A 72089-nucleotide genomic window follows, 5' to 3' on the forward strand; every position below is an offset into this window, starting at 1 on the left:
ATAGGGATGGCAGATTTATTTCAAGATTCTGGCAGACATTACAGCAAGCATTAGGAACTCGTCTAGACATGAGTACTGCCTATCATCCACAAACTGATGGGCAGAGCGAAAGGACGATACAAACGCTTGAAGACATGCTACAAGCATGTGTTATTGATTTCGGAAACAGTTGGGATCGACATCTACCGTTAGCAGAATTTTCCTACAACAACAGCTACCATTCAAGCATTGAGATGGCGCCGTTTGAAGCACTTTATGGTAGAAAGTGCAGGTCTCCGATTTGTTGGAGTGAAGTGGGGGATAGACAGATTACGGGTCCGGAGATTATACAAGAAACTACCGAGAAGATCATCCAAATTCAACAACGGTTGAAAACCGCCCAAAGTCGACAAAAGAGCTACGCTGACATTAAAAGAAAAGATATAGAATTTGAAATTGGAGAGATGGTCATGCTTAAAGTTGCACCTTGGAAAGGCGTTGTTCGATTTGGTAAACGAGGGAAATTAAATCCAAGGTATATTGGACCATTCAAGATTATTGATCGTGTCGGTCCAGTAGCTTACCGACTTGAGTTACCTCAACAACTCGCGGCTGTACATAACACTTTCCACGTCTCGAATTTGAAGAAATGTTTTGCTAAAGAAGATCTCACTATTCCGTTAGATGAAATCCAAATCAATGAAAAACTCCAATTCATCGAAGAACCCGTCGAAATAATGGATCGTGAGGTTAAAAGACTTAAGCAAAACAAGATACCAATTGTTAAGGTTCGATGGAATGCTCGTAGAGGACCCGAGTTCACCTGGGAGCATGAAGATCAGATGAAGAAGAAATACCCGCATCTATTTCCAGAAGATTCGTCAACACCTTCAACAGCTTAAAATTTCGGGACGAAATTTATTTAACGGGTAGGTACTGTAGTGACCCGAACTTTTCCACGTTTATATATATTAATTGAGATTGATATTTACATGATTAAATGTTTCCAACATGTTAAGCAATCAAACTTGTTAAGACTTGATTAATTAAAATATGTTTCATATAGACAATTGACCACCCAAGTTGACCGGTGATTCACGAACGTTAAAACTTGTAAAAACTATATGATGACATATATATGGATATATATATATAGTTAACATGATACTATGATAAATAAACATATCATTAAGTATATTAACAATGAACTACATATGTAAAAACAAGACTACTAACTTAATGATTTTTAAACGAGACATATATGTAACGATTATCGTTGTAAAGACATTTAATGTATATATATCATATTAAGAGATATTCATACATGATAATATAATAATTTAAAATCATATTTGGTATTATAAACATTGGGTTAACAACATTTAACAAGATCGTTAACCTAAAGGTTTCAAAACAACACTTACATGTAACGACTAACGATGACTTAACGACTCAGTTAAAATGTATATACATGTAGTGTTTTAATATGTATTTATACACTTTTGAAAGACTTCAATACACTTATCAAAATACTTCTACTTAACAAAAATGCTTACAATTACATCCTCGTTCAGTTTCATCAACAATTCTACTCGTATGCACCCGTATTCGTACTCGTACAATACACAGCTTTTAGATGTATGTACTATTGGTATATACACTCCAATTATCAGCTCTTAGCAGCCCATGTGAGTCACCTAACACATGTGGGAACCATCATTTGGCAACTAGCATGAAATATCTCATAAAATTACAAAAATATGAGTAATCATTCATGACTTATTTACATGAAAACAAAATTACATATCCTTTATATCTAATCCATACACCAACGACCAAAAACACCTACAAACACTTTCATTCTTCAATTTTCTTCATCTAATTGATCTCTCTCAAGTTCTATCTTCAAGTTCTAAGTGTTCTTCATATATTCTACAAGTTCTAGTTACATAAAATCAAGAATACTTTCAAGTTTGCTAGCTCACTTCCAATCTTGTAAGGTGATCATCCAACCTCAAGAAATCTTTGTTTCTTATAGTAGGTTATCATTCTAATACAAGGTAATAATCATATTCAAACTTTGGTTCAATTTCTATAACTATAACAATCTTATTTCAAGTGATGATCTTACTTGAACTTGTTTTCGTGTCATGATTCTGCTTCAAGAACTTCGAGCCATCCAAGGATCCGTTGAAGCTAGATCCATTTTTCTCTTTTCTAGTAGGTTTATCCAAGGAACTTAAGGTAGTAATGATGTTCATAACATCATTCAATTCATACATATAAAGCTATCTTATTCGAAGGTTTAAACTTGTAATCACTAGAACATAGTTTAGTTAATTCTAAACTTGTTCGCAAACAAAAGTTAATCCTTCTAACTTGACTTTTAAAATCAACTAAACACATGTTCTATATCTATATGATATGCTAACTTAATGATTTAAAACCTGGAGACACGAAAAACACCGTAAAACCGGATTTACGCCGTCGTAGTAACACCGCGGGCTGTTTTGGTTTAGTTAATTAAAAACTATGATAAACTTTGATTTAAAAGTTGTTATTCTTAGAAAATGATTTTTATTATGAACATGAAACTATATCCAAAAATTATGGTTAAACTCAAAGTGGAAGTATGTTTTCAAAAATGGTCATCTAGACGTCGTTCTTTCGACTGAAATGACTACCTTTACAAAAACGACTTGTAACTTATTTTTCCGGCTATAAACCTATACTTTTTCTGTTTAGATTCATAAAATAGAGTTCAATATGAAACCATAGCAATTTGATTCACTCAAAACGGATTTAAAATGAAGAAGTTATGGGTAAAACAAGATTGGATAATTTTTCTCATTTTAGCTACGTGAAAATTGGTAACTAATCTATTCCACCCATAACTTAATCAACTTGTATTGTATATTATGTAATCTTGAGATACCATAGACACGTATACAATGTTTCGACCTATCATGTCGACACATCTATATATATTTCGGAACAACCATAGACACTCTATATGTGAATGTTGGAGTTAGCTATACAGGGTTGAGGTTGATTCCAAAATATATATAGTTTGAGTTGTGATCAATACTGAGATACGTATACACTGGGTCGTGGATTGATTCAAGATAATATTTATCGATTTATTTTTGTACATCTAACTGTGGACAACTAGTTGTAGGTTACTAACGAGGACAGCTGACTTAATAAACTTAAAACATCAAAATATATTAAAAGTGTTGTAAATATATTTTGAACATACTTTGATATATATGTATATATTGTTATAGGTTCGTGAATCAACCAGTGGCCAAGTCTTACTTCCCGACGAAGTAAAAATCTGTGAAAGTGAGTTATAGTCCCACTTTTAAAATCTAATATTTTTGGGATGAGAATACATGCAGGTTTTATAAATGATTTACAAAATAGACACAAGTACGTGAAACTACATTCTATGGTTGAATTATCGAAATCGAATATGCCCCTTTTTATTAAGTCTGGTAATCTAAGAATTAGGGAACAGACACCCTAATTGACGCGAATCCTAAAGATAGATCTATTGGGCCTAACAAACCCCATCCAAAGTACCGGATGCTTTAGTACTTCGAAATTTATATCATATCCGAAGGGTGTCCCGGAATGATGGGGATATTCTTATATATATGCATCTTGTTAATGTCGGTTACCAGGTGTTCACCACATGAATGATTTTTATCTCTATGTATGGGATGTGTATTGAAATATGAAATCTTGTGGTCTATTGTTACGATTTGATATATATAGGTTAAACCTATAACTCACCAACATTTTTGTTGACGTTTAAAGCATGTTTATTCTCAGTTGAATACTAAGAGCTTCCGCTGTTGCATACTAAAATAAGGACAAGATTTGGAGTCCATGTTTGTATGATATTGTGTAAAAACTGCATTCAAGAAACTGATTTCGATGTAACATATTTGTATTGTAAACCATTATGTAATGGTCGTGTGTAAACAGGATATTTTAGATTATCATTATTTGATAATCTACGTAAAGCTTTTTAAACCTTTATTTATGAAATAAAGGTTATGGTTTGTTTTAAAAATGAATGCAGTCTTTGAAAAACGTCTCATATAGAGGTCAAAACCTCGCAACGAAATCAATTAATATGGAACGTTTTTAATCAATAAGAACGGGACATTTCATGTGAGGATGGGAATTTAACTACCTATTGATTTTGGAAATTTCGAACTGGTATAACTAATATCGAGGTAAGAAGGATGATGGTGTGATTACCATCGAATAAGAAATCTCTCGGAATAAGTTAGGATTTAGAATCGCGTAAGAATGAGTATCAAATAAGATTCCTGGCTAATCCTTAAGATAGAATTTGAATTGCCGAAGTGACGGAATACAATTTCCTTTATGTATCGTCGTGTAAGTTTGTCCATTGTATCGGTTTCTTTCATGGCTAAAAAGTGAGCAGATTTGGTGAGGCGATCAACGATAACCCAGATAGTGTCATAACTGCCTACTGTTTTTGGTAGTTTCGGGATGAAATCCATTGTCATCCCATCCCATTTCCATTGTGGGATCTCGGGTCGTTGAAGTAACCCAGATGGTTTTTGGCTCACCATTCTCGCGAGGTATACGAATAGTCTTCTCACTATAAATAACTTCTGCTTTCATCCTTGAAAGCCAGTTCGTTCCAACTATTTCATCAAAGCTTCCTAAATTGATGAGTATTAGGTTAATCCTAAAGTCCATTCCAACCATTACATCAAACTTCCTAACTTGATGGGTGTTAAGTTAATCTTAAGGTTTATTCCAACCAATTCTTATCGCACTACCGTGAAAAATTCTATCAATCCTCTCAAATAACATCTACTTGTGCATAGGTAACTAATCCTTTCCAACTACTACATTAAAACCTCCAAGTTTAGTTGACATGAGGTCATCTCTAAATGACTTTCCTGTTAATTTTAAGGTACTACCTTAAATTATTCCCCTATCTCTGTCAGCTTACCATTAGCTTGTCCTATAGAATACTTAACTCTCATGGTAGTTAATGGCTTATTTGTCATAACACTAAGGCTCTTAGATATAAGGTTTCTATCGCTCTAGTATTAAACAATTCCGAGACAATAAAACGTTGTGACGAAACGTACCCTAACTAAAATCAGGATCCATGCGAGTTTCCATAGATGAGATAATGATTGCTCTACCGCAAGTAAGTCCAAAGTTTTTCCTATTTGAGAACTCTTTCCTTAAGTATCCAGGGTGTCTATATCTATAACAAATTTTCGGGTTATCAATTCTGCAATAATGGCCCTCCTTGTACAGTATCTGGGCTAAGTGGTTATTCTTTCCCTTCCTCTAGCAGACCGTAATGCGTATACTCAAGTGGTTCCTACCAAAATTTTCTTTGAATCACTTCATATTCCTTATATAGTAGCATTGGGACTTCTGCATGATTTACTTCAATATAATCACGCTGGCCTGGCGTCATTATATTGTACTAAATCGTACATTCATTCCAGTATTACTCCATATGGTCAATGTAACGTGATCACTTCATGTTCTACTCAATTTCATCTAACGGTGCTTTATCTATGCTATCTCAAAACCAAATCTACATAATTAATCTCACGGTTTCTCGGTGTGGGTGCGTAGGTTCCACAGGTCATGCATCAATGCCTAAATGTCCCGAAATTTCTTCAAAATGTTCGGGTTCAGGTAACGTCGTTAGGTTCCTTTCTAGAAATTTAATTTGGGTCTCGCGTCGAGTTGTACATGTAGCAAGTAGTAATATGATATGTTTTGAGGCGACTCCTAAGTCTTTGGGTATGGCTGAGCATCAGTGGAAGATACTACGACCTTGTGAAAGGAGATGTCCTCCCGACTTCTCCAATCCCTAAGAGTGTTGGGGACCTAAGTCCAGAAGTGTCGTTAGATCGTCGAGTAGTGGGGAAGAATGAAAGAGATAAGTGACGGTCATGAAAGCGTACGGGATGCGGGTCAACTTGCGGAAACTGAACAACCTTCTAATGTTCATACATTTTATGTGGCTAATTAGAGTGAGCTCGGGGTATGGTTACTCCGACAAGTCCTCCAATATCTCCTCCTCTGAGGATCAACTCTAGTGGGCGTGTAATCCGAGGGGTACTCCTTCTAGATTGCGTGAAGTAATGTTTCGATCTCTGGAACGGTGGAACGGTAGTAACAGGTGGATTACAATACTAGTCCTCGGGGTTAGACGAGTGGGTAAAGTGTTCAGAAAAACATCTAAACTAGGAAAGATAAATTCTCTAAGTCGGTACAGCGAAAAGCAGACGGGTAGCAAGCACGTAATCAGGCATAACAACTACAACAGCCTAGATCATCTACAGCAGTACGTAGCATGGCAATAGTAACAGTATTAAGCAGCAGTAACATGCAATCAAAAGCAGACAGTAGCATGCAGTAGGGAGAATAAGCAATAGCATACAGCAAGTTCACATAGCAGTAAAAGTAAGCAATATCATGCAGTAGTAATAAGCAGTAGCATGCAGTAAGATCTAACAGTAGCATGCAACAGTCCGCAGAAACTAGTAAACGAGCAAGTTGTAGATTGGTCCTATTAGCGAATCCTACTCGACTCGGTCAAGACTCACTAATGCAACCTAATTCCCTACAACCAATGCTCTGATACCAAATGTGACGCCCCGTACAAAACCATCGTGTACGGATCATCAACAACAGGATCATTACAAGGTCAAACACTATATGCTGTTTGCAAACCAGTTTTGTATTCATGAAAAGATAGCGTTTTACAAAAGATAACGTGCTTCCTATGAATAGAAGCAATAACATAAGTATGTGACCCAAAGGTCGTTACAAAGCCATTGTTTGAAGATAACATAAATTATGAATGCAAAAGAAAAGTTTCATGATTGAGACATCTCTAAGTAATACAGCAGAAATCTAACACAGCAGGTCCGTAACAACAAGTCTATAACAGCAAGTTTATAACACCAAGGCAGCAAGTCTAATAGCGGAAGCAACAACGTCTAAGGACCTGAGAAATACATGTTTAAAAAGTCAACACGAATGTAGGTGAGCTATAGTTTGTTTGTAATCAGTAATGTAATGTAGGCCACGAGATTTCAGTGCTTCAAACCAGCGTTTCAAATCAGTATTTCAAATCAGTATGATAAAGTATATGCTTATCCGTGGGCACTTGGTAACTAACTTAACGTTTATAACCCCCTAAAAGTACACTTGGCGAGTGCGTAAGTTTACGAAGTATTAAACACCCGTTAAATGCTAGCGCGACTAGCCCGAGTGGGGATGTCAAACCCTATGGATCCATGTCTAAGATTCGCGTTCACCGGTTCAAAAACCAATGACTAAACGTTACCGAGCTAAGGGGAAATTTTATGCCGTTGTATAACACACATATATATAAAGTTTAAGTACTTGTGCCTAGTATGTAAAACGTAAAATGCGCATGTATTCTCAGTTCCTAAAATAGTTAAAGTAAAAAAGGGATGCTATAACTCACAGTGAAAAGTAGTAAAGTCGATACGCGGGTATAGTAAGCAAGTGGTTGGTCCGAAAGGTCCTCAACCTAAGTCAAAAGTTACTAAGTCAGTAAATCGTTCCCAAAGGTTTAAAAGTATGTAAATTAGGTCTTAAGTACCATCATCATTCATCATTAACAAAAAATGTAAAGTAAGTTTTAAGTCAAGACTAGGGTTTGAAACAAGGGATGATTCGTTCAGTCACCACGTCCTTTATACAAACTGAAATGAGGTGAGACTAGTGGCCATGGCTCCGTATATGAGTCCCCTAGAGTTTGACCAATTTCCAGAACCAAAATCATGTTCGTTTGACCGTGGTGACGGTTTAAGTGCGAGTAGGTCAGAATTTTTAGCACAATGTTAATAGGGTGTAGTGACTTTCGGGAGGCCATAGATCCTAAACCGTAATTCGGATTAAGATGAGGTCTAAATGGAAAATCATCTAGTCGAACCGAACTAGCTGGAAATCAAATTTTCCAGTAGCCCAGGTTACTGATAAGTTCCATAAACAGTAAGTAAAGGTGTTCTGGTGGGTTCTTGGTGCTTGATGCTCATCACGGTTCTCATCCTTGATGCGTATAGCTTCAAGTGTACAACTCGTTGGTGTGTTTGCATCATCTTACCCAAGTTTTGACCATCATAACACTAGTGCAAGTCTAAGATATGTAGCACAACTCAATTAAGGGTTGTAAGTAGTTTGATTAACCAAAGTTACATCAAGATATTAGATCCGACACATACATGAGTTATAAAAGTAATATTAAGCTATAAACTTGAAAGTAAACTAAATAATCAAGATCTTAAGTTGTAGAACTTAGTTCTTAGTTAGATCTTAAAGATACTAGACTAAAAAGTCTAGATCTAGTGTTCTTAAGTTAGATCCTAAGTTATAAGACTTGGATCTTTACTTTAATGAAACCATAAGTTATGAAACTTAGATTTTCAACTTGAAAAATGTATGTAAGCTTGTAAGCTCTTATTTACAACAAAATTAGAAGACCATAAGTTATATAAACTTAGATCCAACATAAGTATATGAAGTTATAACTAGAAAGTTATACTTCCATGTTCTTGAACTTATAAAGTTAACTTTTAGTTTCAAGAAATATGAGATCAAGATTAACTAGTAATACTTGACCAAATTAACAACATCACAACTTTAAAGTACTTACAAAAGAAAGAATTAAACTAAAGTACAAGTATTATGTTCATGTTTGTTTCATACTTAGGAAGATTCAAATCAAAGTTTGGATCTTAGGATTTAAGTCTACAAAACATGAACACAAGTATGATTATGAAACTTATGAACTTTAAATCTTGAAAACATTTAAATATAGAACCATAACTAGTAAGTTTAGATTCTTGTTCTTGGTTCTTCATCAAATAAAAGATGGAAGTAACCAAGATTACATGAAGATACAAGTTAGAAAACTTGATCTTTAACATAAACAAGAAACAGCAACAAGTAACAACAAACTACAACTAGTAATTGATGATGATGGATGGCAGTTTTGGAACAAGAAAAAGAAGAAGAAAAAGTTTTGTTACTTACAATATTTGAGAGAAAAAAATGAGAGAAAATGAAGTGGTGTTTGAAGTGTGTGTAAAGGTGAAAGAATGTAAGTGAATAAGTAACCAAAAATTGAAAGCAAAACTCCCTCCCACTCTATGTTGGCCGATGGTTTTATGGCCCAAAGAGGAAGGGTCAAATACTTGCTTTCAAACATGGGAGAATGGTGTGAGTTAGAAGAAGTAATAAAGTTAAATGGTGTGGAAAAGTGGTGTGAGTAAACTAGTAACAAGTCTTTTTAACTAAGCTAATTAATCAAGTTTTATCTTGATGTAATACTTGTATAATAATGGGCTAACTAGTCCATTAAGAGAGTAGGGTGGGCTTCCAAGTCCATGTACATTAATAAAGGCCCAAGTCCAAGTAAGTAACAAATTAAATAAATAAAGCCCAAGTAATTAACTAGTAACATTAGTTAATTAAAAATGATTAATAATAATTAATCATGAACGTAAATAATATTCGAAATATTATTCGTGAAATGTACACGTGTCACAAAGACAAGTCGGGCCATGAAAAGTTAAATACGGTAACAAGTAACACGTATTAGAACACGTTTATTAAAACAAAAGCATTAATAACAAATTATTAATAATTAAACGTTGGAAAATCCAGGGTCGTTACAGTGATCGAGTCTGAGACATGTATACAATAGGTCACGAATACGTATTAATTAATTTGAATATTATATATTAAACTATATATGAATTGTTGAACTACTAATTGTGGACTACCAACAGTGGACTAATAACATTGGACAATAAAAATAAATTAAAATATTGATTATAACATATGAAACTGAACATTTCTTCAAGTTTGCCACTTGATTTCATCTTAAACCTCATTTGTATCTTGACGATAACAATCTGCGTTTAAACCTTTCATGATTCTTGAAAACACCTCAATCGAGAGGATGAACCAACTGCACTTCATCTACGAAAGAAAAGATTGATGCATATAGTCATGCACCTGAAAACACTCGGAACCTGAGTAAATGTTTAACACGCATCTGTGCTAGCTCCTTTGGCATTGTTATTACAGAAAATAACATCACAAATCTTTTTCGTAATAGTCAGTTTTGTCACAGCTCCAGCGAGTCAACTTCGACTTCTCGTTCGAAACAACCTTATTATAACCTTGATATATATGCGTGCTCATTTGTTGTTACCAGAGAACCTTTTATATCCCACCATATTACAGCAGACGTAACAGCAACCTCGTTGCTCTTTGGCTTAAATTCCTCTGACAAATCACTATATTTATCTATTGAAACCCTATCATATAATCATCCACATCTTGTAACGAGATTTTCCCTATCAATTACTGGTAATCAGCAATCAGTATTTTGAATCTCGCAATGTTTTTACATCAACAGTTATATGAATATATATAACATTTATCTCTTAGAATTATGATCTTCCATTCTGAAATTCTGAAAAGCACTAAGTCTACGAATCAATACCCTAAATTTTGAGAAAGCTGAATGAAGCAGCAAAAACTATAAACGACCTTGATAGCTAAAAGTTTGATGATAAAGATTAGTGTGTTGGCAAATCTCAGAAAAGTTGGAACCGAAAAACGGATTGAGCAAACCATGAAGGAGACCAAGGACAAATACAAGGACCAAACCCTGTATTTAAAGAATCCTGATGATTCTGTTTCTGATGAAATCTTTAGCGAATACCTTACTCCTTAATCGCTCTAAATCATTGTGAATGAATTTCTTCATCACACTTTGAATCTAAAATTCTAAGATATTATCGTATCTTTTATTGTAAATATCCTCAATATTTCTGAAGATAATTTCATAAATATTCTCGTCCGAAATTATATACCTCTTCGTGCTGTCTGTAATACATTATATTAGAAATTTCTGTAAAATCTAAGTATAAACTATGAATGAATTCTGAAGTAGTGTTGGGAACTGAAGCATGAGTTAGTATAATATAATGACACTTGATCAACGTGATTATATTACAGTAAGTCATGCTGAGTTTCTAAATGGAACGTGATGATTCACAGATCATAACGTCATCATGTGCCATGTTACACGACTCTTGTATTCTACTTAACCTCTAAACATATCAAGAAAATATTTTTCTTGATGATTCGGCCTTTTCCAAGGTATTATGGTAATTTGACAAATTAAGATTTTGCCATTACAATTTTCTTCTTAGAACATCAACTATGTTCATTCCAAATTTCATATCTACAAATTCTGGACCATTATTCGCTTGACCTAAAGTCGGGAAGAGAAATAAAAGAATGAAACTCCGAAATATAAGGGAGAATATAAAGCCCGATAACAACACATAAATTACAAACCGTGTATATCAATGTTTATTGCAACATAAAGACACGGGAGGATTAAAAACATTATAACCCCAAAGGGCGAAGTAGAAGAAAATAGATTCCTCCGGTGGTAGTTGGAAAAGGAGAATGATTGTTACGATAGTAAGGATAAGGACAAGAATCAGAACTGGATTAAGCATTTTCACAATCTTTTGAATTTGGGAATTGAGTATAAGAGTGGTAAAAATAATGGAACGGGAGAAGTTAATTTATAGTGAAATAACCGATAAAGAAATCAAGGCAGATTTATGCATTTAATCAGAGAGATCCTAATTTCCATAAATCCCAAAGAATCAGATCTTATTTAGATTTCAAAGATTTTCTTTAAATCCCTTGAATTCCGGAATTCAACTGAGACAACGTCAAAAGTTAAGACGAATATTATTTTCTAAATTCAAAAGTGATTGCGTCAAAGGTTATGACGAATCTTTATTTCCTCATTCCAATCTTTTGTGATAGCTTCATTCGTACTCTTCAAATAAACAAATTTTATCATATTATTCACCGATGATAAAACTCAAACTTCTATCTCGTATGCGTCATAAAAACATACTTATTGTCAACCATGACGATCCTCACTCAAATTTCGGGACGAAATTTCTTTAACGGGTAGGTACTGTGACGACCCGGAAATTTTCGACCAAATTTAAACTTAATCTTTATATGGTTTCGACATGATAAGCAAAGTCTGTACAGTTGAGTCTCAAAATTTTTGGAACAGTTTACATGAATTCATTTGACTTTTGACTACTTTCGACGATTCACGAACTATTGTCTGTATATATATGAATATAAATATAAGAGTATATATAATACTTTGCATAAATAAAATACACTTTAATTAATTAGAATTAAAAATATAAAACAGAATAATTAAGTACAATTAAAATGAATAAATATAGACATGTACACGATATTATTATGAATCTATATGTATATATTTATATATATATATATATATATATATATATATATATATATATAAATATTTAATATCTAATAAATGTTTTTATAAGATATATAATATAAATACTAAATGTTACATAGATAATAAGATATAATTTCTACATATTAAATTTACATACAAGTTAAAATGTTATAGATATATTTGTAGTACTTATATTAAAATAAATGTTAATATCTAAAAATCAGCATTAATAATATTATTATATAAAAATGAAATTAGATATATAAATTATTATACTATTATCATTATTAATATTATATTCATTAGTAATATAAAGATTATTAAAACTAGTATTATTATTTGTATCATTAATAAGATTATTATAATTATTATTATTAATTAAATTTATTAAAACTAATATTATTGTTAGTATTAACATTATCAATTATCATTACTAAATTCTTTATCAAAAATTTTATTATTGTAATATTAATATATTTATACTTGTAATTAACAAAAATTTATAAATTATATACATATAATCAGATATGTAAATACAGATTTATGTAAATAGATATACATATGCGAAATATTGTTACATATATATATAAATACATATACAAGTATTCAGATATATAAAATACTAATATATAAATTTAAATACAGATATGATTATAGATATATATATATATATATATATATATATATATATATATATATATATATATATAAATATATAGACGCGTATGCATTTATCCATCAGCATCAGTTTATTTATTTTTATTAATTTTTTTTCTGTTTCTTTCCTCTTGCCTTCTGTTTGCTCGTGATTCATTGTCAACATCCCCACAACCATCATATGCAGACAATTGAAGAAAAGCCATTAAACTTTTACAAAATCCTTATCAATCATACACATCAATTAACAACTATAATTGGAGAAATTAAACAGAAAAGTTGGGAAACGAGTGTATTCCTCTGCTCACAACAAGCCTTAGTCAATAGCTCAATATCAAATCAATAATCAAAATCTGAAAATGCAGACGAGCTAGGAATTTCATGCTTAAACAACCTGCAAAATATCAACTTATAATTCCTCAATCAAATTATGAATTTCGAGGTCAAAGGTTAAAATTCAAAAGTCAACCGTATTGTTCTTCATCAAATTCATAATCAATATGTTATTTATGATACAATTGATGAGTGATGAGTGTTCTATGGGAGATTTTAAACACTTCTCATGAAGAAATCTATACCTGATACGCATTAAATTTTAGTTTCTAAATTTCATGTTCAACATCACTACCGCTATTGTTCTTCAATTTTCTTTGAATCTCGTGATGTTTTGGATCCAGATTCTTTCACAAAGTTGTAAATCGCTACATAAGGAATGTATTATGATTGATTTCAAAGGTTAATTCATTCAAATTTGATCAACTAGAAATTTTGTTAATACGAAAATGTAAATTAAGATAGGAGGATGAAGATGAGGAGCTGTTGATCAATCAGACTTCTGATGCTATATAAATTTTCGTTCTCTGTCGACTGAAGCTGCAAGACCCATTCGATTTCCTTTTTCTGGTTCAGATTCTTCTATTAGAAGTAGGGTTACGCACCTACTTTTGTTTCCTATTATGATCGAGTCCCAGAAACCATCGAACAAATACTGGTTACTAGCGGCCCAATTCAAGCTAGGCTGAACATTTTTTTTTCATTGGGCTTAACATTTCGGGCTTCATCTGGAATCTTAGTGAGCTTATATATATGTATATTATTATTAGTATTTATAATTTATATTTATATTATTATTATTATCTTATCATAATTATTATTATTATTATTATTATTATTATTATTATTATTATTATTATTATTATTATTATTATTATTATTATTGTTGTTATGTTATTGTTATTGTTATTGTTATTGTTGTTATTGTTATTATTATTATCAATATTATTGTTATTATTAAAGTTATAATTATTATTATTATTATCATAAGTATTATAATCATTATAAGTATTAATAATATGATTGTTAGTAGTAATCTTATCATTTTAGTATTATTATGATTGTTATCATTAGTATTATTAATAACATTATTAGTATCATTATTATTACAAAATATTATTATCATTTTTGTTATTAGTATTATCATAATTAATAAAGTTATTACTATTATTGTTAATAAATCATTATTATCAAAACTATCATTTTTTTAACAAATAGATATCTTGTACATATATTACATATACTAGAATTATATTAATTTTTCATACAATTATATAACAACAAATATTAACATTACTTATATAAATACTTACATATAACAAACTAATGATATTTTTTTTAAATATAATACTAATCATATATAAATATATATATATAGATATATTAACATACCTAAATGTATAGATATTAATTATTCTATATATATATATATATATATATATATATATATAATATATATAATCTAAGATATAATATAAACATACATTTTTAAATGGAAGTTATTATAAAATTCTATAAAACTAATAATATATAAATATTATATATTAATAAATGAAATTATGTGATTCTACGATTATATGTTTTAATATATATATATATGAATAATATAGGTTCGTGAATCCGAGGTCAACCCTACACTTGTTCAATGACGACATATGTATTTTTACTACGAAATACAGTATTGTGAGTTTCATTTGCTCCCTTTTTAAATGCTTTTGCAATATATTTTTGGGACTGAGAATACATGCGATGCTTTTATAAATGTTTTACGAAATAGACACAAGTAATCGAAACTACATTCTATGGATGGATTATTAAACTGAATATGCCCCTTTTTAGTCTGGTAATCTAAGTATTAGGGAACAGACACCCTAATTGACGCGAATCCTAAAGATAGATCTATTGGGCCTAACAAACCTCATCCGGGTTACGGATGCTTTAGTACTTCGATTTTATCATATCCGATGAGAGTCCCGGAATGATGGGGATATTCTAGACGCGTTTTGTTAATGTCGATTACCAGGTGTTCACCATATGAATGATTTTTATCTCTATGCAGTTTGTGCGAAATGCCTGATATGAGATGATGTTTATGAAAAATGAAAATAGAAATCTTGTGGTCTATTAAAATTATGGAAATGATTGATTATGATAAACTAATGAACTCACCAACCTTTTGGTTGACACTTTAAAGCATGTTTATTCTCAGGTATGAAAGAAATCTTTCACTATGCATTTGCTCATTTTAAAGATATTACTTGGAGTCATTCATGACATATTTCAAAAGACGTTGCACTCGAGTCGTTGAGTTCATCAAGATTGATAATAAGTCATTCATAGTTTGGATATATTATGAGATAGCATGCATGCCTGTCAACTTTCGTTGTAATGAAAGTTTGTCTTTTAAAAACGAATGCAATGTTTGTAAAATGTATCATATAGAGTTCAAGTACCTCGCGATGTAACCAAATGTAATGTATTCGTCCGGATGGATTAGGACGGGTCGTTAAATGTATCAGTAAAAAGCTCGATACCAATTACAGATAATTCAATTAGCTCTATAAACTTTATCCGTTTTTATTTAATTAAGGTTTAAATATTATAACACTTAGATCGTTGTAATCGAGGTTTGTCAATGTTATGTTATATACAATGAAATTATCATGGTAAACAAAGTTTGTAAATGTCATGTACAAAGAAAAAACAAATGTTACATAACTTTTAAGGGTGGTAGTTATCGAGGATCTTATAAAAGCACGATTAACACGATATAAATGATAGTAACTAAAGCAATACATAGTTATTAACGTACTCAACTAAATCTTGACGGTTGGTTAGACAAACCAATCATATGAAAAGATTATTAAATATCACATGTCATAAAATATTAAATGATTAAGAGGATAATTATAGTTATTAGCTAAAAGAAAAAATTGTCTAATTATTATACTTTATTCGCCCTGAAATAATTATCAAAATTAATTAATTTTATCTTTGGTTCATGTGGTGTAACCAAAATTATATTGGTAGATATTTTCTTTTTAAAATTATACTGATAGTCCATATGATTATTAAAATGCACATCGGTGATCTAAACCAAATGTCAGTTAATATGTTATATTAATTGATTAAATGACGTTAGGTTTAACAGCACCACCGTACATTTTAAAAACCACAGAGACTCTCGGTATACATCAAATTACATGACAAAACACACACACAAAACACTAAAGACAAGAACATCAAGTCAACAAGGCTTCAATCCTTCAACATTGTCTAACACAATGTGTCCATATAATCGAGCTATGGAACTAATTCCTCAAGTGGTGAAATCTAACTCTCATTTATTTGTTATCGTTAGAGCAGATATTCGATGACTCTTCTCTTTTTCCATCACCCTCTACCTATGGGAAATAGTATATGGTAAAAGTATTTGGCACAATGCAAAATACGTTTGTTGTTATTACTTATGGAAGGCTCGAAACGAAGCAATATTTAAAAAACATGTGTGCAATACGTCGACTATACTAACCAATATTCAAACGACAAGTTTTGGTTGGATCTCTAAACGTCTCAATAAATCATCGTTGGAGTAACACCAATGGTTAATAAACTCGGCTCTTGTTTATCATCGTCGAATAATAGATCAAGGATCGGCTGAGCATCGAGATATCAGGGATTAGTTAAGTATCTTGATTGTGTTGCGTTGGAAAGTTTAGTAATAATCTAGTAACCTGCACATATATTATCGTCTTTAGTTTTTTTGTATAGGTTGCGCGGATTGTTATCTTGTATTCGTTGTACCGAGTTTCGAGTTTTTCTTTAATAAACTGCATGATTTCAAAAAAAAAAAAAAAAAAAAAAAAAACAACCACTTTGTTCAAAATTCTATTGTCTTGATTTCAAAGGGTAAATCGGGGATTTGTCAAATTCAAAATCTTATAGGATTTGGTGTCAACGATTAACGAATCTTTTATTTTCAATTTCAAAGCCTTACAATTAAATCATTATATCAAATGTCAATATACAAATGTAAAACAATATAATAAAAGTAACTCAGAATATAAATCAAATAGGTCACCCAAATCCAAATCCTGACCCGACACTGATCGTGTAATCCATAGGAACGTTTTTAGATTTTTCGTTCTGGAACCCACCTATTAATGACCGCCGTTCGTCGAAGAACCTAGGTTTCATATCTGTAAAACTGTTTGTTCCATGGGAGCGTTTTTGAGTGTGAATTTGAAAGGAATTGATATTTCGATCCATCATATATGTAAAATCTTTTGTTCCATGCGAACTTATATGTAAAAGCGTCTGGATTTCTTATGAAGCGAGTTGCGATTATGATTGACGCTTCTGAATGAATAGTGGTTGCTGAATCATATATAATAATGTAAATTTTGAATATAACTATTGTTTAATTTGAATTAATCATTTCATGATTTTGAATTTAAGATATAATTTCAGTGTATGGATTTTTTTCTTTGTAAATAAGAGTCGAAGGAAGGTGATGAAAGAGAAAATAGAAGGAAGAAGTTAAAATGCACATGGATGGTCTTAAATCTAACGTTGGTTCATTGATTAACGAAACATATTAACCTACGTTAGGTTTAGGATCACCACTGTACATTTTAAAAGCCATAGGAATTACATGTGTAGTTTTTAAAACAAAAGGACTATGATATAATTTTAAGTAAATTACAAGAAGATATAATTAACTCTAATTTCAACTTTACTATTATAATTGTCCCAAAATAATTTTACATTTGTAAAAAAAAAAACTGTTATATATTATTAAGACCTTTAGTTTTACAAACTTTACTATTATTTTTTTAATGACCATTAGTTTCTCCACAATTAGTATATATACAAAACTTAAATTAGACAACACTAAATCAACGCAATATATATTTATAGGAAAAAAGAGGGTGCTAAACGTTCTTTGATTTTTATATTTATGTTTTATGAAAATTAACTTTTGTTTAAGTGTTATTCTTTTGTGTAACTATTAGCAACTTAATTATAATTATGTGAGTTTAATTTGTTAAATTACACAAGATTAAACTATGCAAATTAATTTTTTGTAATATTTACGTAGCGGAGTGCGCTAACCATTCTTCATGTTATCAAACATATATCAAAGGGAACTGATTATGCCACACTAATATTTAGTCCATTCACACCTTTTATTACAAATTGACAATTATGCCCTCCATATTAATTTACTTATATTACCCCCAAAGTATTTACCTTTAACACAATTTTACTTCTTGTAGTCTGACCGACCGAACCTTTTATACATTTTTTATTCTCTCTATATTGATTGATATTGAATATTGAATATTGATATTGATATTGATGTCCACCCAATCTTTGTTTCTCCTCTTGAATCACAAGATCACTTCCTTGATATTATAATCCGCCGGTCATTGCATATTAATTTCTACCACACCCATTACTTAAATCATCCCTAAAGTAATTTTGCCCATATCATAAGGTTTGAATCTTAATTTCAAGATTTCTTGAAAAAAATGTAATCTGCTGGTACCGAAGTTAGCGTTCAGTACACTCTATCGATAACGACTATGGAAATAGAAGTTGAAAATGGTTTTTAGGCAGGTCGACATTAATTCGGAGTGGAAATGAGATCCAAGCTGGGTTTGGTTGAGAAAATTAAAGACAGATTCCGATGATATGTCGATGAACAGCTTCCGATGTTAGGTAGGTCGACAGATTCGATGATTCCGATGATATATCGGTTACTCAAAGCGGATCATACCCGGTCTGATTCGGTCACACAAATATTCCGGTTGACCACACCTACTTCACCGCTGTTGATGTACATTCGACCGGAAATATCTATCCTTATCTAAGGGTACTAAAAACCGGTATGATGGCAAGCTGAGATTGTAAACCGGAAATTATGGTCACGGAGGGATAATGCGTGGTGGCCTGGTGGGTATAGTTTCGGAACCATCGGTAGTGGTAAATGCGATAATCATTAATCTAATGTAATATGTATTTCTAAGAGCATGAGGTGTGTAAGAGGTCACCTCGGCGTCGGTTTCGGAGACGGAGGTGACCGACGGTCGGCCGATACCCTTCCGCCGTCGGTTTACCGTTTTCAAGCCCAAAGTCGCGAGCAAGACGTCGAATGCGAAGGTATAAGTGGGTCCCAAATTCAAATTTATATCCGTTGCTTTTTTTTTTCTTCCTTTTCCTCCATTTCTTCCTTTTTCTCTTTTGGTTGATTTATTTTGTATGGAAAAAAGAAAGTCCAGTTCAATTTTAGTGAGGAAGGTTTTAAAAATGGTGATGGTGAGGGAGAGAGATAAGGAAGAAAGATAAGCCTCCTGTACTTTTATTTTCTTTTTCAGTAACAGTCCAAGAAGATAAGCCTCCTGTACTTTTATTTTCTTTTTCAGTAACAGTCCTTTAAGTTGTTTTAAAGTTTCACTTTTAACCTTATAAAATTAATTTATTTTATTTATATGTGCGATTTATGACGAATGTTTACAGTATACCATAGTTGATATTTGGTTCATATATTAACTCTTATATTATTATATACCCCTAATTGTGGTGGGAAAAAGTGTAGTTTTAGTTATATCCGATTGTAGTTTTGAGTTTGCGTTTACATTACATCCGGTGGGAAAAAGTGTAGTTTTAGTTATATCCGATTGTAGTTTTGAGTTTGCGTTCACATTACATCCGGTCCTTCAACTTCGGCTATATTTACAGAACGACCCCTCAAGTTTACACTTTTTCAAGGGTTAAAAGTGTAAATATATAATTTTATTAAAATAAAAGAAACTAATTCCACCCGAATTTATAACGGGCCCTATCTTCTCGCTCGGTGCGAGTTAAATTTTTCCAAGACCACCATTCAATTCGGAAAAATCTTACGAACCAAACGGGACTAACTATACGCGAAACGGACAATTTTTAAAGAAACACAACACACCGACAACCCGTATCTTCCCTCTCGCCACGAGTTAAATTTTTTCGAAGGTAGCGTCAGACTCGAAATAATTTTATGAACAAAACGAAACTAACCACGTTCGAAATTGACACTTTTTAAAAAACGCTAAACACAACGGCATCACGTATCTTTCTGCTCGCCGCGAGTTAAATTTTTCCGACAGCACCGTTACACTCGAAAAATTTTATTGAACAAAACAAAACTAACTACGTTCGAAACAGAAACTTTTTAAAAAACGCTTAACATAACGACATCTAAAATGACGCTTAACACATGGGCCGTGTTCCCCTCTGTAAATACACAACGCTACGTTAAATATGAATACGCAGCCTGAAAGCCCCCGCAGCAACGCGCGGGCCGTTCCGGACTAGTTTCTACTAGTGTACATGAGATAAAATCATACTATTTAGTTATTTTTTTTACGAGCAACTTTATTTTTATAACTTCATAAACATCTGTTTATATAAAACTTTTTTTTATATAGAAAATATTTATTTAGTTAAAAAGGATAAAATAAATGATAAATAATAAATATTTTTTCTTTTCAAGACATTGAACTGACATTCTTCCCAATTCCTCTGTTTTTTCACCAATGTCAGCTTACAATGTCAGTTCAGTCAGCGTCTAGTCATCAGCAAGACACTGAACTAACACTGAACTGACGCGTCACCACACCCAGTGCTCTAAGTTCTAGGGTTAGAAAGCAAAGACGGTGATGGTAAAATAATTAAAGGACAAGTATAATAGAGGGTAAAATAGTCACTTTATATTAAAAAGTCTGGATGGATCAATAACAGGTGTGGAAGGATTACCTCCATATATCAAACCCATTAAAAATTTATTTATGGACCTTATTTTTATGATGGATCAAATCAAATCTATAGTATCTATTAAATTCCTAACTTGATGATGTCATAAAAAAATAATTTTCAAGATAAAAATAATAAAAAAATAAAAGAAAAATTCTGAGATATCCATGATGATGTCATTATTAAAAATATAAATATTTAATTATTAAGCAAACTTTATTATTATTATAATTATTATTATTATAATTATTATTATTATTATTATTATTATTATAATAATTATTATAATAATAATAATAATTATTATTATTATTATTATTATTACTATTATTAAAAATATAAATGTTGTATTCTTAATTATAAAATGAGTATAACATTTACATTCACCTAATACCTAAAATATATTATTAAACTGTTTCATATAAACAAACCCGTGATTTCACGGGTCATTTTACTAATATTTTTCAAAATTAAAAATTTACGTGTAACATTTTGATATGGGTCTAGGCGACCCGAAGTTGATACCCTGTTATACATATGGTCGGATCTTAGTTTTGACCCGAAATATACAACGGCAACCGTCTGCTTAAACCCTACATTTCTCAAAACCCTCGTTTATCTGCTCATTTTGTGATTCTTCTAATCAACTCATTCTTTGTTTTAATTTATTACTGTATAAATCATGTATCGTATCGCTACAGCATTGAATTCCTCAATCAGGTATTATACTCTATCTCCGTTGGATATGTGTATTATGTTTGTTAATAATTGCTAGGTTCTTCGATACTTAAATGAGATCTCATCAGTTACTTAATTATTTGTTTATAGGTCTTCTACTTCAAGGAAGCTGGTAAGTTAAAAATCACCCTTCGGTTTCTCTTCAATATCGTTTGATATATTTCGGTATGGAACATAAAAAGGGGAAGTGAAATGCTTCTTTACTATCGCAAAATGTTAATTACTGAAATCATTATCATTATTATCTTTTATAGAACAAATTAGTAAGGGTAGTTTTAGATTGAACTTACAGGGCACTTCTTTTTTAATGTTATAGATGATCCTAAAAGTGTTAAATATATGAATTGAGGCTATTGTCGTTGCACAATAGAGAAATTTATATTAATTTGTTTGTCAAACAAAACTTAAATATGCAATGAAATCCCGATAAGTGACTACATATTTCTCATTAAAGATGAGCTGTAGATTAGGTGGTACTTTTTTAAATGAGATGCTACCTCATTTATCCATCCATCTATTATATTCCCTTTAGCAAATTGCATGATTGACGTCTTTTTATACTATTCAATGATTCGAAAAAAAGGTATCTGGTAGAGTTTTCGGGATCAGAAACTATGTTGCAAAAGATATTGAATTTGGGACTCGAGCTCGGGCTTCCATGTTGCTTGGTGTGAACCAGCTTGCCGAAGCTGTCAAGGTCACAATGGGGCCGAAGGTAATCATCTTTAGTTCTTTTCGCAAAACCCAAAATTGTTACAAATGATACGAATAAGAATGTTTCAGTTCAGTTTGATTGAAACCGATAATAGTGATCTTCTCACTCTTGTTTTTTATGATGCAATCAGGGATGCAATGTGATTATTGAGCAGAGTCATGGAAGTCCTAAAGTTACAAAGGACGGTGTTACTGTAGCTAAAAGCATCAACTTTGCGGAGAAGGCTAAAAACGTTGGTGCTAGTTTGGTTAAGCAGGTCGCTAGTGCAACCAATACCACTGCTGGAGATGGTAAATAATCATGCATCATTAGCTATATGACACAACGGGGAAACTTTAGGATTAAAATGTTTTTTGTTTTATTAATTATTGTCCATATTTGAACAGACAAATGAAAAGGTTCCTTTAACCAAAAAGTTATATTTGTGCTTAGCTAACATGTGTTGAGGTTATGTTATGTTCTAAGGCATTGTTTGTTGATATATATGATATGATGCTATTGCAGGTACAACTTGTGCCACTGTTTTGACACAAGCGATATTTAACGAAGGTTGCAAGTCTGTAGCTGCAGGTGTGAATGTTATGGATTTGCGTAGTGGTATCACTATGGCTGTCAAGGCTGTTATAGCTGATTTGAAAAGTCAAGCACTAATGATAAGTACACCAGAAGAGATTACACAGGTTTATACTTCCATCGAATGCTTTAAATTTATGGAAATAAACGTTCGGATATATTTTTCGAAAGTGTTTTTCGGATATTGAACAATCAGAATTAAATAAATAGATGTAATTATAATTCCTGAAAAACATAGAGTTTTGATGCTCATTTGCTGTTTCAATCTGTAATATCGGTTGTTCGAGTGTTTTACGTTTTTATCTTCTAAGAAATTAATACATAATATGACTAAAAATTACCATATATTGAAAGCCTTATCCAAACATTAAACAATGATTATTGTGACTTCAAGTTACAATAGTGTTTCACAATGTAACATACCTACATTGTTTTCTTGTATTGTTATGTTTAGGTTGGCACTATCTCTGCAAATGGGGAGCGTGAGATCGGTGAACTGATAGCTAAAGCTATGGAGAAAGTTGGAAAAGAAGGAGTCATTACAGTTGCTGTAAGAATTAATAAAACCACCCTTTATTTATTCATGTTTTTAGTTTGATTTTTAATTAAATTAATTTATCTAATAATCTTGCAGGACGGTAATACTTTGTTTAATGAACTAGAAGTTGTTGAGGGTATGAAGCTAGGCAGAGGTTACATCTCTCCTTATTTTGTGACCGACGCAAAGACACAAAAATGTGTATGTATAAGTTGCAACTTCTGATTGCTTACTTTATGAGTAAATTCCCTCGTGATTTGATAGTTTTCCTGAAAACGATTCCGTGACTTCTAGTTTAGTTTTTTGATCCCTAATCAGTTTCTAGAGCCCAATCAAGTGATAAGTTAATTTCCTTGAAGTTAGTTTTTGATAAGAAAACGCCATAGAAATCGAAATGCGGTTTCAGAAAAACATTTCATAGCATTTACTAATTAGTTTATTTTAGCTTCTTCGCTGTTTAGGAAATACCTGTATATATTGATGGTATTTGGTCAAGATCTTATATTCTTTTACAATTTGTTTATTCGAATAAGAAAAAAGGGTCATGAAAATGCAGATGCACAAAGACGTCTTAGGTTACCCTTGTGCCCACTTTTGTGCTTGTTTTTGTTAGCTACCAACTTAGCCGTTGTCTTTTTATTTAGTGCCACTTAAAGACAATTTATCCTAAAAACAAAACAGCATTTTTCTGCTAGTTTCTCATATTTTGTGAATTTGTTTCTTTGAATGTAAGCAGGAATTAGAGCATCCATTGATCTTTATTCATGACAAAAAAATATCAGACATGAATTCACTTGTCAGAATCTTGGAGCTAGCCGTAGAGGTAACTTATTTACATATTTTTATCTCTTGTTTGGGTCTGTAGCCTAGGATTAGAGGCCGTGAAATCGCATTTCAAGCGGGTTGGTAAACTGGTCAAAGGGTGTATTTCTATATTTGTGCAGCTTGTGTTTGCCCAAGCTTCAAAAAAGTTTCCTTCCTTCCAATTATTAAACTCATATAACTAATTAGTTTGTTAAATGCGATTTCACAAAATATATTTTTGCAATAAAGTGAATATATGTCTTATACATTTCAATACACTTCAGATGAGTTTTGATTTGTTTAACCCGTTAGAGAAAAGCACTATAGTTGCCATTTTTTCATTGGTTATGCTCTCATTTGGACGTTTATAACATTTGTATCATCAATTAAATCATTGGAACAGAAACGTAGGCCTCTGCTAATTGTGGCGGAAGATTTGGAAAGTGATCTGCTGGCAATGCTGATCATTAACAAGCATCAAGCTGGACTTAAGGTAAGTGTCCAAAATTTACTTCAGAACCACGTTTCACAGCTATTTGATTCCACTAGTAATCTCTTGGTGTAGTTTCCATAATAATACAATTAAAATGAACTATCCAATTTGTACTTGTAGGTGTGTGCAATTAAAGCTCCTGGATTTGGAGACAATAGGAGAGCCAATCTAGAAGATTTGGCCGTGCTTACCGGAGGGGAGGTAAGCAAAATTGGCCCACTTATATGCAAGTTGATCAAAATTGCCCCCTAATCAGAACCTTGTATGTTGCCATCTCTATGCACTTATAAAGGTATTGTGCAGGTTATTAGTGAGGAACGTGGATTAAGTCTTAGTGATGTTAAACTTGACAAACTTGGTACAGCAAAAAAGGTTGGTGTTGGTCTCTAATGTTACCGTGAAACATCTGTGTCACTGAATGTTATCTGGATTTCATCTGAGTTTTCTCATCTACCAGGTTACTGTTTCTGTTGATGATACCATTATTCTAAACGGTGGTGGTGATAAGAAGCAGATTGAAGAAAGATGTGAGGAATTAAGGTCAACCATTGAGAACAGTACTGCCATGTTTGACAAAGAAAAAGCACAAGAGAGGTTGTCAAAGTTATCAGGAGGCGTTGCGGTCTTCAAGGTATATATCTTGAATGAAGATTTGCTAGTTGATATGTGCGGGTTGGGTTGAATAAATTTGGCTTGGTCCATGATCACTTTTTTTTTTTTTTTTTTTACCTTTCTTAAATTTCATATATATGACATATCATTAGAAAACTGTTAATTGAATAATTGGTCCTGTTTCATTATTGATTATTTGATTTTTCGATTTTTGGATATTTTAACTTATGAGACCTATTAAATATAATACACCCAACTTGAGGTATTTTGAGCTATTGTTGCTCAATAGCTGCTTTCTTGAGATTGCATTTGTTTGTATTCTGCAGGTTGGAGGAGTTAGCGAAGCAGAAGTCGGAGAAAGAAAAGATAGGGTTACCGATGCTCTAAATGCTACAAGAGCGGCTGTGGAAGAAGGAATCGTTCCAGGTAAGTTTCTGTCATGAATGGAAGAGGGAATATGTGTATTCTTGTGTTTAAACAATGAATATTATATCTAATGCAGTATGTGAACAGTAAATATGGTTATGTTAAAGCTATTTTTGTAGGGGGCATTTTGTTGTTTCTTGTCGTTATTAATTAGTAGATTGAGGATTTGCAAACTTGTGACAAAATGTCGCCATGTAATTTCATTTATAGGTGGTGGGGTTGCCCTTTTATATGCTACTAGGGTTCTTAAAAGCCTTGAAACTGCAAATGAGGATCAGAAGAGAGGAGTGGAAATAGTCGAAAATGCTCTCAAGGTTTGTTCTTGTACTTTGTTTTGGTACTTCAGTTATCATCAAGCGATGACCATTTTTTGATGTAGACATCCATATGTGTTGTATATAGGCACCTACTTCCACAATAATCGCAAATGCTGGTGGTGATGGAGCCATGGTTATTGGCAAGCTATTAGAACAGAATGATCCCCATTTTGGATTTGATGCTGCCCAAGGTTGGTATTTTATGTTTAAATCTGATTATATATGACTAAAAATAAAAAGTTTTCAAGTTCAAGATCCTGGTTTATACATGTCCACTGCAATATAATTAACGATCTCAGACTAAATTTATATAGCCTACTTTTTTTTTTATCTTTGTTTGATAGGCTTATACTCGCATATTACAAACTGACATTTTTGGCAAAAAAAGTTCTTTTTGGTCATTTTATCTGTTAAATCCAGAAGAAAAGAAGGTAAGTGGAAAGAAAATTTAAAAGGTGTGTTCCCAATTATTTTAAATGAAATGAAAAGAAGCGGATGGATGATTTTTTAGTGTAATTTTTCTTTCATATCTTTCATCCCAAACTGGGAAGATCTCATTTTCATTACTTTTATTTCCTCACTCCCTCCTTATGTCTTCTAATTTTGTGTTTTTACAAATCTCGGGAACATAGAGTAAATAAAAAAAAAAACTATAAGTAAATGATCAAACATGTGATTATTACAGTTAATCATAAGCACATCAAAACATTTCATCTACATCATTATTGATTACTACCGAGTGAGTTTCTCATTCTGATTAATCATTCTCAAACTGGATATCCAAACATCCCTCGAGTCTTTCTTATTGGGTTAAAATGGAACAATAGAGGAGACTGTTAAAGGTTTTTTTTTCATGTTTAATCAGGCAAATATGTTGACATGGTAAAGGCTGGAATCATAGATCCTCTAAAAGTTGTAAGAACAGCCTTAGTAGATGCTTCCAGGTAAAAGCTTATATAATAAGTTCCATTTTCCATGAAACTTGCAATAATTTTGTTATGGTACCTATGCTGAAACTACTTTTTTTGGTCCATCGTTATAATTACAAAGGAAACATGATGATACTTACTAGGTCTACATGATTCTCTTATACACGTCTTTTACAGGTTGTGTAACAGTTTCAGGTATAATTTAGGCTGGGTCTAAACATGTTGAATTGACATGTGCACCACCACCATTTTTATCATTTTTGTTGAATTTCACAAATAATTATTAGTATACTGGGTATGATTACAGAAAGACAAAAATAATAATAATCAATTCAGGAGGGTTGTGCATACTTGAATAGGCTTTGTGCATCTTTTGAAACGTTTTATTCATTTTATCTATTTGACCCCACTATCAACATGATACAACTCAAAACGACGACCCTAAATCTCACAACTGGGTTAAAGTTTGCACTCTTTAGTCTTCAATGGTCAAATGTTGATAAGTTGGTTGTTAATTTTTAAGCCTATAATGGTGAAAGGTAGGAACCATATCTCTCTTAATTTGCTAACAAGTAGTACGTGTGAAAATGTGCAGTGTCTCATTGCTGTTAACGACCACAGAGGCTGCTATCGTGGACCGTCAAGGAGAGAAAAATCCACTTGCAAATCGGATGCCAAACATGGAGGATATGGGGATGGGATTCTGATTTTAAGCCAGAAAAAATAGTAGTCCCAGTTTCAACATGTGGGCTATTTACGGGCAAAGCATTAACTTAAATGTACTACATACATATTGACGACATTCTTATTGAATTGTATCATTTCATTTATACAGAGTTAAAAAGTTCTGCTACATTCTGGAAAGTATAGTTGTTAGTGCATTTCCTGTAGGCAAACTTTGGTAGCAAATGAGGCTATATAGAATTATCATGAAGTTAATTTTGGAACATGGTAATGATATTTGTTGAAATTTGATTTCACATGGTCAATTTTCATGCTTTGTGCATGCTTCATTTCTTTCTTATTGAATCATATTTTCAAAGCTCTTTTATACGTTTTTTGACTAAAGTTTCAAAAAAATATGGATAGTACTTTATTTATGTATACTTTCCAAAAATTCATTTTTATGTCGCTTCAATAATATGTATGTTTTTATATAATAATGATAGTGATAAATTTATTTTAATAAATGATAATGATATAATAATTATTCTTACTATGATAAAGTTTTAAAATATCATTTATTAAAATAAATTTATTTAAATTTTGCCGGAACAGACCTGCAAAAAAACCAAAAGAATATAATGTGGTCACCGGTTTGAAGTCTCCATCGGTATTTGATCATGTTGGGGTGGTTTCGATGAATAAGTTGAGATTAAAGAAGATAATGGTGGATGATAAGAGTTCGGATGTCGAGTCAAATGAAGATCAGGAAGTCGGATAAGTTGCTAGTTTTGATGAAGTGAGTGTGGATCACTATAATTTGGCGAACTTCCCTTTGTTGTCTAAAAATGATGGTTGTTAACGTTTGATAGAGCAAGGCAAGGTGATTGATGGCTCTTCTTCAACCGGTTTTCAATACAGTGATGAAAAAGTTTGAAGGTGATCGGGTTGTACAATAACTCTAAATTTGTGTCGAAACTCAAAGAGGGAAAACGTCGTAAAGTTCATGGAGCCGAACTTGATGGGTTTTACAACGAAGGTATTTGAGTTCTTTAGGACGTTGGTTTCTTTTTTCGGCTTCATTGTTGTGTAGTACAGACATTGGTTTCCTTTCAGTTGTTCGAGTTTTAGTGTTTGTTTATTGGTTTGTTGAGTCCCTAATGTATGGTTTCGTTAGTTAGTTTGGTGCTTTGTTTCACTTGGTTTGTTTCTTGTTCCTTGCGTTGCCTCATTTGTAGTTTCGGCTCGTTTTGTTTGTTTGAGCTGTAGTTCTTGATTGTAAGTGTTGTGCTTTTCAACTTTACGGCGAAATACATCAAATAGTTTCTAGTTTTTTAAAAGGATAAAAGAACTCGAAAGAGGAATTGAACATACCTTTTTTCTATAGGATTTGTCTAAACATAGCTTTAAAAGCTATGCTTAAGAAGTCTAGACATATAAATTGTAATTGTACATTGCTTATAACTAACCACTCTCTACATATAACTACTTCGATGGACAATAAGTGTTTAGGTTTTTTTTTTTTTTTTTTCTTTTTTATTATTATTTTTTGGGCTAAATAACAGTTACTATTAAAATAAAAGAAACCTTCATCAAAAGATAAATGATTCGTAAACCGATACAAGAAAAGGAAATAAACGAACTACACAAGGTCTCGAAAAGAGTAAACTAACCTAGGCTAACCTATGTAAAGATCCGTCCTAATCCATAAGAACGAATACAATAACATATGATTACATCGCGAGGTATTTGACCTTTAAATGATACATTTTACAAACATTGCATTCGTTTTTAAAAGACAACCTTCATTACATCGAAAGTTAAACAGGCATGCATACCATTTCCTAATATATCAATCCATCAATGACTTCTTATCAATCTTGATGAACTTAATGACTCGAATGCAACGTCTTTTGAAATATGTAATGAATGACTCTAAGTAATATCTTTAAAATGAGCAAATGCACAGCGAAAGATTTCTTTAATACCTGAGAATAAACATGCTTTAAAGTGTCAACCAAAAGGTTGGTGAGTTCATTAGTTTATCATAAATAATCATTTCCAATAGTATAATAGACCACAAGATACTCATATTTAGAAAACAATCTGTGCAGGTGTACTCCTGCTGTAAAATCATTCATATGAAGAACACCAGAACCTTTCAAACAACTCACCAACGGTAGCTAATGTGTGCGTGCAATGCAAAATCATCACACCGTGGAAGTTAATACAATATAATTTTTACAACGGGAGCTAATGCGTGCGTGCAATGCAAAATCATCTCTCCGAGGGTAGCTAAAACGGGAGCTAATGCGTGCGTGCAATGACAAAATCATCTCTCCGTTACTAACTACAAAGTCGAATACAATACAATACAATACAATACATCAAGAGCTAATGCGTGCGTGCAATGCAAAATCATCTCGCCGATGGTAGCTAAAACGGGAGCTAATGCGTGCGTGCAATGACAAAATCATCTCACCGTTACTAACTACTAAATCGAACTATTTCGGGAGCTAATGCGTGCGTGCAATGACAAAATCATCTCGCCGATGGTCGATAATACAATCTTTATAGAAATCGAACCTCCGAATCCAAATAATTCCATCATAGAATGTAGTTTTGAATATTTGTGTCTATTTCGTCAAATGTTTATAAAAGCAGTTCATGTATTCTCAGTTCAAAAATATATCTCAAAGCATTTAGTAAAACAGTTATAAAAATAGCGCATGTATTCTCAGTCCCAAAAATGTAAAGAGTAAAAGGGAGTAAATGAAACTCACAATACAATATTTTGTAGTAAAAATATTTATACGACGATACTGAACAATGCAAGGTTGGCCTCGGATTCACGAACCTATATCATTTGTATATATATTAAAACATATTCTTGTAATCGAATAATTCTATTTATTATTATTAATGATGTATTTGTTATATTTAATAATTTATAAGTTTCATTATTTATTTATACATTTTCATTTTTATATATAGAAATTTTAATATAGTTAAGTTATGTAATTTAAATATATTTGTGTATATGTAATCTTTATTTATACTTATAACCTTAACAATATCTTTAAAACTTTTATTTTCATAATCATAATAATTTTAATGTTATTGATAATACTAATAATAATAATAATAATGATAGTAAGTATGTTACTTTTAATGATACTATTAGTTTTAACAAAAACGACAGGTTTGAAAATAATGTTACTTTTAGTAATAATGGTATTACTAATAATACTAATACTGATAATAATAATAATTATAATAATTTTACTACTAATGATGTTAGTGATAATGATAATACTAATAATAATAATGATATTGTTAAGAATGATATTTATGTTAATACTAATAATAATATTAATACAAATAATTATAAAAATGATACTAATACTATTATTAGTGAAAAAAATAATGATTTGTATCATTTTCCTAATAATAATAACAATATTAATAGTAATAATCATAGTAATATTAGTAATACCTATATTAGTAACAATGATAATTCTAAAATTTACCTATATTAGTAACAATGATAATTCTAAAATTTCCATAATAATACTTTTAATGATATTGATAAGGATAACAATAATAATAATAATAATAATAATAATAATAATAATAATAATAATAATAATAATAATAATAATAATAATAATAATAATAATGATAATAATAATAATAAAAATGATTACTACTTAAAGGCTCAAAAAGATAACAAATCGCCCAAGTCGGGACTCGAACCCACGACCACCTGCTCACCCGAACCAACACTTAACCACTAGTCTGTTTCTGATTATCTGTAATAACTTGAAACCTATTTATATTAAATCCGTCTATCTATCTGGTTCCCCTTTCTTCTTCAACAAGACATGATCGACCACAGACCAAAATTAATCACAGAAACCAGTTTTAAAAGTTGAGTTAAGATGTGAAAGTGAAATGGAAACATTCAGTTACTTGTTGAATGGATTTAACAGAAAAGAAATTGAAACGTTTAGCAACAGTAGATACGCAAGAACATATAAGAACTCAAAACGTGTTTTAAAAATCTAGACACTTTTAGGTTAAACTTACAACATGAAATAAGTTGAAAAACTCTTTTAGAAACTACCTGTACCCTTAATTAAACCTAAAACCTCAACTGGAAATTGAATTTCGCGATGAACAAAAAGGTTGACTTTTGAAAAATAAACTTTGACTTTGAAATTCCAACTCAATTCGAAAAATTGAAGGTTGAAACCTTACATAAAGTTCGTTTGGTGAATTCCTAACAAGACTGCATTATTTGTTTTTGAAAATAAAGATGAATTCGTGTGTTGGGAAAAATGAGAGCAAGACAGAGGTCGTTGGTTTATTTTCTTCAATTTTTGTTTTCATTTCTCTTATTGAATTGCAACAATGATTTAAAGAGTATAATTGAGTTCAATTACAGTAACAAGATTCGTTTAAAACTTGTTTTGTAGCTTAATTGATTCGATAGATTTAATCACAAGGACAGAAGAAAAAATGAAAAAAATAAAACGATTGCTATCACTCTGTAGTTGATTCCTGTTAAGTGAGATGGACTGGTAACGATTTGCAGACAATTCAAAAAGCATGGATTACGATTTGCAATTGAAATTGTAGTTATCTGTGTTAAACTTTTATAGTTCATAAATATTAATAATAATAAATATATTAATATTAATAATAATACTAATAATAATAATAATTATATTAATAATAATTATAATTATAAATAAAAATAATGATATTAACTATAAAAAGGATAGTAATATTATTAATGATATACTAATAAATTATATTATTTTTATAACAATAATAATAATGATAATAGTAATATGATAATATTGATAATAACAATAAATGAAAATTTTATTAAAATACTAAGTTTAATACTACTGAATAATAATAACAAATCATATATACCAAATTTTTCATATCTATATATTATATATTGAAAATAATAATATTACTACTACTGATGTTAATATTAATATTAATATTAATAATAATAATGAAAGCAAGTATAACAACTATATTTTAAACTCGTAATTAAATTTAATTTATTAATACTACACATTATTAATTGATTATATATAATATAATATACAATAACATATTTTGAGTATTTACTATTTATACATACAATTAACAATTATGTATAGAAGTCACACACACACACACACACACATATATACAATTATATTTTAAATATAAAGTAGATAATCATATTAATTATATATATTAAACAATTAAACTCATAGTATAACTTATACATTTAATACATTGTTAACGTTGACAAATTACGTTCGAAATCATTTATACACTATATATTTAAAATAACAAGTTTTAGTTATATTAAGTTATCTTTCATAGTAATTAAATCCCATAATAGTTTATTAATATACTTAATTTATTATATACAATTATTTACATACACAATTATTTATATATGAATTTCTGATTATAATTTAAAGGTTCGCGAATCGTCGGAAATAGTCACAGGGTACATGAAAATATTAATATAGTTCAAAAATTTTGAGACTCAGCTTTACAGACTTTGCTTATCGTGTCGAAATCAAATAAAGATTAAGTTTAAATTTGGTCGGAAATTTTCGGGTCATCACAACCTAACTATACGCTAACTCGATACTAGCCCAACAATGCCAAAAAACAAAAATGCCCAAAGAATCCTACCAAAGCAAAAATTCAAACTAGCTAAACAATCACACTGCCACACAAATATTCCAAACTCTAAAGCAAAAAAGAACGCTTTAAACAATAACCAATTAACCGGCTTTAGAAGGTAGTTTTTTGTTCCTTTCATCCAGATGACGAGAAGTCATCCCGTGGACCTTGTCAATATGTACTCCCTTACTTTTTCTAGATTTGAAGTTGAAAGAGCTAATTTCATGTGCATTATCATTGATGATCGAACTCGGGACACTTGGTGGAATTAAGCCTTGATCCGTTAATCCTTGAAAAAAACCCTAACGTAACTATACGCTAATTCGATAGTGGCTCAACAATGCCAATAAACAAGTGTTTAGGCTTTTGATAGATTTGATAGAAAAATCCTTTTCTATATAACATAACAATGGGCATAATTATAATTATAATTATAATTATTCCTTAAAATTTGGCTGTTCGCTGTTACTGACTAGCATGGTTGCAAAAATCGGGAGAACTCGGCGAGAACTCGGAATTTCATTCCTGGCGAGAACTCGTTTTGAATTCGGTCAAAAAATCGGTCAACGACCAAAAATCGGTCAAATCTCCAAAAAATCGGTCAAATCTCGGAAAAATCGGTCAATTCTCAGAAAAATCGGTCAAATCTCAAAAAAATCGGTCAAATCTCGGTAAAATCGGTCAAATCTCAAAAAAAACTTGATAAAATCCCAAAAGTCAACGAAAGTCAACCGCCGAGTTCTCCCCGAGTTCTCCGAGTTCTCGTTTTGGAGACCCTGCCGAGAACTCCCCGAGAACCGATTTCTTCCTTACTACTAGTAAGTTACTAGTACTACTACCGACCCCAAACTTTATATTTTCTACCGCGATAGGGCTCGTTTCTTTCATTTACAAATCTCAATCTCAATCTCAATCTCAATTTTGTGTCTGATTTTTGTCGTCATTATCTAGTCAACGCAATCTCAATATTGTCTGCAATCGTTCGTTGAGTTGTATATTTTATCTAGGTTTGATTTCTCTACCCCCTTTTTTTTTCTTCCATGTTTCTTTGAATTTATATTCATATGATTACAGTTAGAATTACGTTTTTAATTGCTTTGATTACCCCTTTGTTTAAGTAATACTACTATACTATATAAAAAAACTGATCTGTATGCACCTCGATTTTAGTTTTAGGGCGCGTTAATTTGTTTCCTTTGATTCATGAAAACTGAATGTAATCTAGTATAATATAATTCCTTTATTATTATACATTTAAAATAAATAAAAATACCAAATAAAGAACAACAACAACAACAAAACCCAATACCACGTGAGTGGTGTATGGGGAGGTGAGATGTAGATAATCCTTCCCTTATCCGAGAATAAAGAAAGTCATTTCTCCACCCAGAGTGAAACACTCTCAAGAGTAGAGAAAGTCATCCTCTCTTTATTCGACGGATAAAGAGATTGCTTCCGAGAGGACCTCGGGCCTTAAAGTAGGAAAAAGTTTTTTTTTTTTAGATTACTAATAATAATAATAGATAAAAATACTAAAATAAAAATAATAATAGACGCCATGAAAATGGTAGAATCAAATTTCCATGGGTTTTAAATTCTGCCTGGAATTTAATTTAGGCTCTAATAGTCAGTCAAGTCGCCAATAAATCGACGATTGTTGTCGACTCAATAGAGCTGCCTACCAAATAAAGGAAATTGTCTCAAAATAATTACGTTACTTAATGCTATGTAATACGGAGTAGGACAATAGGAAATTGTGTATAACATTTACGGAGTATTTGAGGGCTCTATTAGAATTAGATTACCTTTTTGGAACTATTTTAGTTTCTTTACATTTCATTTCATTTCTCTCTATAATAGAAGTCTGGAACAGAGTGTTAGGAATTAACCTGTTCAAAGCCCCCTGTTTTCCTAATCATATTATTGTAGTTAATTTATTTATTTTTTTAGAACAACAATAAGTTTTGGTTATATAATGATGTCCTTAGTGTTATTAATTGCACTTTTAGTTTATAAAAATACTTGCATATGGCTGAATTTCAAATATGTATACGTATAACCATATGTATAGTTGCTACGATTCTCCTTTGTCATGACACATATGTAGTGATGTCCTTTTTAGTATATACTTGTTCTTGCTGTGCTCATTTTTTCAGTCGTACTTTGTATATAAATAAATGCATAGAAATGTATTAAGTCAAATGTTGCATGATAATTGCTGTCAAACTCATTTCTCCTATGATTTTATCTTAACAAAATAACTGAATGAATGCCACCTAGGATGATTTATTCTAGTACAGCTTTAACCTTTACATGTATGTTTGATCTTGTTACCTTATAGGATGATCACTACCTTAATTGTTATTGGTTTTTGTATTTGTTATAAATAGAGATACAAATCGATGATTTTCTCTTGATTGCTTAGAATAATCACCTCTATACGAAACATCCTGAATTAGTATTGGTTGTTTGCAGGGAACAGAAAATATGAATGTAAAACCAACAGTTGCCTTGAGGGCTATACTGGTTGGAGGTATAGCCGCATTTGCTAAGTTAGCAGGAGCTGCGAAAGCTGCAGGCGGTGTAAAGCTGGGTGCCGCTGCAGCTGCTGTTACGGCTGCTGCTACTGCCACCATGTCAGGATCAAAACAAGATGCTAATCAGTCAACCAAGTGAGTGTTTTGTACATGTAGATAGAATGGTTTCTCGAATAAGCTAGTCATTGCGGTTTGTCCTGATATGTTTGTGAACTTTGGGGTTTAATTCGGCCTTATAATTTAGGAATGATTTTTGTGCTGATGAATTGATAAAAGTTACTTGATTTTAGTTATAATGATAATAATTTGACATATACACGTCTTGAACTAGAGTATCTGCCTATGAAATGGATGATTTCTTTTGAATATATAGTACCTGTTTTATGTGTGGAATGCATTATCCTTTTTTTCTATTTGATTAGAAAGATGCTTGTAGTTGGATATCATTTACTATCGGTAAGTAGCTATTTTCATATCGTTAAAGTTCAAATAACGTGCCATTTCACGTTAACTTCAATACAAGAAGATCCTATTTAGCACAAAAAGCTCACTCCATGTGGATGGATATGTTTTCTCCTCCAGGATATTCAAAATTATTTGGCAAACATATGAAGCGTGATAAGCTTTGTTCACGTAAAAAGTTGCTTTAAAGATCTTGACTCTGTTAAGAGTTTGAATGTAAAATAAAGAAGGGAATGCCACCATTTTGAAGAGACGATAAACATTTAATAAAATGGTAATCGTAAGTCGCAACATGTCTACAACATCAAATTCAATATAAACTTAAAATCGCTATAAAAAGCCAAAACATATCTTTGGTGCCAACAAACGCAAAATAGTACAGTCCCAAAGGATGCTAAAACATCTTACCTTTTCAGTTGTATCGTCAAATAATTTAATATGGACAACCAAGCAAAATCTACCGTTGCTTGCGCTCGGGAGGCTGCTCGCTGTCGCCAGTTATGCTGCCCGTCCGCGGTTCACAGTAAAACATGTAAAATGTCATTGCATTAAAACCAAACACAACTGCATTACCACAAAAAGATTCATGTTATTTGCAATATCGCATGTAGCAAAATACGAATAAAGGATCAGCATCGATTAGGGACAAAATAAACAGATTTTCGAAAAATTAACAACAGATTCTAGCAGGTTGAAAGTCACACATAGTGTTGTTTTAAACCATATAACTACCTAACTCATTTTACTTCTGAAATAATACTCGTATATACTAATTGTTCATTAAAGCTTTTATAATCTTCGGTGATCAGGCCAAACCAATTTCAACCTAATCCAAAAGATTTGACCAATTTTGACCCATTATCCAACCTGATGGACAGCCTTCAAAGCCACACACACTATTTTCCACTTGTGATTAAACGCTATCAGGGAAAGTGTCACCTTCTTTTTTGGTATTGACATCTTCTTCTTCCTCATCTTTATCTTCATCGTCGATACCTTTGAACTCAACATCTTGAGCAGGTGCGCCCATAAACCATGAAACATCATGAGGTATTATTTTGTATCGTATGGTTAGAAGGGTAAAAATCTAGAAGGTTTTTCCCTGTTCGGGCTACCCGGGAGGGCGAGTAATCCGACCCCACACTCTAATGTACGCAGCCCAACATGATTACTCTCTGGCTGTTTCCAACCCTTCCCTGGCCAAATAAATAAAACGTCTCATGTGACAAGAATTCAGGCATCAACTACTAATCCAACTCACGAAATAGAAGCCGGCTCTCACCCAATATCATAGCATAGGCACATAATGTACTCAAAACAAATACCATGACAGTTACATTTACAGTTACAGTTACAGTTATAGGAGGTAATGTGGATGGGTCTGTGACCAAGTCAAAAGTGACTCGAGTTTTGAAGAGCCAGATTGATATTTGTGGGGTCAGATTGAGTATATCCCAGAAGCAGTTGTGAATATAACTATATAAGATGCCAACTAGTTAGAATCACAAAACAAAATTAGCAATACTCCTTATACATTAAATTTAAATATTCAAATATAAAATGCTAAGAAACTGTGAGGACGAAGTAGACATTTGGCTACTTCAACCCCGTCTGAGCAGTTCCAGTTTAGTTAATTTTTATATTGTCTCGTTAAAAAAACACAACCCAAACGAACACATGCATCGATAAATAAGCGAAAATCACAACCTCAAATGGGAACAAACTTTTGACTATTGATTTTTAACAAGTTCTTACCAGCTCTACATCAATATCCTCGTCATCCTAGGGCACCTGTAATGGGGCTAAAAAAGTTGAAAAAACTTTCATATTTCTTTAATCCTTATTTGGCTTCTTTTTAAGGATCCTCTTTTCGGAATGTTTCCCAGGTAACCATTCAATGTCTGTCCTGAAAAATGACAATATTGAAGAGCTTAATGCAAAGGCATACTAATAATGTACCGTAAACTAACGATAGAGTGAATTACCCTATTGCTTTCTCTAAAATAGGGTCATCATCCTTGTTTGTATGGTATACTTCTGTCAAGATGTTTTTTGTTTTTTAAAAACATGGATTGGTATAAAAAAAGAACTGAAACTTGAAACCCTTTGGGTCATCAATACATACGATATCGTTTCAATACTTGAGAGCTTCTTCATCTCGTTATGTGATCTGGTGAAATACCACACTAAAACTACAGCATATCAACAGGGTATGTACCTCTTCTGCTAAAATTTTGTTAGTTTTCTTTGCAGTTAGCCAAAAAATTAGGCACACCCTATTCTGCAAATATTGTTCGAAGTAAGTCATATTTTTACTTTTAATAACCGGGAACGATATCATAAACCCTATCAAACTAGTTAATGTCATAATAGAATGCATTATAGGGAAAAACATTCTGTTGCTTCATCGTCCGTCAGATCCATTGCATATTGGTCCTTTACTCCAACCTCGACAACACCATTCACTATATCATACCTCTGCACTATGGTATATGGGTATATTATGACTTAGCATAAAAAGTGGCACATGTCCCACAATGAATTAATGCAGGCCGTTAGAGTTGATGGATTTGATATTGTTAGATAGTTTAGTGTGCAAGGATTCTTGATGGTACCGAATTGTTTGATTTTTGATGGATTTGAAAGTGGGTTTTAATAAAGTTTTGTAACTTATGAACATAAGCTTGATTCTTGCTTTCGGATGTTTGCTTTGCTTGTTCGATGTTAGATATAGCTTCTATATGTTATATGATGTTTTGTACCATTAGATTGACCAAAAATAAGTTGGATCCAGATTTGGGTGTTAAAACCACGAAAACTGCAAGCTGTTGCTTTTCTTTAGCTCCCACATGAGTGAGTGAGATGCTCACTCGCACGAGTGAGATTTCTGCCACAAGGATGAGATGAGGTCACTCGCATGAGTGAGATTCTCACTCGCACGAGTCTTAAAAAAATCATATGCAATCTACATAAGATATTGATATTAAAATCTACAAAGAGCAATCATCAATGACTAATATCCAAGTTGCCATAAGTCATGTCTCACACTCTCACCTTTGCAAACAATGGTTCGTATATTTTATGTTATCATGCTTCTAGTGCTGCTCTTTCTTCAACAATTTTTGCCCGTAATTCATCATGTTCACTCTACATATATTAATACAAATATTTAGTGCGCTTGGCATACCAAGAAGAAAGTGAAATAATCCCATGACGATGGAATTCATGCACGATAATCCAAGTAGTTATAATGATCCAGTAACGAGATCTGATAACGTGCTCACATCATCTTAATAAACAAGTGGTGTGTCGTACATAATTTTATTTTTTAAACGAAATTTTAGTACTCCCTCGTCCCAAAAAAAAAAATGCCTAACTTACTATTTTTATTTGTCCTAAAAATATTATCCCATACTCTAAATAATAATAAAAAATCCATTAAATTTCCGCTAATGTCCTTTATATTATTGGAAATACGTCATTTAATATGGCAATCAATTTATTAATTACTCTCTATGATAACTTCCTTTACATAAGATAAGATAACTCATTAAAAAAAAAGTAATAAAAAAAATTAAATAAAGGGTAAATTAGACAATTTACTATTATTTCTTAAATTTAACAAAAATTCGATCCGGACAATAATTTTGGGACGTGGAGTACTTGTTTGCTGACCAATTACAAATTACCATCCTATTTGTATAGACAACAAACTTGAACTAACCTAGTCCATCTCTTCTCTAACTCACATAAAGCGTGAAAGTCAGAGCTGACGTGTCAGGCCGATAATCACCCCACTAATGACGGTCCACGTGTAAATCCTCCATTTAATCAAGATTATCTCTGTTAATTACAAAAAAATTACAGGTGTCCTGCTTAAATCCCGTCATTAATTAAAGACAAAATTGCTGAAACGGTCCCTGTGGTTTGTATCAAAAAGCACGTTTAGTCCCTGTGGTTTTTTTCTGATGGACTTGATCCTTGTCGTATGTAACTTGAGCGGATTTAGTCCCTATTTCTGACGTCCGTTTAATTAAACCGTTTAGTGGACGCATGTGACAAAAACGTGATGGGTAATCTCGGTATTTTGCAATTTCTTGATTGAATCAAACCTCAGGGACTATTAATACACTCACCTAACTATCGTACCTAGTAAACCATTGAAATTGAAACAGATGCTAAACCCTTGAACTGAAATTGTAACCTAAATCGACAATGGCTGAAGATCTTTACAGAATTAGACCAGAAGGTGTTGATTACGATCTTGTAGACGTATACGGTATGCATTTGTTTAATTTTGTTAACCCTAGTTATCCATATAATTAGACTATCTTTTTAATAAAAATTATTTTATTTGTTTCAGCTCATTATCCACAGTATTTTTCGATTAAGCTTCATCATGGTGGTTATTTTACAAGCAAATCGGGAAGGGAATACGTCAATGGTAAGGTCACATACATTGATCTTATTGACATTGATACATGGTCTGTGATAATGTTGAATGATATCATTGAGGAACTTGGGTACGATGGTAGGAGTTTGATATTATTCCACTTTTTAAAACCAAATACTGATTTGGATTATGGATTACAAGATTTTGGTAGTGATCAGGATGTGTTAAACTTGAGTAAGTATGTAGATGATCACAAAGAAATATGGATGTATAGTGAACATGATTGGAGTAATGTATATGCCTCAATGAGTCCATCGAATCGAAAGAAACTTATCATTGAGGATATTGAAGAAGATGAACCAGTTGTCAATAAATCTAGGGTTAAAAAACATAGTGTTAAAAATGCTAGTCTTTGTAGAAATCTTGCATTAGAATATGGTGAATCTTCTCAGAGGCAAGGAGATAATGTTAACACCCAAGACAGTGTAGTGTTGGATGAGCATGTTAATGATGAAATTATAGCAGATGTTGAGCCACCTGTTATTGAATATATTAGTGATGAAATTCTACCAGATGTTGAGGTAGCTGTTAGTGAGCATGTTAATGATGAAATTCTAGCAGATGTTGAGCCACCTATTATTGAACATATTAGTGATGAAATTCTACCAGATGTTGAGGTAGCTGTTAGTGAGCATATTAACGATGATATTCAAGCAGATGATGATGCAGTTGTTGTGGATAATTTAGATGAAAATGATGATGAGTTAGTAGAAGATGAAATCCATCAAGTTATTGAAGACCATGTGGATATGAGAGACTTTAAGTGTACGTTGTCCAAGGTCCCTGTAAGTATTGAAAATAATTCTGAAAACAATGATGAAATTGAAGATGATTTAGAAGTACTGGATTTTGATGACTTTTCAAGTGGTGATGATGTTGATCTTGGGGATGATGCAGTAAGGAGTAGAAAGATAAAGGAAATCAAAAAGCAACAAAGACAGGGTACAGATTTAACAAAGACTTATTTCTGCTTGGGTCAAAAGTTTTCAAGTGCTGAAGAGGTAAAAGAATCAATTAGGGTACATGCTGTTGAAACTAGGAGGCACCTTTTTATAAAAAAAAAATGACAAAATCAGGGTTAGAGCTATTTGTAAAGGTATAGTGGATAAGACTAGTCAATCTTTGAAAAATGTACCAGAAGTGGGTACCTCATGTGGGGTGAGCAACAAGACAAAAAGCAATAAGGATGCTTTAAAGTCACATGAACAACCAAACAATAAAGAGGAAAAGCCAAAAAAATGTGAATGGGTCCTTCAAGTTTCAAAACTTCCACTTTTACATACCTGGCAAGTTAAAACCTACAAAGATAAACATACTTGTTTGCATTCTAGGGTTAATAAGCATTGTACCTACAACTTCCTTTCAAAGGACTTGCTTGGCCAGTTAGCAACAAACCCTAACATTCCAACTAAAGCTGTTAAGGCTCAAATGGAAGCAAAGCATGAAGTTCAAGTTTCTAAATACAAGGCTTACAGGGCATTGTGCAAGGCAAAACAGTTAATGAAAGGTGATTACATTGACCAATATGCAGATCTGAGGGATTACCTAGAAGAGTTAGTGAGGTGTAACCCAGGAACAACTGTTAGGGTTCAAACTGAAAATGCAAACCCTAAAGATAACACACATGTGTTTAAAAGGGTGTACATCTGTTTAGGTGCTTTGAAACAAGGTTTTAGAACTATTGGAAGGGATTTAATTGGTGTTGATGGTGCTTTTATGAAGGAGCCTGCTAATGGACAAATGTTGACTGCAGTTGGTGTTGATTGCAATAATGGAATTTACCCAGTTGCATATGCAATAGTTGAGCAGGAATGCTTTTCATCCTGGAAATGGTTTTTGGAATTGTTAAGTTCAGATTTAGAGCTTACTCCAATGTCAAACTTCACATTCATAAGTGACAGGCAGAAGGTACTAATTATATTTGTATTATAATTCACATTCATATTGCATCATAAAGCTTTTATTAAAGTCCCTATTATTATGTGTACAGGGTCTACTTCCAGCTATTGAACAATTATTTCCTTGTGCTGAGCACCGTTTCTGTCTTAGGCATATTCATGAGAATATGAAGTCAAAAGGTTGGAGAGGACATGCTTACAAGAATCATTTGTGAAACTGTGCAAGAGCAACTACTATCCCTCAGTTTGAAGCTGCAATGTTGGAGATGAAAAAGTTAGATGCAAAATGTCACAAATATCTATCTGACATTCCACCAAAACATTGGGCCAGAAGCCATTTTACACACAGAGCAGTGTCTGATGTTTTACTAAATAACATGTGTGAAGTGCTCAATAGGTGGTTATGTGATGCTAGGGATAAACCAATAGTGACAGCATTGGAGTATGTTAGAGAGTACATGATGAAAAGGATAGCTAATGTGTTGACCGAAGCTTCCAAATGTGATGGACCTCTCACTCCAACTGCAACCAAAATATTTGCTGTGGTACAGAAAGAAGCTAATAGTTGTGGTGTTATGTGGAATGGTACTGGTCAATATCAGGTTAATGGACCTCATGGATTCCAAGTTGTGGTTGATATGGAAAACAGAACCTGTTCTTGTAGAATATGGGAGATAACGGGAATTCCATGTAAGCATGTTGTAGCAGTACTTTATGACATGTCTGAGAATTCAATTGATATTGGTCATGTTGAGAATTGGGTGCACCGTGTTTATAAATTAGAGACTTGGAAAGAAGCATATGCTTTTAGCATTAAACCTGTTCCTGGGAGAGAACTTTGGACAAAGTCTTCAGTAACTACAAAGTTGTTACCACCCAAAAAAATCAAGTCTGCTGGTAGGCCAAAGAAGTCTAGAAGGAAATCAATGGATGAGAAGGAAGAGGTTAGTGTCAGTGGGAAATTGACAAGAAAGGGAAAGACTGTGAAGTGTGGTCATTGTGGGCAATTTGGGCATAACCAGAGGGGATGTGGAAATGAAGGCATTGGAGAGAAAAGGAAGAATCCAAGTGAAGCTACAACAAGTGCAAGGGCAACTAACAAGAAAGGGAAACAGGCTGCTGTTTAGGTACTTAGTTTGATGCTATTTAGTTATTGTCTTTTGAATATGTAATGTTAATGGTAATTGTCTTGTGAACATGTTGTTAGATGTTAATGTCACTTGAACTTGTTATTGTAATAGTTTGATGTTAGGGTATCTAACATATTTCTTTTGAACTTGTATTTTAATGGTAATGGCTTGTTCTGAATATGTACATGTAATGGTTGCTTACATTGACCTGTGATCCATGTCTTTTGAACATATGTCTTTTGAACTTGTATTTTAATGGTAATAATGGTTTGTTCTGAATATGTACATGTAATGGTTAATTACATTGACATGTGATCCATGTCTTTTGAACATATGTCTTTTGAACTTGTATTTTAATGGCAATGGTTTGTTCTGTTCTGAATATGTACATTTACCTGTGATCCATATATGTGTTGAACATATGTCTTTTGAACATGTCTTTTATGTTCTGAACCTGTTTCCTTAAATTAGTCTTTTGTACATTACACAAGAACAAGTGTATTGAGTTGCTTAAAAAAGGAACATTTCATTGAACAAAACCAACATAATTCAACATGTACCAAAATACAATACCAAATTACATTACCAAGGTTGGACAGAAACAAGATAAACAACCCTTAAAACTACTAAAACAGAAAATAAAAACCAAACATAATCCAACTACAAATTAGCATCATCTTCAATGTTCTAACTTTATTCTCCAGCCTGTTTATCCTGTTCAATAACCCTGGGATAATGGCAACTGCACGTGCACCCATTGGCGGATCAGCCCACAAGAAAAAATTGCAATCGGACCACTGAAACACGCAAAAAATAAAAAAATTAATTCAAAAGGATAGTTTTATACAATCTAATCACCTCGAAAATCGTTCATGAGTTCATCACTTACTCGATTTGGGCATGAGTAAAAACGACGACCTGGGTTTGTGTTCGTCCACGCACATTTACGCACGGCTACTTGACCACAATAACAATTAACCATTTTGAAGCAGCTCTAAATCGATCGAATTTCTAGTTCTAGGGTTTATATTGATAGAAAAGAGAGGAAAGAGATGAAAGAGATGAAGGAAATTAGGTGACCGGTGTTTGGATAGTTAGGTGAGTGTATTAATAGTCCCTGAGGTTTGATTCAATCAAGAAATTGCAAAATTCCGAGATTACCCATCACGTTTTTGTCACATGCGTCCACTAAACGGTTTAATTAAACGGACGTCAGAAATAGGGACTAAATCAGCTCAAGTTACATACGACAAGGATCAAGTCCATCAGAAAAAAACCACAGGGACTAAACGTGCTTTTTGATACAAACCACAGGGACCGTTTCAGCAATTTTGTCTTAATTAAAAAACAAAAACAAACCCAACTGCACCAACCCTCTCTCTCTCTCTCTTCGCTCTTGGAAAAACCCCATCCATCAACCGGCGATTATTGCCGGTTGCCGCCGTAAAATAGGCCGACGGTATCTCTAAATAATCCGTCATCCTTTTATACACACAACGGTATAACTTTTATATAATATACCCAATTTTTTTTCCACCAGGAAGCTTCTCCGGTGGGTAAATCGATCGGCGAATAACGACCGTTCAGGCCGATCACTACATATCTGTACTAAAATGCGGAATCCAAATCCCCCTAATTGCTTTTATTTGCTGGAAGCTATTCCGTTAATTCAATCGGTATCCGGATGTCGATGATTAAGAACCCTAATTACAACGCTATCTATGATGTTTAAGAAGATGTAAGTAGCGACGCTTCGGTGTTTTTAGGGATGATTCAAGGTTTTGTCATCAAATTAATCGAAGGTTTGTAAAAAGGTCTACAATTTCGCTTTGATATTTTTAAATGTATTCTCTGATGAAATATTTTTGTGACAACAAATAGAATTGTTCTATTTTTGTTTGTTGATTTGATGTATTGGTATTACCGTGATCTGGTGGTAATGATAATGGGTATAAAAATGATCAGGCAATTTGGGTTGTTAAATAATGATGGGTTTTTAAAGTAAACATGAACAGATGTTTGAACATAAATCAACTCTCATATTCATGGGCATTCTTTCATTCTTTCATTTTTTCCTTTTCTTTTTTGGAAATTAGAAACATAATTGTTCTATTTTTGTTTGTTGATTTGATGTATTTATATCTTAATACTGAATGTTTGTTGGTTAGGTCTGATCATAACTATGCTACCTCATATACACATAGTCCAGGTAAGTATTTACATTACTTAAAATCACATAGTCGGAAAGTAATTTGAAAAGTACTAGAACTTGGAGCAACTTATTATGGTTTAATATGAGAAAAAAAGTGATCTTTATCAATGTGATGATGCCAGCAGTTCAGTAGCATAAAAAACAATCACTATTCAAAGATAATTCATCAGATATTATAGAGCAGTTGAACACTATGAATTAGTAGTAAGACAATCACTCAAGAATCAACTACTTATGAGTGGAGCTAAACGACATCTACTTAATACTGTCATTTGCCAGCTTTGAAAAACTATATTCTTGCAATTTCAAACATGTTGGATAAATACCATGATAAATAATAGGTCATAGCTAAGCGTTATTTGTTTTTAATTGTATTCTTTGGTTTAGAGATGTAGTCTTACGGTGTATTTGTTACTGTAGGATATGGATCCAACTTTTGCAGGGTCATGTGAACACAGATTGTTGGCATATACCGCATCTTATTTACATGAGCTGTTCGTTGTACGCTGCCATGAAAAAACTAACAAGGCATGTATCGAGTTATACATGAAGTTATAACGATTTAGTAGACACCAATGTTCCAATCATTCCCAGGTACTAAATTCTCATTGTTGTTAATCTTTTGTTTGTCGTTAATCCTTTGTATGTTTTTAATCTTTTGTTTTGCTATGTGGTTCTGGTTTAGACTCGGATTGTGCTCTAAAAATTTGGCACGATGAATTTCAAATTCTTATTGTTTTGCAATTTCGTAATTATATGCACCAAGGGTTTAGTTTAACCAGGAATTTTAGGTAATCTATACTTATTTTATAAAATGGTATATAATGATAATGATTATTAGTTGATGTTCTAATTGTATCCTTATTATTGTGTTCTTCATAGCTAATGGCTTTCACTTTGCTAATGATTTGAGAAATAACTCAAGGAAAATTAACTTTGGCATCGGGATTAAGGTTGTCAAGATAGAGATTATGAATGGAAAAGATTATGATTCTGGTAAAGACCCTTTGGAACTAATAGCTATTGCTGAGCAGGTACCTTCTAATTCATTGTCATTTATAGTTACATTTCATTCACTTATTAATGGTGTTATCTTATTGGGTAAGTTATGTGATATGCTGACTTTATCATCATTTTATGCATTAGTAAGGGATTATACTAAATGGAACGTTGATAAGTGATTAGTCTTGCAAACTACAACAAAAATATAATCATGAGAGCACAAGTTATAATTGTGTGTGGACTTCGTAATATAACAACTATAGTCATAACTTATAACAACAATAAATATTATAAGTCGCTTGAATGTTACGAATACATCGAAGGAGATAATATTATAAGTTGCTTGAATGTTACGAATACATCGAAGGAGATGATAGGCCACCACCCCTTATTTATCTATTTTCTATTGATAGTAACGATTTTTTAATAATATTTTACGGGCTCATGTTTAGTGTTTTATCAATTATTTGTCTATTGAAGTTAAATTTGGTTCCAACAAACGGGCTCATTATTTATGCGTTAGTATTCAATATTAATGCTTTCGATACAAATGTTATCAGTAACAAAGGGATTTTTTTCATTTTAATTGTATTATAAATTTGATAAGATACTAATTTATACAACTGTCGTGCAACGCACGGGTTCATAAAATTGTCGTGCAATACAAAGGAGTACTTAAGTATGTTTTTTAAACGCCAACCCTCTAAAACAATGTATACAAAGTTCATGTCAAAGGTTTAATAGGATGTTTCGACGAACTATACAGGTCACCTCACCATTAGTACTGACCGGACTGCTACAAGGTGTACGTTAATACAATTGAACCTGAGATCACAGCAACATCCCGTTCCAGGTATGTAAAAACATCGTTCATATTTTTGTACAGAATGTTAGTATTTGTTTTGCTGATATTCAGTTTTAACATCTTAAATACCAAATAAGAGACCAAATTTGCTTTGCTGATATTTAATGAGAGACCAAATATGTAGTGCAATGTACATACTTTGGCTGTATGCAGAAAGAAATAATTGAGCCTTTGTCTACTCTGCAAACTATTACTTTGGGATACTTTATAAACGGGTAAGTTTACCAATGAGTGCTCTTGAGATATTATTCTCTGAGATCTATTTTGTAAAATTGTGGTCGTATCTACACCTGCAATGCAATACTTTTTGTATTTAGAAAGTTGACATTTTTTGGATTAAAAGTATACATGCTTGCTGGTCAAATTAAGTTTTGTGGTCGTATTCAGTATCCATAGTAATAAAATACATAATTTGCATATCTTTGGTGTTTGTTTATGATGAGTTCTCAGGAGGAACAAATTTCATAGCATGTATAGTACACATTTTGAAATTTAAACGAGTCGATAACGCAGTCGGGTCTATTTTCGGGTATGCCTGCCAGGTAATCGGGTTTATATCTAAAATCATCCCCAAACCCGAACTTGGATAAAAATCAAAAACCATCCCCCATATCCGGCCCTAGACCCGTAGACCCGGACCGAACCCGACCCAATTATATATCTAATGTTAATGTACTAATCCAGATATGTAGGTAGCTTCGTGGATTGAGAGGAAATAAAGGTGAGTCGTGCTGAGTTATCAATATATATTCATGATACGGATCTTTATGGGTGGCTTGGGTCCCATTTTTTGATGTGGTCGTTAGGCAGGTGTTTGGCCTCTTTGGTAGCTATTTCGTATGAAGATCCTGGTGGGCAAACGATGCGGGTTTCTACATTTTAGTAACATGTGAAAGCTTCATGACCTTATTTTCTCTAGCTCGCCCGTTAATGTTTATTGTTCTTTGGATTTGTACTTACCAATATGATGTGTTCTATGTTGTGCAGAGCAAGCGCTATATATGTTCTACTATTGATAGTGAATCTGATGGTCAAACATTCACCTTTTTTAAGACATAGTGCTTCGACCAAGGAATGTTTGCTGTAGTTCAAAGTTGGAATCTGACAAAGACAACAAATTAGTTGGTGGATTCAGGCTATACATTTATTTATGAATATAGCTTTATATCCCAGCTATTACCATAAAATATAAATTTGTTTATGTGGTTATTACACTCCCTTTTGCAAAGGAATTCCCAACTAATTGTTCTATAAACTAATCAATCGACAATGGTATATCAATTCTTTATTTAAGTAAATGTTCATGTATTTTGTACAAAATAAGGTGTTTGGTTTCGTATTTGATTTTGGGATTTAATTTGCGTGTTCCGGTTTTTAATCTGCAAGTGCATAGAAAATTTGCTGGTTCTTGACTATAAACAATTGATATATTGTAATTGTATTCAATAATAACGCTTACGTCATTAATCAGTATCAATACTAATGTTTTCGCATACTATTTTTTAGAGCCGCCGTGCAACGCACGGGCTCTTAAAATCTAGTTAAAATGAACATAGTATAACAAAAAGTAGGTGCCTTAAATGAGAAGTTTAAGAAATGAAATGACCAAGGAATGAACTTTAATGTATGTATGTGTATAATATTGATACTTCAATGTGTACATAATACAAGGTTACAAAGACTCTATATAGCATAAAAGTAAACCTAACTACTACTCCACTAATGCACTGAACCTCTAATCACTAACCCACTAGTAAACATGCAGGTATAAAGAAAATAACTAACCCCCTAACTTAGACCAACACCAAGTCCAAAACTAAAAATAACCAAAACATAACTGCACATGTTCTGTATTCTCCCTGTCCGGGAGAACACCTCGCACTCCGGAAAGTGACCATCCGAACCAGGATACTCCTTTCCAACTTGCATATGCCTCTGATCAAAACACACTAAAATGGGAGGACCCGATCCCGGTTCATGATCTCCAATGAGCTTAATATTCATTTGCAATAATGTTTCATCACATAGTTGCAATATATAGTATCAACATTAGTAACATATAGATAGGTAACTTCAATGTATCTGCGTATAAACAAACATCTTATCCTCTGCTTTATCAACACAAAACTATTGTTGTACTCAGCAACTGGGGGAGTAATCTGTCGGGACATTTTAGGGACTACTCTGCAACTTGGGAAGTATTTAGATGGTGTCATCTAATAATTGAAAAACTATAGACTTCTGTAGAACCCACTTTTTATGTAATTACTCCTTTTTCTGATTTGTATAATAACTATTCTGATACAAACCTAACTATTCTGAGCAATACGCTACCATCATCTCGTCTTTGTTTTTCTTTCCGTCGCTTTTGATGGGCTAATAGTAACGAAGACTACAAAAAGACTACCAAAGACATGCGAACAACATGTCAAACACATGTAGTTGGCACTGATCTTAGAATACAATAACATTAAAGACAAGTATACAAACCTATTTGATATGATGTCGACTAAGAGACGATGACTATGATTGTTTGACCCGAACAATTCATTATGTACTAAATATATTGTAACACTTAGTGAACTTTGTAAGGGATACCATTACCATACCATTCTCAAAGCTTCATACAATTTACTCAAATGTGTAGTACAATGCATCACTTTATTGATGAAACACAGTAGGTCATTTAAAAAAAATAATTAAAAAATTGCCACGTCAGATTGTGCTTACGTGGATTTTAGATTGGTAGTAGACTAGGGCTGCCAAGAAAGTTTATGGGTTCTGTCTCTTTCAAGCTTTCGATAATATGAACTGGATCACTACGGTTCTTAGCTGGGCCTATGTAGTTGCGCTTTGGGTCAGGCCCATAATTAGGCCCAATTAAATGATATAAGGTCAAAGTCAAAATATTTTAAAAAGCAGCAACAGATCTCATACGGTTAGACGGCAAAACATGGAAATAGACACAAAAAATGGCTCCAAAATCCAACTCAAAAACCCTTTAGAAACCATAGAATTCGGTAGAGGATTAGGATTCAAGTCCACCGATCTAACAGTTTCTCGCCGTCACATATCGTTCAAACTCAACGAAAGTCAAACTGGCGTTTGCTTCAAAGTCAACGGAAAAAACCCCGTTTGGGTACGTGATGGCAGTAACGATGAAATTAGGGTTTACAGAAGCTCAGAAACGGGTGAAATTAATAGCGGTGATTCGATCTGTCTTTCTTCTAAGAGTCCTGTTTGGTTTATTTTGAACAAAATCGATGAAAATCGTAACGAATCGAAGGGTGAGATTGAATACGACGACGTATTTGCAGAGACTTCAGGGATTGATTATGGTGATATCGAAACTGTCGATTCTTCAATTATTGATCCTGTTAAAGGTTTGCTTACATCTATATGTACATATGTATGTACATTATACACATTTGACCGGCTAGATGAGTCAAAAAGATGTCTAAATTTGTTATTTTGGGTTCCAATACTTTGTGTTAATGTGTTATTCAAATTAAAGTATTAAATTTTATACAGTCCAAAATGATTTTTCTAGCTTTTTTAGCGTCAAGACACCAAACACTTATCGACAAAGGGCTGAATACAAAAAGTGAGAAGTTTTTGGTATTGAATTCTGTTCTTTTAGGTCAAAACGAAATGTTTTTCAGTCATTTGAGACATTACGATAGCAGTAAACTAGCTTAACAAATTGATAAAAATAAAAAAATAAAAAAAAAAAAAAAAAGGTTCATTTTTTGGTAGTAAAAGCTTAAATACTTTAAAATGATCAACAAAAGGTTGAATACCTATATTAAGTACTTGTATCATTTATATCATCTAGTCATATGAAGATTGTAATTATTATTGTGTTCTAATATATATATATATATATATATATATATATATATATATATATATATATATATATATATATATATATATATATATATAGTGGTAGGATCAAGAGGGAAGTAACCATTCGGGGGAAGCGGGGGGAAGCAAAAACTTTTTTTTTTTTTCGTTTTTTGAAAAACTTTGTTCACGAACATTATAGATGAGATGAAAATATGAACATTTAGTAGAGACACTTTGTGATAAATGTTTTTATTTTGGCGGGAAAACGCTCGAAGAAGTAATATATAACAATTATCGTGTTTTTCGAGCGTATTTTGAGGTTTTAGCTATTGGGGTTTAGATATTAAGGTTTATAGGGTTTAGATATTAGGGTTTAGAAATTTAGGGTTTAGGGTTTAGATTTAGGGTTTAGATTTAGGATTTAGATTGTTTTTAACACGAAAACATGAAAAAAAAACCTTCATATTCTTCACGAACAATATTATCTTGAATGTTATTTTTGTCGATCGTTTTCCCGCCTAAATAATAACATTCATCACGAAGTGTCTCTTCTAAATGTTCATATTTTCGTGCGATCTTGATGCCGGAAAAAAAAAATTTCAAAAAAAACGAGAAAAAAAAAAGTTGCTTCCCCCGCTTCCCCCCGATTGGTTACTTCCCCATTGATCCTGCCCCTATATATATATATATATATATATATATATATATATATATATATATATATATATATATATATATAGTAAAGGGATCAAATGAGAACTTTTAAGCAATGAGAACTCTGAGAGCTAAGTTAGTCGAGCAAAAAATAAGACGCGGCCGAACAAAAATATGGGTAGTCGAGCAAAAAAATTACAAGGCCGAACAAAAAAAATAGGTGCATTGTTTGCTTGGTTCTACATTTGATGTAGAACATGATGTAGAACATGCTGTTCTACACTTGTTTTACATCAATTTTCATCAAATTAAGTTAGGGTTTAGATTTTAGGGTTTAGGGTTTAGATTTAGGGTTTAGAATGAGTTTTTTACACGAACGGTTTAGAGTTTAGGGTTTACGGAGTAAACCCGAAAACCCTAAACTCTAAATCGGGCTAAATAAAAAAAAAATTGATTTTATGAAGAAAAAAAAACAGGTGAAATTCGAACAAAAAAAAGATATTCGAACCAATTTTCGTTCTACAATTTTGTAGAACCGAACCAAAATGTTGTAGAACCGAACAAAAATTCAGGCGGCCGAACAAATTTGCCCCAATTCGAACGAATTTTCGTTCTACAATTTTGTAGAACCAAACAGAAAATGTAGAACATGTGATTTTCATGCATCTTAATTTTTGTTCGACTAACCACAAAATTGTTCGGCCGCGTCATTTTTTGTTCGAATTTGAGTTCTCAGGTTCTTACTCTTAGTGAGTTCTCAGTGGATACCTCCCCTATATATATATATATATATATATATATATATATATATATATATATATATATATATATATAGTGGTAGGATCAAGAGGGAAGTAACCAATCGGGGGAAGCAAAAACTTTTTTTTTTTTTTCGTTTTTTGAAAAACTTTGTTCACGAACATTATAGATGGGATGAAAATATGAACATTTAATAGAGACACTTTGTGATAAATGTTTTTATTTTGGCGGGAAAACGCTCGAAGAAGTAATATATAACAATTATCGTGTTTTTCGAGCGTATGTTGAGGGTTTTAGCTATTGGGGTTTAGATATTAGGGTTTAGATATTAGGGTTTATAGGGTTTAGATATTAGGGTTTAGGGTTTAGATTTAGGGTTTAGATTTAGGATTTAGATTGAGTTTTTAACACGAACGGTTTAGAGTTTAGGGTTTAGGGTTTAGGGTTTGGTGTTTTGGGTTTATGGAATAAACCCAAAACACCAAACCCTAAACCCTAAACCCTAAACCCTAAACTCTAAATCGGGCTAAATTTTACTTCACAAAACATGGAAAAAAAAAAAAAACGTTCATATTCTTCACGAACAATATTATCTTGAATGTTATTTTTGTCGATCGTTTTCCCGCCTAAATAATAACATTCATCACGAAGTGTCTCTTCTAAATGTTCATATTTTCGTGTGATCTTGATGCCGGAAAAAAAAAATTCCAAAAAAACGAAGAAATTTATTTTTTTTTTGCTTCCCCCCGCTTTCCCCCTATTGGTTACTTCCCCATTGATCCTGCCCCTATATATATATATATATATATATATATATATATATATATATATATATATATATATATATATATTTGCAGAGTATGTATTTATTATGTACATATAGATAGATAGATACTGTGTGTAATGATCTCACATGTCTACTACTGTCTCTATATTTAATAAGACTATCTATTTGTTTTAACTGCAGAGTTTAAGTTTGTTGTAATGGGACGTGAATTTGACAGCTACTCGAAGAAAGTGATTCGTGATATAAGGAATTGGGATTGGTTTCTTGAAGAAGCTAAAGAAGAGAGTGATGAGGATAGCGAACGAGAAGCGAAGAAGGGCAAAAGACGAAAGAGGAAGAAGGGAGATAACAACGACGATGATGTATGGACGGGTGAGAGTGAAGAAGATGTTGAGATGATTAAGAAATTGAAAAACAGTCAGAAACCTAAGTATTCCACCAGATCAAAGAAACAAGAGAAAAACAAAAAGGGTGCAAGTACAAGTAAAAATGTTAAGGATAATACAAAGAAGAATGCAATGGATGATGATGAGGAGGATGACGATGATGAAAATGATGAAACTTTGGGTGGTTTTATTGTCGACGACGAGGAGGATATGGGAGAACTAAATGATGAGGATGATGAAGAGGAAGAATTTGAAGACGATGATGATGAATAATTGTTGGTTTTGAAGTCACTTTGGATGTTTGCTTTGTTCTTTGCTAGTATCTAACGTGTATACTTCCTTAGCTTTTAGTTCTAGCCTATTAATGCGTACTGTACAATTTCTCTAGGTATAGGATGTTGAGTGTGTACCATATTAACACCCGTTGATGCATATTTTGTGTGGTCGTAGCCTGGCGAATAGTTCAATGTTTGTTATACATGTTGTACATGTAGTTATGTAGGCGCGTGATACTCGTCATTCACAGGGGCATGTGCAGATGAAAGTTTCATTCGTACGGATGAGAGTCTTATTCATACGAATAAAGGTCATGATTGAGTATAATGTTATCTGTACGGATGAGAGAGCTCATTCGTACGAACTAAGGCCCGTCCGTACGGATGGGCCTAAAGGCATATATATACATGCGTTTTGTGTGCTTTTAAGGTTAAGAGTTTTGGGGAGCCGTAATCCCTAATCTGGTTATTGCTTAGGCGATTTTCAGGTGCTGAAGGAAGATCATGCTTGGTCTCCCCTGGTCAAATCGATGTTTCTATGTTTAAGTCGATTGTAATCTCAATGTTTATATAAAAATATCGATTAATTTTGATTCATCGTGTTTACTGAAGATCTGCGTATACTGGAACTACAAATTGGAATCAGAGTTGGTTACAACCAAACTCTTGTTGATTCGAATTAGTTTATAGCGATAAGTTGTCTTCACTTTTGGTTCAAGAAACTTCACGTTTGATGTTTGTTTTTAATTTCTAAGTTTGGGTTGTGTTTATGGGGTATCCTGAAGTGTAAAGGTGTTAACTATCGGTGAAAACATGTGTGAAACGTTAATAAACACATCTAGGGTTATGTTATTGCGCAACTTCTGCCACACATATGATGAACTTCATCCATACGGATCAAGTTTGTATGTACGAACGAGTGTGTACATATGTACATACAAATTCAAGCATCACATTCTACGAACGAGAGTTATTTCGCACGAATCAAATATCTATATGTGTGCATCTCTTGCGCATCTGTGCGGATGAGTATGTCCATTCGTACGAACCGTTGGTTCGTCTGTGCGAACATGACCGAGTTTATTTTCGAAAGTTAAAGGTTCACTTGAAGAAAGATGTTTATACAATTTTGATGGATAACCTCCTATGTTCATTGAATTTACATACGATAGTGATTAGTTTAGGAACACAATGGTGTAATTTAGATGTTGTTTTGGGGTAATAAGGAGCATCTGATTAGTTATGGGTCAACGATGTTATATTTTATATTCCGCAATTTGTTGATTCTGCTTTGTGAAGAGAATCCGTTTTTGTTTTCATGTATTTGTTTTCAGGATCTTGATTCCACTTCGTGTATAGGATGTGATTTTTTTTTCTGAATATATTATGTAATCTGATGTGTGATTTTTGGTGAACCTGAGTGCTTGCTGATTAGTTTTTTACTGTTAGCTATAGATTAGAAGCCTCTATTTTTTACCTAATACAATAGTAAGACGTGACGACGATATGAGCTACAACGTGTATGGCAGTATGGGATGATGCTAATACTGAGGGGGAAGGTTTACACTTGGTGATTCTAAACAAGTTAGTTTGTGTGATAATTGGAACGTAGAAATATGATTATGTCAAGACCTGAAGAGTTCTGTCACATGGGAATATTGTCACTATGGTACTACGAATAACATCTTAAAGCAAGGTCGGTCCCGAGAATTTAAGAATTAAATATTTAGAACAAGGTGATAAAAGGTCCTTGGGCCCTAACGAAAAACGTAAGCTATTTAAAAAACGACAGCTAACGTCATATCAATAAACATTAAAATATAGCATTAAAATTGCATACCTTAATATCTAACCAATGATTCTTGAACCTCTCATTGCATTCTTGGTAGAAAATTGTTTAATTACCTATTCACAGTTTAACTTTCTAAGATTTCATTCTCAGTTGTCATCTTTGCCAATCTACTCGGTCTTTGTTGGGAAATTGCGAATTGTAGGTAAGATTTTAATAATTTTAGCTTTGAAAAACTCATTTCCACATATGCCACTATAACTGGAATAATCAATAATTTTCTACATGTAATTCTTGCGTTTGAAATATTTTCTTGAGCCTCATTCAGATGCTTCAGAACATGTATAGGGTTCTTAATTTCACCGGCTTCTATTTTATCAAGTGAATTTAACTCTATAAAGTTTATGACCTGTTGGTGCATAAAAGGCGGGATTATGTAATAAGTTCTATTAGTTTTGTATTTCGTATTTCAGTCATGTATGAACATCGTCATTAATACTTTGTATTTGAATTGCTTAGTATAATGTCGTGAAAAGGTTAAGAGCAGTTGGTTGGCTGCTCAGACCATCGACCGATGGTAGGGACCATCGGTCGAGGGACTCTCACCATCGGCCGTAGGTCACAGACCACCGGCCGATGGTCACTGAAGATATATATATATACGGGTTTTGTGGTTCATTGTGAGGTTACACACCACAAACCCTTTAGCCGTCGTATCACTCTGTGTTTATCGTCCCAGACCAATCCCCAACCGAATACAAGACTCTAGGCATCGATTATATCAACTATTTGTTGGTTAGATTGATCCCGATAGTTATTTAAGTATTCGACTCGTCCTAGTTATCGTTTCCGCCGTTAATCTAGGTTAATACGTTTGATCTAAGGTCCTTAGTTCTTCTACATGACCATTGACCCTTAACCCTTTGTAATCATATTGTTGTTCCGACTATTGATAAAATAATACGTGATAAATGGGCTAATAAAATTATACGACTTTGTACTTTTGGGTCTAGTGGCGGATCCATGAAATGCATTCATAGGGGGCACTCGATAGCGGGTTATCAAACTATTTCGAAATACATTTTGAAACATGGCTTGTTGACACAAAGTCGACGTTCATTCTTAAACTTCCATAAATAATACGTTTGTTAATCGTTCAAATTTTATATTCCATTCATATATATATATATATATATATATATATATATATATATATATATATATATATATATATATATATATATATATATATATATATATATATATATATATATATATATATATATATATTTTTGACATGTATCCCAACTAGGAGGTACATTTATCGGTTAATCAATCTAGCTAAATTAAAATAGTAACAACAACAACATACCCAATTCCACATGTGTGAGGTATGGAGATGTGAAACGTAGATAATCTTTCCTCTATCCTAAAATAAAAAGAAATCATTTCTCCACCTCAAGTGAAACACTCACAAGAGTAGAGAAAGTCCTCTCTCTCTCCGTTCGACGGATAAAGAGATTGCTTCCAAGAGGACCTCCGGCCCAAAAAGTACGAAAACAAAAAATAAGAATAAAATAAAACAAAAATTGGGTGTTTAACTAAACCAAGGGCCCGTTTGATTTTTTTCTTATTATGTTCTGAATCTGAACGGATATATGACTTCTGTGAGGAATAAGTGATGAATAAATAATTAGTGTTTGTTTTATGTGCTGAAAAATTGTCTAAATAATTAAAATTACTAAATTAACCCTATATGTGAGCGGTTATAAGAGCAGTTTTTAAAAAGTAAGAACTTAAATAGAAATTCACACTTAATTCAATTTTTTTATTAAGACCCGTCTTATTTAATAAGGCTAAAATAAATACTTCTCTGTGACTTTTTAAATTAAGTTTCATTTCATTAAGTCAATTAAGTCAAAAACAAACATAACTCGATATTGGGTGTTCTATATTGTTAAAGGAGTAGGTTGTTGGATAAGTTAAACATTTACATCGTTTTTTTTTTTTTTTTTTTTTTTTTTTAGCATTACGTAGAGAAAGGATAGTATGAGGAATATGATATGCATGAAATATAGATGAAAAAATCATCCCACATCCACAACCAACGAAAGTTCCTCAAGTATTTATATTGGGACGTGATACTCACATACTCCTTTTTGATCTATATACACTTTTTATCATAATACCTACAATTATATCCCTAAATTTACCTAGGAAACGGAACCTGCATTATCATAAGTAAGGGTATATTAGTAAGTTAGTGTGTATGGATCAAAAAGGAGTGTGTGAGTATCACCTCCCATTTATATTAACTTGAATTAAATTGCCACTTATATAGCCTGCTCTGAACATTAGGTATTAATTGAATTTGGGCCTATATTTGAACCTTAACCTAAATAAGGTCAACTTTTATGGGCATCTGGTCATGGACCTCTGGTTGTCCTGAACTCGATCCGCCTGTGCTTGGGAACCCTGAAAACGTGGGCCAACATGACTATGACTTTAGTGAACGGAAACATTGATGTTCGATGATGTGTTTTCACGTATTTCTGAAGACTTCTAATGGAGATTGTGATTCCCGGTTGTCCTGAACTAAATCCGCTCGTGCTTCAATGTTCGAAAATGTATTTTCACGTATTTTAGAAGACTTCTAATGGAGCTTGTGATTCAAAAGATTATGGTACTTTTGTAGAGTGAATTTGTAAGATTATGGTACTTTTGTTTTGAGAATTTTTTGATGCATATTTGTGTGGGCATATTTTGGCGAATAATTCTTAAAGTTTGTTATATGTATTGTAGATCTAGTTAGATGCAGACGCATGAAGCTCGCCATTCGTAGTGGCATTCGCGGATGAAAGCTTCATTCGTAGAGATGAGAGTTTCATTTGTACGAATAAAGGTCCTGTTTGAGTATAATGTTATCCGTACGTATGAGTAAGCTAATTCGTACGGACCAAGGCCCGTCCGTACGAATGGGCCTGAAGGCTTATACATACTCGTTTTTTATCCTTTTAGGTTAAGAGTGTTAGGAGCCGTAATCCCTAATCTGGTTATTGCTTAGGCGATTCACATGCTAAAGGGACATCATGCCCGGTCTTCCTTGACCAAACCGATGTTTGTATGTTTAAATCGATTGTAATCTCGACGTTTATAAATTAGTAATATTGACATCGACTACTTTTGATTCGTCGTGTTTATTTTTCTATCTATTGATCTTGCTCGTTATTATAAAAAGATCCGCGTATGCTAGAACTACAACACTACTAACACAATCGAAGCATCTGAGGCTGCTTTAATAAAAAATACACGACAGAATCGATACCAACTATTAACTTTTGTTGGATGCCAACGTAAACTTTCATGAAGATCATGTGTCAATTTTTAGGTTGGTTTTTGGTTGTATTACCTTATTATATATGATATGATGAGGGGCGGTTTTATGTAGGGACAAGGGGGCGTCCGCCCTCAGTGAATTTGCAAATTTCAGCAATTTCCAGTGTAAATTTTTTGAATTTTTCGACTTTGCCCCCAGTGAATTTTTTTGCCCTAAAACCTTCAAATGTTATCCAGAAATATCCAAATATTGCCCAAAAATCTTGAAATTTTGCCCAAAACCTCCATATATAGCCCAAAATAATTGTTACGTTTTTAAAAAAAAATTCACCTCCGGTGAAAAAAAATCATGTTTCCGCCACTGTATAGGATGTGAAAGTGATTGGTTTAATATGATATATGTTACTATATTTGTCTTTAGGGCTATAAATGAGCCGAGCTACTCGCGAGCTATTCGAGCTCGACTCGTTAAAAACTCGATTCGAGTCGAGCCTAAACGAGCTAGAGCCCGAGCTTGAACATGTTTTTAGGATCGATTACTAAACGAGCTCGAGCTTCTTATATCTAGCTCGAACTGGCTCGCGAGCCTAAACGAGCTTTTCATTTATATGCATTATTTATTATTTCAAATTAATAATATACTAAATAATTACAAAATAGTTACTATTTTATATATAAACACACAATATAATAAGTAAATTGAATCATATATAATATAAAGATGTTCAATAATTTAAATAAAAAATAAATAATAAATATTTTAAATAAAATAATAATAATAATAAAAAGTACTTTGATATTCAAGGCTCGATTCAAGCTCAGTAAAATTCGAACGAGCCGACCTCGAGCCTAGTCGAGCTCGGGCTCGACTTGGCTCGTTTACACCTCTATTAATTGTCTTCATGCAACTATCCAAGAACTAAAAAAAATACTCAAGTATAGATCGCCTAACTAATTCAGCTTTCATTGAGAGGTCAATTCACTCTCAGTGGTGTAGTGACTAAAGATATCTTACCATCCTAGTAACTACTCTAGTAAAGTTGGTATTTGGCACATTGCCATTGATCGTTTAATAGAAACTTGTGCAGTCATCACATTTATTTCTAATTCTAAATTGTAAAAGAAGTTATATAGTTGTTTGAAAAATTTGAGCTATTTTTCACAACGTCACACCTTTAATACTCATTTTTTATTTTTATTTTTGAAACTACTTTCATATGAATATTTGAACTATTTCGTGATCGAGTGATCTGAATCCTTTACAAGTCAAGATCCAACCGATATATATATATATATATATATATATATATATATATATATATATATATATATATATATATATATATATATATATATATTAATGGGTAAGTAACCAATCGGGGGGAAGCAAATATTTTTTTTTTTCGTTTTTTTTAAATTTTTTTTTTCGGTATCAAGATCACACGAAAATATGAACATTTAGAAGAGACACTTCGTGATGAATGTTATTATTTAAGCGGGAAAACGATCGACAAAAATAACATTCAAGATAATATTGTTCGTGAAGAATATGAACGTTTTTTTTTTCTCTCCATGTTTTGTGAAGTAAAATTTAGCCCGATTTAGAGTTTAGGGTTTAGGGTTTAGGGTTTAGGGTTTTTGGTTTATTCCATAAACCCAAAACACCAAACCCTAAACCCTAAACTCTAAACCGTTCGTGTTAAAAACTCAATCTAAATCCTAAATCTAAACCCTAAATCTAAACCTAAACCCTAAATTTATAAACCCTAATATCTAAACCCTATAAACCATAATATCTAAACCCTAATATCGAAACCCCAATAGCTAAAACCTCAAAATACGCTCGAAAAACACGATAATTGTTATATATTACTTCTTCGAGCGTTTTCTCGCCAAAATAAAAACATTTATCACAAAGTGTCTCTACTAAATGTTCATATTTTCATCTCATCTATAATGTTCGTGAACAAAGTTTTTTCAAAAAACGAAGAAATTTTTTTTTTGCTTCCCCCCGAATGGTTACTTCCCTCTTGATTCTACCACTATATATATATATATATATATATATATATATATATATATATATATATATATATATATATATATATATATATATATGGGCAGGATCAATGGGGAAGTAACCAATCGGGGGGAAGCGGGGGAAGCAAATTTTTTTTTTTTTGAATTTTTTTTTCCGGCATCAAGATCACACGAAAATATGAACATTTAGAAGAGACACCTCGTGATGAATGCTATTATTTAGGCGGGAAAACGATCGACAAAAATAACATTCAAGATAATATTGTTCGTGAAGAATATAAACGTTTTTTTTTCATGTTTTGTGAAGTAAAATTTAGCCCGATTTAGAGTTTAGGGTTTAGGGTTTGGTGTTTTGGGTTTATGGATTTATTCCATAAACCCAAAACACCAAACCCTAAACCCTAAACCGTTCGTGTTAAAAACTCAATCTAAATCCTAAATCTAAACCCTAAACCCTAAATTTCTAAACCCTAATATCTAAACCTTATAAACCCTAATATCTAAACCCTAATATCTAAACCCCAATAGCTAAAACCTCAAAATACGCTCGAAAAACACAATAATTGTTATATATTACTTCTTCGAGCGTTTTTCCGCCAAAATAAAAACATTTATCACAAAGTGTCTCTACTAAATGTTCATATTTTCATCTCATCTATAATGTTCGTGAACAAAGTTTTTTCAAAAAACGAAAAAAAAAAAGTTTTTGCTTCCCCCCGAATGGTTACTTCCCTCTTGATCCTACCACTATATATATATATATATATATATATATATATATATATATATATATATATATATATATATATATATATATATATATATATAGTTTCTATTATATTGCTAAAATGATGATGTCATTATTAGGCTAATTCCTTTGTTAAGAAAAAAATCAAAAAGAAAAAAAAAATCTAAGCATGGTGGGTGATGTCATTAATCTAAATAATTTTGAATTAAAATTAAATCTTATTAATTGATTATTATTATTAAATCTTATTAATAATTATTTTAATTATTAAAAATTAAATAATTTTAAATAATTTGAATTGAGTACGAGAAGGTATAAAAGTTAGGCAGAAGGAAACCAATTCTACATTTATATTTTAATTTACAGTTTAAAAATAATGACCAATATTATATCTTATTATTGAATGTGGATTGTTTAATATGCATTTTAGGTGTTTGATGAAATGTTCAGCTGACGAGTTTCTTAGTCGGACTATGTAGTTCAACGGGTCATTAAACTAAATAACTTTAGCATTTACGTTCACTTAATACCTAAAACATATCATTAAACTGTTTCGTTTAAACAAACCCGTGGTTTCACGGGTCATTTCACTAGTATATATATATATATATATATATATATATATATATATATATATATATATATATATATATATATATATATATATATAACGACAGAATGATCCAACCTGCATTCTAATTTCTAAAGATTAGGTTGATCCAGCTATTGAATTGAACCAAGCTTCAATTACGTTTACATACTAAGGCACACCCAAACTTCTGTCGCTTGTTTAGTCTAAACTTGTCCGGCAGGACTCGAGTTCTATCTCAGTCTCTATAAAATAATATACTCCAATAATACCAGGATATATAATATAACACGAGTTTGAAACAGGGTGTTATTTTGCAAGTTTTTAAAACTAGCGTCTTAATATTGAAACTCCTCTTTGAGAGGAAGAAAAAAAAAAAAAAAAAAAACTTACAACGAAGAAAGACCCGTCGTGGAAAGATAGCCCTAATTTTGGTCGGGAAATGTCGTCGTCTAAAACCCTAATTCGCGCCGGAGCTTCATTAATGGCGCGTTTTACGAATCAAAAAACAGCTCAGTTTGCTTCCCAATGCATTGAGATCGCTCCAAAGCTTTCCGCACCACCGCCGTCATTCCCGTCGTTATTTAAGTTCCAAACCTCAGTCAATTTGGAACAAAACGACGCCGGAACCCTGATAAATAGAATATTTCCGGAAGCATTTTTGTATCCTTGCGGTCTTCCATCTCTCGAATTCTTCCTCCCTAATGGTATTTCCCCAAATCTCGGTAATTGTATACATAAATACTCTTTATATGATGCATCTGAATACACACACATATTGGAATTGATGCTGCATTTTCTCCTTTTTTTATTTTCTGGCTGAAAAGAAAAGAGAAATTAATGAATGAAAGTAATGTAACCTAAAGAAAGTAATCAATATAAACAGTTTTACCATTATATCATATTTAACTGAATTTATTTGTATATTGATAATATGATTAATATATAACAGCCAGCCAGTGAATGATAGTATCTTTCCAAGTAATTGCATTATTGAGACTCGGGTATAAAAACGAATATATATTGAGGCTTTAAATTGGAATTATGAGTTTTAAATCAATTCAATTAGGTTGTATCAAATGAATATATCTCAAGAAAACTATGTGTGACAGTCTACAATTTCTTGTTTCTTGTCTGAAATACAATAAAGCCTCAAAGAAGTTTATTACAAGAATAAGAAAATACTAAGAAGCGTTATAACGATTCTCCGTAATTTTTCTTTCTCAGGAGATGACCCATCATCAAATGAACCGATGTTGTGCATCAAAAGGACTTATCAGCCTAGCAACCTCAGGCGCAAGAGGGTTCATGGATACTTGGCTCGGTAAAACTCTCTATCCAGTTTTACATGCTATTGCATATGCACTCACATATGTAAAGCTGCATTTTCATATTAATCATGTTTATTTGGCAACTTTTTAGAACTACTACTTAACATTTAACTACTCTGTATTTATTTATTTTCCTATAAGCTGAATATGTGTCCTCAGTTCTGTTTGGCCAATCATGCAGCATTATTTTTCCTACGAATGGGTTAATTCGGGTTATGCTTCATCTCTAACGACCTGAAAATGAAGATATTAGCTAAAGGGGAAATTGGTTAAATGGGTTGATGTGTCTAAATGGCCAAACTGCTACCCGAAAGGCTATTCTAGTTGCCTGAACCTCATAAACTTCTTATCTTAAAAATAAGATTGTTGTTGAAGTGATATAATTTCCGTAATCAAATTGGGTTGCTTTATATTGTTTATATAAAGATTAAGTTTTTTGGACAAAACTGTAATGAGTTAACAACACTGCCCATTATGCAACATTTAACTAGCAATCAATAGTCAGAGGCTTATCAAAACCACATCACTATACGATATGAATGCATAAAGGCTCTTTTTCAGTTTTTACAGATCTTCTAGTTGATTATGTTTCTTGATTCCCGTTAAGAAAATGGGTCACATAAGTACATCTTTTACTAGGTAAAAATGAGTAATGCTCAAAGAAAATAAAGAATGACACCGAGATGTTATCTTCTTTAACTGAAGTGTTTTTATCGTTATGCAGTAAAGCAACTAAGGGAGGTAGGCGAGTCATTGCACGGAGGATTGCCAAGGGCCGTTTCAGAATCACAGCGTAGTGAAACTAACCTCCTTTTACATTCGAGTACTTAATGTTATCACTAGTAGTTCAATGTTCATCCCATGCAAAGAAGAATGGATTATAAGTTTCTTGCATTGTGATCCTTAATAGTACTTTTATAAACTTCATTTTAATATTTGGAGAACTCTGTGGCATAAATGATATTGATTATTAGTGAAAAATCTTGTTTTGTACTATGTTTTTTTAATTCACCATCAATACGTTAGCATGTGATTCAAATGGATGTGTTACTAAAAGTATGACCCATATGGTTAATCAATATGTGCTTCTCTTTTATTGCATTATTGTAAATTGTAAATTGTAATATTGTAATTGTATATGTAAATCCTTACTGAGATGAATATAGTGTGTTATACCATCATTTATGAAATAATCATATGTTTATGCATCGTTTTTCATTACGTACAATGATGACTATGATGATGGTGAATAACTCAGCCTGAAGTTCTCATGGTATTACATCTAAGAACTGAACATTTGGTTGACTATCAAGGATCAAATCCACACAGCTCATCTGACATCTCACATGGCTCGAATTGCATTTTCAGATGATTTGGATCCATAGTTTGACCCTTAATTAAGTCAAAGTTCTTGGGTAGATGTTGATCAAGAACATGACATGAACCACCCATGAATGATGGTGGAAGGGGAGGAAGATCAGGATCAACATCGACATTCATGCCATTTTCAATTTCTTGATCATGTTTGAGCAACATTGATGGTGCACATACTTGGTGATCTCTATCAATGTATGTTTGCGTGTGATCATTGCTGGGGGTAGAAGCCAGAAGCTTCTTTTTCATGTTCGAGTTCCAGAAGTTTTTTACTGCGCTATCTATTCTTCTAGGTAAGTATCTTGTTATTTCTGCCCATCTGTTACAAATAACAAAAGATATTGATATCTCAAAAATTGAATCTTATTAAACCAAAAGAATTGCATGTAATATTCTATTGCAGTTACTTATACTTATTTCCTAAGGTTTTGTGTAGATAGATGATGAGTGTGGCTTCTTGGGAAGAAAATGTTCCTCTTTTTAGACTTGGTTGTAGATAATTAATCCATCTTAATCTGCAACTCCTGCCACATTTTTGTAGCCCTGCTCCAGTGATAAATAGATTTATAGTTAGTTTAACTGGCTTGGTAATAATAATATCGAAAAGTGCTATATATCTTTATGAAAAATACTTGAGTAACATCCTATGTTGTTTAACTTTTTTTCGATGAATAAAATGTATCCAACATATTTGCTCTAGAAACTAGTGAAAAAGAGTTGGTAAAATTCGACCCCACTTTCGAGAGATTAGGTACTCTTTCACGGTGCCAAAATCGATTAAATTTGTAACTGAGATTTGGTACTCTTTCCTCAATGGAACAGGGATAAACAATCAATGTTGTATACATACAACTTTTATTGCTTCGAGTATAAGCTTGTTATAGCAGTATTGGACTTATAGGAGTCAAAGTCTTGTCCATTGACACAGATAGTAGACTTTGGTGATATGTCGTTTTCAATGAATTTTGTTACGAATCTTGATCCTCTTACATCCAATTTTTTTTTTTTTTTTTTTTTTTTTTTTTTTTTTTGGCAAAAAAAAAAAACAATAACATTAAAATAGTGTCTTTTCATCAATAGATGAAAAAGACAAACAAGAATACAAGCAGAAGTTGTGATGTGATCCAGCGGTTGGTGGTCTGCCTCATCTAGGAGAGGTCAGGAGTTCGACCCCCGTTGGCTACATATTAAAAACACAATTTCATCAATGCCATGAAATATGCAGAAAACGAACCCTAAACCTAGCTTAACCTGAGCCTTGAGCAACCGAATCAACAAAACAATCCAGGAACTCAAACATAAATAAGAATCAAAACAAAAACCCAAGCCTAACCAAAACAAACAAACACTAAAAAGCAAACCGAACACGAACTACCCAACAACCGTTTTACCATTCCGAGTCTTGATGATCAGCTTAACAACCACACCATCAACCTTCAATCGATTAATTTTCTTGCCCGCCCGATTTTCAATCTCATATGAAGAAACCTTTGCTGAAAAGCTACCAATCTCATATCAAGACCCTCAATAAAACCAACTTTCCGATCTACTTCATCGCCACAGTCTTCATCAGAGGTCTCCAACACTTCATTACCCGAATTTAAACCCGAAGTACCCTCACTAGAAACACCGGTTGATGGAGGATTAACATTGCGATCCGCTAAATCTTGACAAAAGCCTTTTTCAACACCGATCGAGGTATCCACATAATTTTCATCCCTTAAAACAAAATCCTTGAATTCTCACCCAACTTTTGCTTGTTTTTTGGGTCACGAGTCTTAAAGGGCCTTTGGTCCTTAACACAATTATTAGCAGCAGTAGGTAAAACCAAAGGATATGCTTTGACTAGTACCTCAACACGTGGACAATCAACATTATAAGCATTATCGCCTTCAACCAAGGGATAACCAACAGAAGCCTCGTCAACATTATAAACATTAATACCCCCATATTTGATTTATCTTTATTACCCTCATCTTTATTACCCATTTTCTTCAAGCATTCAACAAAACCAACTTCTTGATCACTCGACCCATCTGGTGGAGATAACTCCACCCTGTCAGACACAATCGGTTTAACAACACAAGGAACATCGTTCAAGAGGGAACCAAAAACAAGACCTAATGGATTTGCCATTGAACCCACAGCAGATCTACGATTAACATCCGGGTCAGAAACTTTAGTTCAGGCAGAAACAGAGGGATCCGTACAAGGTGTCATCACACCTTTAACCGCAACAAGGTAAGAATGTAAAGTAGCTCCTCCATTTACAGCATTGGATGAAATCACGGCAGCAGGACAGTCACCAACCAAATTACCCAAAGAACAATTCGATAATCACGACAGCAGGACAGTCACCAACCAAATTACCCAAAGAACAATTCGATAGCACAAAACGATTAGTAGAAACTAACAATTGTTGATCAAAGGACTCAAACAAAATACGATTTAAACAGTTAACGTCCGATATCTCAGAAACCCAAACATTACTCAAAGTAATGGCCGAATCCTCTAAGTCCACCTTGACCGAATCATGAATATGTTTCGGATTCGTAGACTTAACAAACGCCTATAAAGAACAAACACTACCCAAATCCGACGAAGATTTTGCAACCGAAATAACCTCTCCGAATAGCTTAGCCACCTCGGAGGCACTTTCTTTAGAGGCATAAGACACCGGTATCCCCGAGATTTAACGTAATTTTGTGTGCAGTGGAACCCATTAACCAATTTGGTTGTGGGTTATACGCGATTTAATAGATGTGATCGTATGCAGTAGGTGATTTGTTTTGTATGTGTGCCGTGTTTTTAAAGAATAAGGAAATTATGGCAGCTGACTAGTTGTAGGGATGATAACTGATCATATACATAGTGTTGTATATGTGTATTTTTAAGTGCAAAAGGCTGAAAACAACAATTACGCAAGATATACTTAAAGGATTAGGGAGATCCGCTGAAGTTAAAGTTTGCAGATAAGATTGCGGGCTAATAAATATTGCGGATTCATTCCGCCAAGACAACGCGGATGATAGATTAAATCCGCACACCGCGAATATTCCAGAAACTATAAATAGAGAGTTTGGCCTCTCATTTATAGGTTGTTGATTTTCCACCATTTGCTCTAGCCTTTGTAATTTTCACTTGTGACTTTGCCCAAGGAATTTTTACATTGTGTTAAGGTGAATTATGCTGATCAAGAATCAAGACCGGGTCGGGGTGGTTGATCACTTGATTGTCAAAGTGAAAGACGATCATCAGGGCCCAAAACAATCATCAACATCTCATTTCACCCCTTTAATCTCATTGCACTCAATCTTTAATTAAGTAATATTAATATAGGATTGATCAATAACCTGTGACATACTGGATATAGACCACACGTTATAATGACTTATAACTGAAACCTAATTTGAACAGGTGCATATTTTTGTAATTCGCCAACAGTGTTTTGGAATTTACGATGTGATGTGTGATGTGTGTATGCGTTATAAGTTGGTGTTTTTTGTAACATTATTTCGTTGATAGTCATGTAGTATCCAGAAGAGTGATAATTGGTTATAAAAAGAACGAACATGTCCACTTTTTAGTGAACGTTTATTTATTGTAGATATCGAGTAGAAAACATCTAGGTAGAGGTGGCCAGCTTCTCTACGAGTTCTGGACAGATGTTTGAATGGATTGATTTGGGGTGGGTTATATCTCAAACGTGTTCAACGCACACAATCTCTTAAATTCATTTATTATCTAATATCTATAACTTTTGTTATTATTCTATTTTATAATTATGATTTTAACAAAATTGCTGAAATGGTTCATGTGGTTTGTACCAAAATGTTAGTTTCATCTCTATGATTTTTTTGATGGATTTGGTCCCAGTGATTTGTCAATGTTGCTGATTTAATCCCTATCTGTGACGGTCGTCAAAAAATTCTGTTAACTCTAGTCATGTGCCAGACATGTAAAGGTATTTTCATCTATTTTTTTTCCTTTATTGACAAAATTATTGAAATTGTCCATGTGGTTATATTACTGAAATGGTCCCTACGGTTTGTACGAAAATGCTGGTTTCGTCCCTACAATTATTTCATCATTTTCAGATCCGGTGGTGTTTGGCGGTTAGCGGCGGCGATGTGTAAAAGTAGCTCAAAACACAAAATTAAGCTACGAAAATTTTCAGAAAGTTGCGTTGAGTAATCTTAAACTCGTTTGCAATCTTAGTTTTTTACAAAAACAAGATAAAAAATGCAAACAACGTCGATTTTAGTTTTTTTTTTTTTTTTAACAAAAAACAACGATAACTCAATCAATATGAGAAATTAATGTCTTAAATTTTACAGACATCATCACTAAGTGTTTCCGAAACTTTCCTCATTTTTAGATTTAGGTAATTTGTTCTACAAATTCAAATCGATCAAAAGTCAATAGAAGTCAAAATCGAGTTCTAAATCTGAAATAAACAAATTAACACGAATCTAAGTGTTCATACAGATCTGAAAATTTCAATCGCAACACTGCTACCCCGACTGAACAAGATCCGGATCTGAAAAGGATAAAATGTGTAGTGACCCGAACTTTTCCATGTTTATATATATTAATTGAGATTGATATTTACATGATTAAATGTTTCCAACATGTTAAGCAATCAAACTTGTTAAGACTTGATTAATTGAAATATGTTTCATATAGACAATTGACCACCCAAGTTGACCGGCGATTCACGAACGTTAAAACTTGTAAAAACGACATGACTATATATATATGGATATACATATGGTTAACATGAGATTATGATAAGTAAGTATCTCCATAATTATATTAACAATGAGTTATATACATATAAACAAGACTACTAACTTAAAGATTTCGAAACGAGACATATATGTAACGATTATCGTTGTAACGACATTTAAATGTATATATATCATATTAAGATATATTAATATATCATAATATCATGATAATATAATAATTTAACATCTCATTAGATATAATAAACAATGGGTTAACAACATTAATTGAGATCGTTAACTTAAAGGTTTCAAAACAACACTTACATGTAACGACTAACGATGACTTAACGACTCAGTTAAAATGTATATACATGTAGTGTATTTAGATGTATTAAAATACTTTTGGAAGACTTCAAGACATATATCAAAACACTCATACTTAACAAAAATGGTTACAGTTACTTTCCCATTCTTTTCTTTCATCAAGAATTCTAGTCGTATTCTTACCCGTATTATACACATCTTCAAAACGTACTTACTATGGGTATATACCAATAGGAACTAGCATGGGATTTCACTCTTGATTATGTCATGTATGACTAATCAATTTTAACTTCTACCATGAGCTAGTCAACTAACTAGAACTCCTTTTAACCCCACTCACCACTCACCAATTACCACTCATCATTCACTCCATTTCACTTCCAATTCTCTTTCTAATTCTCTCTCAACACACACACACTATTATAAACGTATTTTTCCAGTAGTTAATCATCATCTTCATCAAAAATCACTTCAAGAATCAAGCTATAATCATCATAGGAAGAACACTTCAAGAACACTTCAAAAATCCCTTCAAGTTTACTAATTTACTTCCAAGCTTTCTAATCCATTCCAAGTAATCATCTAAGATCAAGAAACATTTGTTATATACAGTAGGTTATCTTTCTTATTCAAGGTAATATTCATATTCAAACTTTGATTCAATTTCTATAACTATAAACTATCTTAATTCGAGTAAAAATCTTACTTGAACTTGTTTTTGTATCATGATCCTACTTCAAGAACTTTCAAGCCATCCAAGATCCTTTGAAGCTAGATCATTTCTTGTCACTTCCAGTAGGTTTACCTACTAAACTTGAGGTAGTAATGATGTTCATAACATCATTCGATTCATATATATAAAACTATCTTATTCGAAGGTTTAAACTCGTAATC

General features: G+C 32.5%; 6 protein-coding genes and 1 long non-coding RNA gene across 17 annotated transcripts; 6 read left to right on the top strand and 1 right to left on the bottom strand.

Moving 5' to 3' along the window:
• The first annotated feature begins 21761 nt into the window (after positions 1-21761).
• Positions 21762-28313, top strand: LOC139894198 (chaperonin CPN60-like 2, mitochondrial). Its single transcript, XM_071877407.1, has 17 exons — positions 21762-21871; positions 21980-22001; positions 22473-22604; positions 22735-22894; positions 23109-23284; positions 23632-23727; positions 23812-23916; positions 24452-24538; positions 24923-25012; positions 25133-25213; positions 25316-25384; positions 25470-25643; positions 25951-26050; positions 26261-26364; positions 26453-26558; positions 27233-27311; positions 27892-28313. Exons 1-17 carry the CDS (start codon positions 21834-21836, stop codon positions 28001-28003), a joined length of 1731 nt encoding a protein of 576 aa, XP_071733508.1. The 5' UTR covers positions 21762-21833; the 3' UTR covers positions 28004-28313.
• A 6223-nt stretch (positions 28314-34536) lies between these two features.
• Positions 34537-36550, top strand: LOC139894199 (uncharacterized). Its single transcript, XM_071877408.1, has 2 exons — positions 34537-34672; positions 36141-36550. Exon 2 carries the CDS (start codon positions 36153-36155, stop codon positions 36339-36341), a length of 189 nt encoding a protein of 62 aa, XP_071733509.1. The 5' UTR covers positions 34537-34672; positions 36141-36152; the 3' UTR covers positions 36342-36550.
• Positions 36551-38497: 1947 nt separating this feature from the next.
• LOC139890461 (nucleosome assembly protein 1;4) lies at positions 38498-40719 on the bottom strand. Its single transcript, XM_071873338.1, is given in 6 exon segments — positions 38498-38570; positions 38650-38834; positions 38883-38945; positions 39068-39142; positions 39719-39811; positions 40639-40719. Coding segments are annotated over 6 exon segments (570 nt in total).
• Positions 40720-43272: 2553 nt separating this feature from the next.
• On the top strand, positions 43273-44142 carry LOC139890462 (uncharacterized). The gene has a single exon (XM_071873339.1). It carries the CDS (start codon positions 43273-43275, stop codon positions 44140-44142), a length of 870 nt encoding a protein of 289 aa, XP_071729440.1.
• Positions 44143-45527: 1385 nt separating this feature from the next.
• Positions 45528-49557, top strand: LOC139894699 (uncharacterized). 11 transcript variants are annotated; one of them, XR_011775184.1, is made up of 9 exons: positions 45528-45947; positions 46314-46354; positions 46778-46951; positions 47043-47148; positions 47240-47391; positions 48126-48212; positions 48349-48439; positions 48909-49113; positions 49212-49556. It is a non-coding gene; the product is annotated as an uncharacterized lncRNA (long non-coding RNA). The 11 variants fall into 11 exon arrangements; XR_011775186.1 differs by having other exon boundaries at positions 46778-47391; positions 48909-48945; positions 49031-49113; positions 49212-49557; XR_011775188.1 differs by having other exon boundaries at positions 46778-47391; positions 48909-48945; positions 49035-49113; positions 49212-49557.
• A 1620-nt stretch (positions 49558-51177) lies between these two features.
• On the top strand, positions 51178-55108 carry LOC139894200 (uncharacterized). The gene is made up of 2 exons (XM_071877409.1): positions 51178-51607; positions 54454-55108. Exons 1-2 carry the CDS (start codon positions 51178-51180, stop codon positions 54930-54932), a joined length of 909 nt encoding a protein of 302 aa, XP_071733510.1. The 3' UTR covers positions 54933-55108.
• An 8708-nt stretch (positions 55109-63816) lies between these two features.
• Positions 63817-65822, top strand: LOC139894201 (uncharacterized). Its single transcript, XM_071877410.1, has 3 exons — positions 63817-64143; positions 64664-64760; positions 65492-65822. The coding sequence occupies exons 1-3, from the start codon at positions 63879-63881 to the stop codon at positions 65562-65564; spliced, it is 435 nt and encodes a 144-aa protein (XP_071733511.1). The 5' UTR covers positions 63817-63878; the 3' UTR covers positions 65565-65822.
• Positions 65823-72089: the final 6267 nt, after the last annotated feature.

The sequence above is a fragment of the Rutidosis leptorrhynchoides genome, chromosome 2 (assembly GCF_046630445.1).
Source record: "Rutidosis leptorrhynchoides isolate AG116_Rl617_1_P2 chromosome 2, CSIRO_AGI_Rlap_v1, whole genome shotgun sequence".
Lineage (NCBI taxonomy): Eukaryota > Viridiplantae > Streptophyta > Magnoliopsida > Asterales > Asteraceae > Rutidosis > Rutidosis leptorrhynchoides.

Excerpts from the sequence above, each read along its gene's own strand:
- LOC139894198 (XM_071877407.1), top strand. The coding sequence starts at position 21,834 with ATGTATCGTATCGCTACAGCATTGAATTCCTCAATCAG. Across the intron at positions 23,285-23,631 it reads CACCAGAAGAGATTACACAG|GTTGGCACTATCTCTGCAAA; the intron begins GTTTATACTTCC and ends TGTTATGTTTAG. Across the intron at positions 25,214-25,315 it reads CCGTGCTTACCGGAGGGGAG|GTTATTAGTGAGGAACGTGG; the intron begins GTAAGCAAAATT and ends GGTATTGTGCAG.
- LOC139894199 (XM_071877408.1), top strand. The coding sequence starts at position 36,153 with ATGAATGTAAAACCAACAGTTGCCTTGAGGGCTATACTGGTTGGAGGT.
- LOC139890462 (XM_071873339.1), top strand. The coding sequence starts at position 43,273 with ATGTTGGAGATGAAAAAGTTAGATGCAAAATGTCACAAATATCTATCT.
- LOC139894200 (XM_071877409.1), top strand. The coding sequence starts at position 51,178 with ATGGAAATAGACACAAAAAATGGCTCCAAAATCCAACTCAAAAACCCT. Across the intron at positions 51,608-54,453 it reads AATTATTGATCCTGTTAAAG|AGTTTAAGTTTGTTGTAATG; the intron begins GTTTGCTTACAT and ends TTTTAACTGCAG.
- LOC139894201 (XM_071877410.1), top strand. The coding sequence starts at position 63,879 with ATGTCGTCGTCTAAAACCCTAATTCGCGCCGGAGCTTCATTAATGGCG. Across the intron at positions 64,144-64,663 it reads CGAATTCTTCCTCCCTAATG|GAGATGACCCATCATCAAAT; the intron begins GTATTTCCCCAA and ends TTTCTTTCTCAG. Across the intron at positions 64,761-65,491 it reads GTTCATGGATACTTGGCTCG|TAAAGCAACTAAGGGAGGTA; the intron begins GTAAAACTCTCT and ends ATCGTTATGCAG.